General features: G+C 43.4%; 4 protein-coding genes and 3 long non-coding RNA genes across 20 annotated transcripts in view; 2 read left to right on the top strand and 5 right to left on the bottom strand.

Moving 5' to 3' along the window:
- The window catches only part of LOC113578557 (inhibin beta B chain), a 7,651-nt gene extending 5,201 nt beyond the window's left edge, over window positions 1–2,450 (bottom strand). The window contains exons 1-2 of one of the 2 annotated variants that reach the window (XM_035532851.1): window positions 2,286–2,450; window positions 1,273–1,569 (exon numbers count right to left, since the gene is read on the bottom strand). In XM_035532851.1, coding sequence (XP_035388744.1) covers window positions 1,273–1,569; window positions 2,286–2,322 — 334 coding nt within the window. In that variant the 5' untranslated portion in view covers window positions 2,323–2,450. Of the gene's footprint in view, window positions 1–1,272 lie in introns of both variants that reach the window. The other variant, XM_035532816.1, reaches the window with a different exon arrangement.
- Window positions 2,451–10,415: 7,965 nt separating this feature from the next.
- Window positions 10,416–47,133, top strand: tmem63bb (transmembrane protein 63Bb). Of its 10 annotated transcripts, none has more exons than XM_035527065.2 (24): window positions 10,416–10,755; window positions 21,876–22,086; window positions 22,716–22,795; window positions 27,418–27,459; window positions 29,148–29,238; window positions 30,465–30,502; window positions 30,959–31,101; window positions 32,304–32,355; window positions 32,580–32,688; window positions 33,119–33,189; window positions 33,688–33,768; window positions 34,201–34,324; window positions 34,559–34,692; window positions 34,998–35,135; window positions 37,423–37,576; window positions 38,396–38,502; window positions 39,207–39,293; window positions 40,092–40,157; window positions 40,566–40,728; window positions 41,188–41,293; window positions 42,307–42,474; window positions 42,614–42,729; window positions 42,856–42,930; window positions 43,184–47,133. In XM_035527065.2, the coding sequence occupies exons 2-24, from the start codon at window positions 21,925–21,927 to the stop codon at window positions 43,367–43,369; spliced, it is 2,493 nt and encodes an 830-aa protein (XP_035382958.1). In that variant the 5' UTR covers window positions 10,416–10,755; window positions 21,876–21,924; the 3' UTR covers window positions 43,370–47,133. The 10 variants fall into 10 exon arrangements, with proteins under 10 accessions (XP_035382958.1, XP_081566039.1, XP_026867556.2 ...); XM_027011755.3 differs by having other exon boundaries at window positions 10,417–10,755; window positions 43,187–47,133; XM_035527075.2 differs by lacking the exon at window positions 10,416–10,755 and adding an exon at window positions 11,439–11,573.
- On the bottom strand, window positions 16,033–18,940 carry LOC113578494 (uncharacterized). Its single transcript, XR_003410756.3, has 3 exons — window positions 18,077–18,940; window positions 16,301–16,862; window positions 16,033–16,218 (listed from the first exon to the last, which is right to left on the bottom strand). It is a non-coding gene; the product is annotated as an uncharacterized LOC113578494 (long non-coding RNA).
- LOC145656917 (uncharacterized) lies at window positions 41,091–42,713 on the bottom strand. Its single transcript, XR_014122509.1, has 3 exons — window positions 42,574–42,713; window positions 42,366–42,462; window positions 41,091–41,288 (listed from the first exon to the last, which is right to left on the bottom strand). It is a non-coding gene; the product is annotated as an uncharacterized LOC145656917 (long non-coding RNA).
- Window positions 47,134–47,268: 135 nt separating the features above from the next.
- Window positions 47,269–59,185, bottom strand: slc29a1b (solute carrier family 29 member 1b). 3 transcript variants are annotated; one of them, XM_035530245.2, is made up of 13 exons: window positions 55,227–55,301; window positions 53,551–53,650; window positions 53,334–53,415; window positions 52,805–52,950; window positions 52,252–52,391; window positions 51,984–52,118; window positions 51,757–51,854; window positions 51,576–51,657; window positions 51,412–51,485; window positions 50,984–51,092; window positions 50,056–50,141; window positions 49,372–49,571; window positions 47,269–49,284 (listed from the first exon to the last, which is right to left on the bottom strand). In XM_035530245.2, exons 2-13 carry the CDS (start codon window positions 53,574–53,576, stop codon window positions 49,173–49,175), a joined length of 1,290 nt encoding a protein of 429 aa, XP_035386138.1. In that variant the 5' UTR covers window positions 53,577–53,650; window positions 55,227–55,301; the 3' UTR covers window positions 47,269–49,172. The 3 variants fall into 3 exon arrangements, with proteins under 3 accessions (XP_035386138.1, XP_081566042.1, XP_081566041.1); XM_081709916.1 differs by lacking the exon at window positions 55,227–55,301 and adding an exon at window positions 59,049–59,185 and having other exon boundaries at window positions 51,757–52,118; XM_081709915.1 differs by having other exon boundaries at window positions 51,757–52,118.
- Window positions 56,456–59,223, top strand: LOC113577885 (uncharacterized). Its single transcript, XR_003410688.2, has 3 exons — window positions 56,456–56,486; window positions 56,675–56,725; window positions 59,087–59,223. It is a non-coding gene; the product is annotated as an uncharacterized LOC113577885 (long non-coding RNA).
- Window positions 59,224–62,213: 2,990 nt separating this feature from the next.
- On the bottom strand, window positions 62,214–64,285 carry vipb (vasoactive intestinal peptide b). Of its 2 annotated transcripts, none has more exons than XM_027012225.3 (6): window positions 64,179–64,285; window positions 63,858–63,964; window positions 63,580–63,687; window positions 63,283–63,387; window positions 62,818–62,949; window positions 62,214–62,672 (listed from the first exon to the last, which is right to left on the bottom strand). In XM_027012225.3, the coding sequence occupies exons 2-6, from the start codon at window positions 63,962–63,964 to the stop codon at window positions 62,561–62,563; spliced, it is 564 nt and encodes a 187-aa protein (XP_026868026.2). In that variant the 5' UTR covers window positions 64,179–64,285; the 3' UTR covers window positions 62,214–62,560. The 2 variants fall into 2 exon arrangements, with proteins under 2 accessions (XP_026868026.2, XP_081567822.1); XM_081711696.1 differs by having other exon boundaries at window positions 62,566–62,672; window positions 62,802–62,949.
- Between the last annotated feature and the right edge of the window lie 5,529 nt (window positions 64,286–69,814).

Raw genomic sequence — 69,814 nt, 5'->3', positions numbered from 1 at the left:
TTTTTTGTTTTTTTGCACAAACAAGCTCAGAGCGGCAGTTAGCCTTACACAAGCTAAGCACCTATAAGAAAAAACGCCGCTAAACGCCTATAGGAAAAAAATTCCTGATTTACAAGTCAGCAGCACATATCCGAGCACTGGTACGTGTAGCCAGCCATCCCACGGTCCCGCGGGGCGGGATTTGAACGTTCTTCCTGCCGGACATGTGGTACCACTGATCATTTCAAGTCTCCTTCATGAGGCACTTTGGCAAACTGTTCCCGGGTCTTGACACCGTGCCATACCCAGCTTGGCAGCCCTGGGCGACCGTAGTGAGCAAGCCAAAAGGGAAAGGCCCACGGGCATGGCAGGGAGCCTGCCAGGGCCACAGAGGGATATGAGACAGAATGAGGAAACTAATGACTGGACAATCTCACAATAGGCACAGAACATGATTGCAAGCACAGCATTGTGTTTTTTTCTGTACTGGTTGTGTTGTATGTAATTTATTTGTACTCATGTGTTATGAGAACCAATATAGAAATTCAGATTCCTTCATAAATGTTACTTATCCATTACTGCAGCTCAGATTTTAAATACTGATCATGTGTTCATCATTTTATACTAATAATTCTAATTAAATTATACTCAAACTTCCCATGTGTGGATATTGTCACAAGGTAGCTGTAAGTAGTGTCACACTGGTTAAAGTGCACGTTGCAATCACACCTAGTCACTTTGTCATTTAAAACAGACTGGCTTGCTGGAGGTTCGTGTGAACAGATCTGTGCCTCACCGTAGGAAATGTGCAAACCCACATTACCACCGCAGAAGGTTAAACAGGCTTAGTCATTTTACTGTGCACAACTGGTGGTGGTTTTGGTCTAGTGGTCTTTTCCCTCTAATGTTCCTACTATTCAGCGCTAAATTGCTTCATGCCACAGCAGATGAGGGAGGCAGGAAAACCAAGTCATTCACTCACTCACACACATAAGCATGCGCACAGGCCACTGGTTACAGCCCCATGGTGTCAACATACACCCAAACACTCAACATACACCTAATGGGTTTCCTTCACACATTGGACTCACGGCACGCAAACTAGAGATTTTCACACACACTCACACACACATATATATATATATATATATATATATATATATATATATATATATATATATATATATATATATATATATATATATATATATGTGTGTGTGTGTGTGTGTGTGTGTGTGTGTGTGTGTGTGCTTGTGTGAGTGAGTGCTTGTGTGAATTGAACCATGCACACACCTGTCTCAGCGAAACTGATGATTTCTGAAGTTTCCTCTTCGACTTCATTGGTGTAACTCGCATGACCGTCAAGGTTGGGGATCTCAACCCTACCGTCCTCTCTCACCTTTCCAGAGTGGAGCTTCCGCAGCGCAGTCACCATCGCTGCCTTTGGTATAGGATGGGTGATGTTGGGTCTCTCCTTCATCTGTAATCTGCTCAAAATATGCCGTTTCACAGCCTCCAAGAAATCTACGTTCATCTGTCTCGATTCATCCGGCTGCCCGAGGCCACAAGATGCGCAGGTCTCCCGAGACACTGTTTGGGGTTCAGTGTCCGGTGCCGGAGTGCAAAGGATAGAGAGAACGCAAGTCACAAAGCAAAGCACCTTCACAATAAACTTTCTCATTTTCTTTAAACGTAAATTTCCAAAGCTCATAGACGAGTTGCGTGCTTTCGGTTAACCAATAAACTGAGCAGAATGATCACAAGTTCGTATTACAAATCGTTCAGGCTTCTCCCAAATGAAAACAACAGGGTTAAAGAAAAGTCAAAATACAGAGAACAAGTTGTAATATCCACTCTCTGTGAAGTGATGTAGCACTTGAGTCTTCCATACGACAATTTACAAATTCGCAATCAGATGCGATCAGAATATTAAATCATTTAATTTTCTTGAATATATTCCTTTTTATTTTCAGTCTTTGGTCACTCGGTGATGCGCGCGATAAAGCACCGGAAAAATGACATTGTTTGCGGACCGTTATGCCATGCACATTACCAGCTGACTTATTGTCCCCCGGTGCTACTTAACAAAGCCTGGGAATCTGACTGGAAGTCTCAAAATCGGTTATCCTCACGGCCGCGAATGACACTTCAGCGCGAAGCTTTGCGCGTCATGGCATGGCTAAAGGCAGCATGCAGCGTTAGGAGTCAAGAGCAACAATCAAACGATGGGCGACCTAGTGATGGAAACTAAGTTTTTCTTGTCAGTTAAAAATATCCATAATGAAAGAAAGTAATTAAGAACCAACCATTATTTTTTTGCCCACTGTATTTCCAATTTGCCATTCGCCTATCTTCTAGATATTCAGGTTCAGGTCCTCCTTTCCTTTGTGTGATATGATGACTTCCAGTTTGCGTTTTCCAAGTAGTTCTGCATAGCTTTGGGGCCACGAGGATGTGTTGATCTGAACAGCTTTTCCCCTTGCACTCGCGACATTGTGCAGCTTTAGGCAGAAACTTTTTATACGGGAGTCGAAACCACGTGGGACGAGCAGCCAACTGGAGTTCTCTGGTGGAGATTATGCTTCAAGCGACCGTAGACAAACTTCCTGATGCAGCGGTCTCCAACGGGACGCACAGGCGAACAACCAGAGCAATCTAAACCAGACTGGCTGGTTGATTTTACGAGCTTTCACCTGCTTATTATCGGTAACGCTCGGATGGTTTCATGCTTTTCTCTCACAGAAATTGGTAGCCTACTCGTGCTGATTAAAAACATTTTTTTTTACTGCTTGATGCTTTTCATTAATTTACATATATCACGTTTTCAAATTTTTTATTTAGAGACAGCCCACTAAAAATCTGTTCATGTGTGACTAAATGGGTAAATAACGCGCAGCCCACCAAGTCCGTTGCACATGCTTTATTTAATAAGATAGGAAGCTGAGCCCTAAAAGGGGATCACTAACAGAAACGTGTGAACTTGCAAATTCGGTCATCTGGAGCCAGATGAAATGTTCTTTAACTCAGTTTATAGCCTAAGTAAGGGCAGACGCTGCACAGGCTGTGCATTACAGTATTTCATTTATAAACATCAACATGACTAAGTGGTACCATTAATATTGTGGGGAAACGACACATTAAGGGATCACGTCAAGTCGAGTCAAATTGATTTATATGAGATGCTTTCACAAAGCAGCTCTACAAATGTCCCCAGTGAGCAAGCCAAGGGCGACAGTGGCAAGGAGAAACTCCCTAGAGCACGAGGAAGAAGCCCTGAGAGGAACCAAGACTCAAAGGGGAGGGGGGCTCCTCCTCTGGTCTCCTCATCTGAAGAACTACATTTTGCGTTCATGGGACATTGTACCTCTTTTCTACATCTTCAGAATGTGGTACGAGCGTCATGTTGATGAGTTATCTCACAGCGCCCCCTTTCTTTGAGCAACTGGCGCAGAATTTGAGACGCGTGGAATCAATCGTTTGCGGGAGAACTGTTCATTTGCCAATCCGATTGTCGCCGCTCTTGTACTGTGCTTTCCCGGTGTCAAAAATGGTCTTCTTCCCTTTTTTAAAGTCAATACTTGCGGTCAACACTTTGAAGTGACTATGCGCCACGAGAGCAACGTTATTTGGGTCTTTGATTCAAAATTGTAGGATGATGGGTATGTTGGCTTTTCTGTAAGATTCATTCTGTAAGGTTCCTTTTTAGAATGTAATAAATAATCCGTCTGATATTTAAATAGGCATTTCTTGCGATTTTCATACATGTAAAGTCACTAGAATGCAGCAATCATCGTTTGAAATGCTCGTGAGTTGTCGATTTGCAGAACACATTAGGGATTAGTCCGTCAATGGGAATAATCTAATAATATGGCGGTTCGTGAAATCCCATCCCAATAATCTGTGTTCGAATTCGAATATGGCAGGTGGCGCTACAGAGCAGCCGCAGTTTGGGAACAGTGGAATCGGGCCAATTGACAGCTACAGATTATTTTAACTGAGACTGTGAATCAAAGTTTAGCCTTTGAAAGACCATCTTGGGATCAGAGAGCTTCAATGATGTTTATTATAATGTTATAATGTTACGTTTACATTCACAGCGTATTAAGCACATTAAAGGTGACGGTACAAGTCTACTGGTCAGTAGTTGCTTTCTGGTTAATATTGTGTTAAACGTTTTCGGGAGAAAAAAATATTTGACATAATAGTTTTCTTTTAATGGAAGGTATTTTGTAATGATTGTGCACACACCTTCTCTGTGTAAAACAAAACCAAGATGTAAATGTCTGAAAAATCGTTTCACCTGAAGGTCTGATCTTTAACTGACAGAATCCTGACCGTTACGATTAAGATGTGCAGACCTGTCACCTTTACGGAACAAGGATAGACTTTTGTGTCTTTTTTGTCCGTTTGCCAACCCTCAATAGTATATGTGCAAATGACTCACTAACCCCGTAGTTAGATATTTATTTAATAATCAGTTGAGATAACTTCACCAAAAGAAAAAAACTGTAATCTACATTATTAAACATACATATACGTTCTTCTGTCCTTCCTGGAGGACGCAGTTTGAGAGCTGGAGAAGATGTAGGAGTGGTACAGACACGGCAGCCTATAAGAATAAAGTCCAAAGCGCTCTGGTTCTGCACAAGGCTGTCGTGATACGGAGGTTAGCGCTCACGCTGCAGTCCGTGCAGGCCAAGCTGAGATTCGCTAACTCTGAATCGGTGTCAAACGGAAGATCAGTGGCTTATGGGTCGCTGGCTTCTCCGAGACAAAAGATGCTCCTAAAACAGAACTTTTACTCCAAATTTTTTGGTACATTACATACATTCCACTCTTGAAACCAGCCTAAGCAACCCAGTCTCACGCAGAATTCACAGAATTATAATGAATGAGAGGGATTTGTGTTTATCGATTTATTTTTTGGGGGGAAAGTGAGGGAAGCTGTAAGAGAAGCTATGACTGCTCAACCCTAACTGCTAGCCTTAAGTGTTTGTAACGTTTCCCATTAGTGTGATTTCCTATGAATTTATAATTGTGGGAACATGTCAGTCTAAGTGTAAATTGAGAAGTGATATAGTGAAATCCTTTGTGAATATTTACAAATCATTAGAACAGAAGACAAAACAGAACTTGATTTATCATGTGTTTTTTTAATGGAAGTGGCCCATATGCTACTCCTCTTCCATACAACATCGTGTCCGTTGGATTCCCATGCTAAACATGGTTTGACACCTGCCCTTTTCTTTCAAATGTCCATGGTTTTAAGACTGTAATATGATGCCAAACATTGAAATGCTGTCACTTTCAAGAAACTTGGACCAAATCACCTCTCTGTTTGTAGAGGATTACGAACCCACTAGAGCATACAACTGCAGGAAGAAAGTGGTTCTGGTTGGGGAGGAGGTTCATATTGACATTCTGGATTCAACAGGGCAGGAGGACCACGCAGCCGTTAGAGATAACTACTTTCGCAGTGGAGAGGGCTTCTTGCTGGTCTTTTCCATCATCGAGTCAGAGTCTTTCAGTGCCACCTTGGAGTACAGGTGGGTTTTTTTTCAGTGAGCAGAATTTCCAGAAACCAGAATTAACTCTTGTTCTGTCTCCTGTTGTATAAATTGAGGCACAAACACATAATCAGATTATAACAACCTGTCATTATATATTTTATTTATGATGTTCCATGGTTGAGAATGAGTGTGTGTGTGTGTGTGTGTGTGTGTGTGTGTGTGTGTGTGTGTGTGTGTGTGTGTGTGTGTGTGTGTGTGTGTGTGTGTCTGTGTGCGCATGCGTGCGTGCGTGGGTTGGTGGGTGCATGAGTGTGTGCATGCATGTGTGAGTGTGTGTGTATTTTGTGACAGAGAGCAGATCCTGCATGTAAGTACAGAGGAGGATAAAATCCCCCTGTACTGGGTTGGTAATAAGTCTGATCAGGGTATGAGGGGGTAGGTTTCTCTGGCTGGGGCATGTGAGAAAGCTGAGGAATGACAACAGTCATTTCTGATTTATGTCAGGTGGCTAACTGAGAAGCCCTTCTTTGAGTAGCTCTGATGTCTTCTGTAGTAAAGGATTCAAATGTTCAACTAGACAAGCTCACCAAATAGACAGATTTTAGTATAAACCACAAATCATAAAATTGTTAGAGCTGTATTTTTTTTTAAATGAAACCACTTTTTATATTATAAGATTTTAGTGATTATCTGTCCATTGATAACAGACTAAATAAACCATATTTGTTTAATACATATGTTTTACTTCACTAGTTCACATCAGTCCTGTAACGGCCCTTGGGCAAGACTCCTACTATTATAATTTGCCTACCTCAGAAACAAGCGCACGATAGACACCAGAGGTGTCAACCTGGTGAAAACCCCAAATGCAGACTGTGTAAAGAGCCTCTGAGACAATACAAGGTGCTGGAGAGACACAACCAAGTGGCAAGGATCATATATAGGAATATATATTTGCAAGGCATATGAGCTGATCTCATGGAAGGAGCCGCTAAAAGTGGTGGTTAACATCAAGGTGACGATCCTGGGTGAACAGTGGAGACGATTCAGTGAACAACGCAGTCCTAGCTGGAGCGAAATGGTACATCGCACTCTGAGGCCTCTGGTAGAACGCCAAGGTGTGAGAAAAAAGGCATGGAAGGATGAGACAGGAATAAAACAAAAACTGTCTCACCTTTCAAGTATGTGGACATTTATCTATATATGGTGACAAGTATTGGCTCAGCGGCTGTCACCATTGTGAGAAAATGTACAAAACAAACAAACAAAAAAGTAAACGAGATTTGAAATATTGCTGGCTGGGTTTCAACACTGGCTCTTGCATCAAGCTAAAAATTTGAAGGAAGTGATAAAAGTATTTCTTTTGGTTTTAGAGTAAATCAAGTGATTGGATTTTTGCTATGATTTGAAAACTCTCCAGGTGTCTTGAATTATGCTATACACAGAATGGCCACTTTGTTGGAGACACCTAAGTGGTAGCACATTGGACCTCCTTTAGCCTTGAGAAACACAATAATTTGTCATGGCCTAGATTCCACTATGTGCTGAAGTATTCTGCAGCAATCTTGGCCCATGAGTAACAGGACAGCTTCTCGCAATTGCTGCAAATGAGATGGAGGTACTGACATTCTCTGAACAGCCTGTTCTACCTTATCCCAGAGATGCTCTATAGGATTAAGGTCTGGGGACTGTGCAGGCCAGGGAAGTGTAGGAAACTCGCCATCATGTTCATGGAACCAATCCATGACCGCACGGCCCATGTGGCATGGTGCACGGTCCTGATGAACGTGACCTGCTATAGGGTAAACAGCTGTCCTGAAGGGACGAACTCGGTCAGCCGCTAGGCTTCGGGAAGCCCCACTGTCCAAACATCCATTCCCCACCTCCACCAGCCGGAGTGGTGCAACAGAGATCCGGATTGACCTGAACAGGCGATGTTTTTCCACTGCTCAGTACTCCAGTTTTTTATGCTCTTTTGCCCAATGGATTGTTGCATTTACGTTTCACTTAGACAGCAGTGGCACTCAAACTCGTCTGGCACTCATTGGCACTCAAACTCAAACACTCTTATGTGGATTCACACTGAAACTGATCCTTAGAAAACTTGCTCACATGATTTAATGCTGCACTTTGGAATCACCAAATTGTGAATGGGCAGTGTCTCTAATAAAGTGGCCATCTTACTTATATTCAGTGATTTTACTGGAGATGTTGGAATGATTTGGAGATAAATCTGCTGAAAACCACTTTTCTGAAAAAAGATGTGAAAGAGACATATTTGTATGACATTGTTTACTGTCCTTCTCTTATCTACATAATGTTTCACACACACACAGACACACACAATATAGAGAACCAAACAACCTACTGTGAATTTAAAACGTGTTATGGCCTGTAATTGGTTAAACACACTGTATCATGTGAAAGAATCACTATTTCCAAGCATCTGTCATAAATCAGCAATTTTACTACCATTATTAGCCACCAGAGGGCACACTGGGTGAGAACTAATTCTGTAATCCACGATACTGGAAGGCCAAGGCTGGAGGAGTGTCTAAGATCAAGGGTTCTGGGCTGCAATGCGCTATGCCGATCGGATGTCCATGGTAAAGACGATGTCGATATGGCGATCCTGAGGGAGCTCTAAACCACCAGGTCCTCCAAGGAGAGGTGAACCGGCCCAGGTCGGAAATGGAGCAGGTCAAAGGCCCCGTGATCAGTCGCTGTAGTGAAGTACAACGCGATCAGGCCTTTTACACCGCAATGATTATAAAAGAACATGATTTCTAAATCGTTGCATTCCAGTAATATTTGATACAAATATGTCCTTGTAAAAAAATATGCATTGCACAGGTCTAACGTTTTAGTGAACCTAACCTAAATTAATCTGAGTGCATGCTTACAGTTAATAGTTTAATTCAGTGACTCACTTAATCTTAAAAATAATAATAATAATAATAATAATAATTGCATACACTTCTTGGCAGAATTAAGTCACGCAAGGCATTATCTTTAGTACACACCCACGACGGTGGAAGTGATAAACTTATTAGACCCAATATTAGAAAATATTAGACCCATGGATTAACTTAAATGTTATGTTCATGACAGTATCTCACCTTAGCATTTTGATGTTGATAATTAAATCGTACTGTTTGATAGGAATTCTTTGGGAATACGTTTTCTCTTCTCTCTATGAATTTAGGCTGTAATACCAGATTGAGCCAGATGAACTCAATATGAACTTTGCCCTTGACTACTTGAAATTTAAGATTTCTATTGCTGAATTAATTTCTCAGACCATTTCTCAGGCCATGAGATCACTTCAATAAGTCCTTTTGCATTTTACGCAGTGGTTCGGAAATTTATGAGGGTTGCTCTTGTCTCGGTTTTACAAGGAATGGTTCAATATTCAGAACTTGTCAAAGGTCTTGCCAAAGTGACCCCCTAACAATGGAAGAATTATGCATTAATTAGATTACCAGTAGACTGTACCTGAGTTTAAGATACTACTTCCATAGGTCTACCATAAAGTATAAAGTATATCATTTTAAACTTCCAACTATACACATTTAAAGTATAGTATTTACATCACGTTCACCTGTATGCATTTGTACTTCAAATTTTTATTTATTATATGAGAGCTACGAGGACATCAAGAGAACTGTGTTTATGGCCAGAACACAATGTAGAAATTGAAGTTTAATTATCTTGTTATCTGAGTCATTTTTCTAAGTTCACATCCATTCAGTGGTTCCACCAAATGCTCAAGAAATATGTGTAAAAATATGTATTAAAACCAGAGCATTTAACTGGTACATCCAATATAATCCACAAATTTGTGGCACAAACCTATCATCCAATTACATCAAAATGTAGTTAAGGAAAAGTATCATGCAACATGTAACACTTTCACAGAGATGTAGTGGTTCCATAAGAAAACAGACCATCATAAAGCATTCACTAATCTGGGGAATTCTCATGAGCTAACTGAATATTTATTCCATTTAACTACAATCCATCCCTTAAAATAAAATTATATTTAGTCAGACAACCCCCCCCCCCCCCCCCAAAAAAAAATAATAATTTGTGGGAATGTCTGTGAATATGTTGTGTGTGCAGTGTGTGTTTTCCTGTTTTTAGGAAGAACAGCCTAGTGTACATGTTTTTGCCCTCTGTAAAGTACTTGCTATGACAGTTTCCTTGTGGACTAATGATTAAGCAGGAATTAATTTAGTTGATTGGATTGTTGGTTGGCCTGTGAACGTTGTCCTAATCTACAGTGGCTATAAAGTGTTCAACATTGGCCGGAACTGGAGCACAGAATCATTCCCACTGATCTACATCACCCTTTATGCTCTCAGTCTGGTGAGTTTTCAAGAAAGAGTGAAGTGGTTTCAAATTCCAGGAATCCTTGCAATATGGAACACTGCACATATTGGAACAGGAGAAGACAGCAGTAAATGGCATCACTTTGAGCCTCGATATGTGTAGAGATATGTTGTGTGACCAAACTGTATACTTTTATTGCCCTAGCACAGGGCACACCTGTGTAATGATCTAGTTATTTAAGTAGCACCTTCATACATCCCTCTGACAACTGTATGGACTATCTTGGCAGTAGTACTTACAAATAGGCATGTAATAAATTTGTGCTCAGGTTTAATTTCAGAAACAATTTCTTAGGGCACAAAATGTTTATCTTGTTTCAGATCAGGAAACATGGGGCATATTAGCGGATTTTACATGTAGTTTTACATTCCTTTGCAGTTACTTTGGTTTAATGCATAATATAAAGTGTACGTATTTTCTATTCACGAATTGTTTACTTTTTTACGTAATTATGTATATATTTTTAGCGATGGACTTGAACTCTTATACTGAAATGTGAACATGACAGCTGACATATTGAATACTACGTCGTCGGCACTCGCTTCACAGCTGAATATATTAAGCTTTCAATAGCCGGTATTTATATTCCTAGCGCGTTGTTGTGTATGTAGCCATAGCGTTCTTACCTCTCGTTGGAAACAACTGCTACATCGTCTATTTTGACTATCCATTTAATCTCAGCTGTTCTGAAAAGCGATACCAATGTCTTAAGCACAGTGAGATAAGGGAGAGAGTGCGCTTTTTCTGACGGGGATGGTGAGAAGGCTTCAAGACCTCATCACTACCTCCGTGGATTTGTGAGGGATTTATTTCGTTGGGATATAGTCACTGGAGCAAAGGAATAATCCATCGGAAAATCCAGTTGAATTGTCAGGTAAAATGAGTAATTATGCACGAGTTTGTGGGGGAAATATGACATAAGGAATTTGGTTTTGAATGTTCTTTTTGAAGAATATCGGCGCAGCGCTCATATCATCGCAGAACTGAATCTCTTCCATTGTGTGGCCCTGGCACGCCTTGAGAGACGTAATAGCCTACCGTCCTTTTCTAGATAATGTATTTTCTTTAGGTCATAGCCTTTACTAATTTACGTCAGGAAGATTACGATTTCGTTCTATTTTATATTTATTGTTGTATCCTCTAACAATATACTTAGGCTACTGAGCAAAACATCCATCCACTAGTGTGTTAATTTTGTGAATTGCGAGACCTAAATAATGAAGCGCTTTAGCCGTATCTGACACATTTTGCCCGTGATTTTGTAGATAATGGACAGAATCGTTGAGGAGGTCTTTGCCTTTATACAGTAACAATTCTAATCAATTGTAAACGGGTTTCACAGCTGATCGGTGGAGAGTGTATGCGCGCCCGGCTGCAGCGCCAGTCCCGACGTCTCCTGTCACTCTGAAGCTTACCGCGGAAAAACGCGCACAAACGCGCACCTCCCCGTCCGTTCATTACAGCGGCGTGGCTGGGGACGCATTTTATTCCGTTCACCACGTCCCCTTTAAAAGGGAGGACGTCCTAGTGGGTTAATTTCTTTATAAATTTGAGGAGGATCCGTTTTGCGCTGGAGATTCCTACCCTGACCGCGTTTAGCCTGCACGTAATTTTCGTTCGTTCGGTATTTGTCATGAGACTTCAGTATTAAGGTCAAACGGGCTGATCCGCTGCGTCGCTTTAGACAGTAAGGTGCGTCGCCCGCTCATGGCTGCCATGGCACAAAGACCGTTAGAGGTTATTTGGCGAATGCCTCTTTCATTTGTTTCTTTTTGGAATGGGAGCAAACAGCTTGTGTGTATATATGGCTGGATCGTGATAATATGTGTTTTGTCTATTACTGATGTAGGGGAGCACGTGGACAATAAGGCAGCTCTTGCTGTCTTTTTAGTTGATGAACCGCACCGGTGAGATCTTGTCATTTGTGCATGTAATTTAGCGATAAAAAAAAAAGTTAAGCTATGGATGGAGGAAGGAAACAGGAACATGGAGTTATTTTGCGTTCCATACATGATTTATTTACCTCAAAAACGGTAAATGTAAATATCGTCACAGCTGCTAGTTATACCTATTGTCAGTAATCAAGTTGATTTCAAGTTGATCTCTGCCTCTGAACCATTTGATTGAAAGATGTGTAGATCAATCTGTTAGTTGTCCGTCTCTCCCAGTATTCAGCCTGAAGACGGGTTTATGGTACCACAGATCCACACTTCATTGTGGCTCCATCAAATTGCCAAAACTAAATACAGACCTCAGTAAGTGCTGCAACGAAGTGTCTGCTGGGTAGATGATTCTACAGATCGCTCCCCTGAGGGCTTGTGGTTTGCGGTTTGCCTCCTTGATAATAAGGATCTGAGGTGGCATGCATTGTATGCTGTTATGAAAATCATCCCATCCTATAGGTTGTAAATATAGGGGCTCCATACTAAAGGGTTTCGTTGGTTATGTGCATGAACGTCCATGTATACACCTAGGAGCTCCACGTTTGAGACAACTGGTTAATAAAAAGCCTAAAACACATGGTGCTAGTATGGTACTGGTGCACAGAGCTATTCTAAACTGTTAGCATGATAGCATTTGTTGTTTGAACTAGTTGACTAAACTTGTTACATAATTAAACTGGAGTAAATGAGCAGGGGTCATTAGTGCCTGGTTTCTCAAAGGCATTGCGTTGTAATGCTCACGTCATAAGCTCGTAAAGGCTTAAAGGTGATATTTGGTGGCCCTGGTTCATCCAATTATTGCCAGTTGAGGAGCTCTATCTTGTACTGCAAATATAGATTTCACCTCTTTTGAGAATAGAATAAGCTCTCAAGCATGATGAGCTCACAATAAGATGACAAAAGCCACAAGAATAAGAAAATATGTATAAATTGAATTTCAAATATAGATCCCAGACCCATTCATATATACAATGATATGGCACCCTATATAAACCCTGTGGTACCAATTCTACTTGACAAGCTCTTAGCTCTTTGTGAGAGACATCCCAGATATGATCTTATGTAGATAGTGCCCTTCCGAATTGCCCAGACTGACAAACATTATGGTGTGGAATGCATTCTAAAGTGTGATTTACCACTAATTCTAATTCTAGGAGCAAACATATTGGAAGGAATCTGGTTTTAATCTGGACCTTTCAATTTGTGCTTTTTTTTTTCACTTTTCAACACCACACTCGGAATATTTAAGCCTGAGAAATAATAGCAATGAATTACGTTAATAAAAATGGCCAGTTTCCCCTCAGCTGTGCTCGTGTTCCTGGACTGGGTGAATGACGGTCTTTTGTGTGCCTTGTGGCCAAGCCTGGCATTTGGTTTGACAACCGTAGACTGTGATTGACTGGCCCTTGGCTAACATGGAAAGGGTCAAAACGACTCAGTCCTACCTCCACCCCAGTGTCCCGCCATTAAGTGTCCCGCCGCCGAAAAGAACTCCCACTGTTCCTCCAAACTCTGAGCTCAACTGAAGCTCAAATCTAGGCTGATGCTTAGGAAGTGATCATTAAAGGACATCATCCAGTGGTAGTGGTGGAGTTCTTAAAGAAATCTTAAAGAAACACAGCAGTGGTTTGGCCTCAGTGGTATACTAGCATGCAAAGCCAGCATGAGTTTCAGTGTGCGACTCCGTAATATAGATGCCTGGATTCAGGACCCATAAAGAGAGAAGTGGAGAACTAGGATGGCACTCCTGTCTTGGTGTGCTGCACTTCCTACCCCTGTGAGGCTGTAGTGCATCTGTTTGGTAAAGATAAGCAATCTGAGGAGTGGTTACCCTGTCAAGCTGACTGGGACTCAGCCGTGCCCCGCTCAGCTTGTGATCTCAACTTCTTTAAGAGGAAACGGAGGAAACTCTTCAGATCAGCAGCGAGCATCGGTTTGTTGCAAGCCAGAGATAACGGGGCTCTTCCCTCCACTGAGCAGAGTGTATGGCAGCAGGCGATGCCCAGCCGATTGAATGGCAGCTCGAGCCGGGCACGATGGCCCCTGCTTGTAAAAGCAAACATCCATTTTTATGAATTTTTCAGATGGTTGTTGTGTTTGTCAAGCTCCAAGCTTCAGCTGAGTGTGGTACATTAAAACGTTTCTGCTTAAATATGTCTTATTTGTCAGACTTATTGTTGCTAGGCAAGTCTGTGTTGCTTTCAAAAGGTCTACCGTACTTGTGCAGAGGGTTATCTAAGCATTTACATTGGCATGCGTTGGTCTAGATTTAGCATTCACATATATAATACACATCTGTTGATTGGTAGCGCAGCTAGCAGTATTTATTGCACACTCAAATGGCCTCAGTACAGTATAGAAAAATCTGTCAGTTAACAACCCCCCCCCCCCCCTGCCCCCAGCGGTGTTTCTGTTGTATTGTATCAGTCTTTGGTTTGACATTCTCTGCCCAGGAAGTCTGTTCCCACTGCCCTCAGAGTGGAGTGAAGTGTAATGGGTACTTTACAGTAGCATTCTAGAAATATAGAATCGGCATTCTTGCTTTCAGTAACCGAGCAAGGACTGGTGCAGCTCACGGGGCAGGGCCTTGTTTATCGCTCTGGAACACATTGCAGATGAAACTCTGCGCTACGGCTGAGCGGGACCCTCGCTCAGTCTGCCTCATACGATGATGAGCAGTCAGGTTTCTTCCGCCTAAAGCTGTGGTTTCTCTTTCTCTTTCTGCCATCACATTTCCTGCCTGTTGGTCTTCAAGCACGGCGTTCCTCTGCAGTCCCACTGCATTTACCAGGCAACTGTCAGTCATATTATTACGTTCTTACGTTCGACATCATTCATGGGCTTAAAATATTCAAATTCATAAGCTTAAAATATCACGCCATCTCCAAAAGAGCCTGGTCCAGTCAGATAAGACTTGAGGGTTATGAAACAGGAATATGTGATAGATTTGTATTCATTGTGTTATGCTTGAATTGGTTCAGCCCTTTCTGATGGTGTGTCCTAATTTTGTTTTTGATCTTCTTGATTAATTTATTCATTTGGAGTGAATCCCTTTTGGGAACAGCCCAGGTGCTCGCTGCTGTAATTGGCTGGTTGTCAGAGTTTGTCTCTCCCTACCACCGAGACAGGCACTGAGTTCATCAGCAAATTATAGAACAAATTGCAGATCTCTCTCTCTTTTGCTTAATTTCTTTCATTTGCAGACGTGCAGTTCACGCGAAATTATTGCAGTCGACACATTTGCATCAATCTTTAAACTCAGCAGTCAGATATCCTTCCCTTTTTGGTCAATGGGGCAGAGACCAGTGTTGGGGTTACTTGCTGAGGTCCTCAGAAGTCATGTTTTTTCATTTTAGGTTTCCATGCTGTTTTAGAAAGGAAAACGGCTAAACTGGTTCATTTTATTTTCGGCCTGCGCAGAATGTCAGTTTATTGTAGTAGAGTGCAGATGGTGGAAGCATTAGATCTGTAATGTGTTGGAATTTGTTAACTCTGTGGGGAATCTGGGATTATGATGGAATACTTCTCATTTTTTGTCATGCTGAAATAATCATAGCTAATAGATTAAGCAAAGCATTGGGCCCAGTTATAAGTTGGTGCCGAATGCAAATTAGAGTGATTTTACAAGGTTTAGTTAGTTCCTCATGTTGTAAATATTGGAAACGGTCCGAGTTGTGTGCAAATCTGCTGGCCGGAGGATTCCCGACAGGATCTTCCACACCAGACCCATGCTTTCTCACCTACATTATTTTCTTTCTTTTACTCTTGGCTGAGAGCAAAGACCTGTGGGAAATGTAGGCAGATATGTTTATCTGCAGTGCAGAGAAGTATACGTAAACAAATGAGAGTTATGATAAACTCTACCTGTTTGTCATTACAATCGACTAAATTCACAGCTTTCAGTCTGTTTCTTCTTCATCTATCAGCATATTTGTATGATGACGTGTGACTAACAGTTATTCGGGGTAAGAACATGTGGAGTTTAATGTAATTGCGAATTTAGATTTTCAGCACAAAAGCACCAAAACACATTTAATGCAATATTGTGGAATATAACAGTTAGCTTAATACAGTATTGTGGAATATAACAGTTAGCTAATGCGGTATTGTGGAATATAACAGCTGGTTATAGACACACCCTGTATGGCCTTGACTTGTAAAGTCTGTGCAGAGGGCTTCCTCGTGCTGTTATTTGGAAAGAATGTAGGGGTGTGTGTGTGTGTGTGTGTGTGTGTGTGTGTGTGTGTGTGTGTGTGTGTGTGTGTGTGTGATTCATGCAGGGAACAGTAGTACTGTCAGTAATTAGATTTCTGACAAACCCTTCTTTATCTTGGCAGTTATGAAACTGTCCACTGTTATGTCTTCTTACCAGTAGGGTTGTGATGTTCCCCAGCCTAAACAAGGAATAGCAAATATTTCAGCTCAATCAAGGCAACATCCAAATGTAATAAAATCAATAACTTGCTGGAACAGTACCTATATAATTTGTTCAGATTCAAGTGGTTATTTCATTTGGTCAGGAGACAATTTGAACGTCTTGTAGTAGACGGGTCAGTTTCTCACTGTAGACTTGCCTGGTGTAACACTCAGTTTCTAGAGAAGCAGGATTTTCTGGATAGAAGGGCTGGCAAAGCTCCTGTCTCTCGGTTTCTTGCGCTGGATTGATGCAATTGAGACGCTTCTGTATATTTCAGAATCATCTTTCTGTTGCCATCTGCAGTTGCGTTAAAGACCACTGAGTCAATGCGTAACCAAGTGTGCATGTCACTAATGAACAGGTACGCTTTGGGTCATGTGCAGCTCATTTTTTCTTCCTGTGTTCCTCATTATATCACTCTGCTACTCCGTCCGTAAGCCTTTCCCAATGGTTTGCTTCTTTTGATAAATGCTTTGAGGTCATGTGGGTGAGTCTTGAATCCTGGATATTGCCTTTGACTTTCAGAAGCTGTTCTTGATGATGGAAGGGTCATGCACTGATGTGGCCACCTGTGGCCTGCCAGGCTGTTTGCTTCTGCCAAGATCTTTAATCCGTCATTGCCTTTTAACAGGAGAGACAGAGATGGTTTGAATGCACCTGGTATTTCTTGTTTGCATCGGCTGTCAGAAAAAATCCAAATCGACCAGACACAAAGGCCACATCTAGAATAAATTTTGTAAGCTCTTCTTTACAGGAAGTAAATGGTTTTCTCTGCTCGATGACAAAGAAAAAATGATGCATCAGCCTTGCAGTTAGGTCTGGCCCCCTAAGATGGTAGGCGTGTATGCGAAAAGTGTGTAATTGCTACACAGTTCACTCAACAGGCTTGTCTTTTACTTTTACCAAAATGCTTCTATAAATAATTAATTTAAAGTATGTTGGGACTTTCATGGACTCAATAGTCATTGTTTTCTTACATTTTAGACTGCACTGGATATAGCTGCACTGGCTATAGCTACAGGTGCACTGCCCAATTTTCATGGAACCCTTCGCCAAGTCCCGCCTTGTTTACTACGCCTGTCAAGCTTCCTCTCCAGCTACGTTAATCTGTAGCATTTTCAACAATACCAGTCAGGGATGTTCCAAAGGAAATAATAATAAATTCCTGGAATAATAGTTCTGAAATATCAGAGAGAAATGTACAGAAAGGACTACAAATATGCCTTTGAGAGCCACATTTGCAATATAATATGCCGGCAGATTATTGTGAATGAAGAAGATATTAAAATTGAGAGAATAAGATCACTGATGGTTGTTAGTACTGACAGTGAAATGCGATGTCCTTTCAAACTGAATAACATCCGTACTTTGATTTATCTGTTGTGCTTAATCAGAAGATAGTGGTTCATACATTGCGCATCAGCCTTTTTGTTGGATCTGTTCGGCAGACTTCCTGAAATTCCCTCCCTTCCACAGGTGCAGGGAGAGTAGCCGTGGGGTTGGGATACTGGGAAGTAGGCCACCCGTTCACACAGTGCTAAAAGATATCGGAGCAATGTCTCTGTCTAGCAACCAACAGTGCTAGTGCTTCTTTTAAGTGGTATATTTGCTTAGCATCAAATACACAACTTGCTAGCTAAGGGGCTGTTGTATTAAGTTTTAAAATGCAAGCCTTCAATTTGGTTAAAAACATTTGTCTTTCCTTAGTTATCAATCTATTAATATATTCAAGCTTCACTGTGAATGTTATAGTATAATAGCTTCACATTTCAAAATACAATGATACAATATCACCATTTAACTGTAAAATGGACTGAAAAAGCTAAAAAGGTTACCTTCCACAGGCTTTCTTCGGAGCATGCATAAAATCACAGAGCAGCAAACATTAGGTGAAGCCCCACTTATCCAACCACAGCGTGAGTGAGGTCTACCACACTGTTTAAACCTTATCCCACATCTCGTCTTTGGCTTCAGCAAAGCAAAAAATACAACACGCCCATCTACACTTTGAGGACGTCTGCTGTTGGCTTACTAACTGAACTACGGAACGAAAGTTGGAGAGCCATCAGTGTAACAGGACTGACCGAAGCATGCAGTGTCGGACTATTGGTAGAGATCTGTGTGTTGAGGGCTTTGATGGGCTACTTGTCATTTTTTAACCAAATAACTTGGAGAACTCGTTGAGTCCATGCTGCGCTCCAGTGCACTAAGATGACGTGTATGATGTTCAATAACCTGGAAAGCCTAATTATACAGAAATGCCACAGACGACTGTAATAATTAAAATAGGGTTGCTTAGCCACAATGAATTAATTATTTCGTTTTAGGCAATGCCGTTGAATTTCTCGCTTCACCTTTCTGCGCTTACTTTTTACTTTCAGTACTTGAATGCTTGACTTTTGGGGAAAGTTTCAGAATATGAAAGACAGAGGGAGACGAGCTGCTGTTCTTACTAATCTTTTATTCATTGCTTCCTCTCCCCACATGGTTCTCTTCAATCTCCTTCCTCTGTTCTGGATCTTTCACTTTATTCTCTGCACACTCTTAGGTGCTGCTCTCTCTCTTTCTCTTTCTGTTGCGTGCGTGCTCTCTCGTGCATTCTCTCTCCCGTCTCTCAATACGGAGCTAAAGCAGAAAAGAAGCACCCCTTTTCTTTTTATTGGCACCAGTGGGCCAGCGTAGCATAGGAACAATATAGGTTGAAACAAGCGGGCGGACCCGCTGGGGTGGGGATGGGGTGGGTGGGGGGTTTAGAACTCCAGCCTTCATAATCACCTGCACAATGTACCCCAATACACATGCAGACATGAAGAAGAGATGAGGGAAGCATTTTGGGGGGGGGGACTAATTCTGAGTCAACAAATGGCTCTCAACATTTGCAGCACATCGTCAGGTGAAAACTATATTAAAAAGTCTTGCACAGCAAATATTTTTGAGAATTTCTAAAAAAAACTTTTGAATGTTTTAATAAATAAAGTGGAAAAGTACAGTTCTGAACACATGTGCCAGGCTGTCCACCTGAGCCAGAGCCCTGTGTGCAGTGTTGGGATGCACCGGTGCACTAACTCTCATTCAGATGGCAGGTTGATCCCATCTGCCACTGCTTCACACTGCGGCTGGTCTGCACCCAGAATCCCTTACTCCCCAGGCTGTTTAACGTGGCCTGGTCTTTTAATGTACGTTTCAGAGTTCAGGAGTAATGGCCTCGACATTGTGTGATATGCTTTACCGCTTTAAAAACTCAAGTCATAAATTGCCTCCTGTTCATCACAACACGTCTGATCTACATTTCACATACATGTGCAGTAAAGCAAGCAGAGCAACCAGCATGGGTGTGAGGGTGGGGGTGATTGTGTGTAGGGTTGGCGGGGGGGGGGTTTATCGTGCATGTTTACTTCCTGGCTCAGCTGGCTGGGTCCATGTGATACACATGCACGTCAACAGCACGATGTAAGTGTAAATAAATAGGATGGAAAGGTCTTTCGCTTTTTTGGTGCACTTTTCTTTCACTGGCGCGGCACTCTTGCACCAAATTCGGCTCTCTGGTGCCTTTAATTGTGTGTCCTCGGTGGGAGCGTATCAAAGCCGGCGCTGGAGGAGCAGAAAAACCCGAAATGCTTTTGTGTGACTCAGGAGGGTTAGTGGTGCGGAATTACAAACCAAGCACAGCTTGTCACTTGCAGGGGGAGGGAGGAACAGCTAGTACCAGCACACACCGTGTGCGCCAAGCGGTTTGATCACAGTTGTTGCCATGTTTGTGGTCAAACGGTTCTCACACACTTCCTCTTCTTGGTGCAGTCCGGCTCATGAAAGGCCATAGTTACGAGCTGAAGACCTGAGTTGGAGTGGTGACGCTCTGGGCCGTGCCGTGCGGCGCTATCCTGGAAACGGGTCCGAGAGCTCGCAGCTCAGAGGTGTCTGATTCATCACTCCAGAGGACACCGAAAGGTGCAGCAGCTCGCTTGCTGTCGCTCCGGCAACCACAGGCTAGCTGTTCAAGGTTGTAGAGGCCTGTAGGGTTCTGTTCTTCCTTTGCTTTTGGACGGAACTTTGCCATGGCAACGCTGGCAGTGTTCTCTGGGTCCCGCACATTATCCCTGGGATTATTCTGGGGGTGCGCCGTTGGATTGAGTGAACTTGTGTCTCTTCCCTCTGTTTGTACTCCAACTCACCCTGACTGTTGGTGATCTGAGCATGATTGGAGAGACAAGATGGGCAGGGGTCTGGCTGCACTGTCATTGGAACTGTGTGAGTGTGGCGGACAGTCTAGCAGAGCCATCTGCTGCAGGGCTGCTGTAGCCAAGCCCATCTCTCTCTCTCTCTCTCTCTGTCCCCCCCCCCCCCATTTCTACCATTTTAATGCTGTTGTATTCAATGTGATTCTCTCTCTCTTTCTATTAAGGTGTCTGTGTTTCTCTCTCTCGGTTAACATAGTTACTGCGGCTCTTGTCTCAGCCTCGGCTCCCCTCAGGACCTAAATAGTCTCATCCTCGTGTTTCTCTTCCAACAATGCTAGTTGCTTATTTAACTCCTGCCAATGGGTGGCTCAGGCTGATGGAACAGGTGAGAGGTGGACTCGGGGGAAGAGGTGGGGGTTGCTGTTCGGCAGTTCGGGCAGAGCAGTTCGCGTGGTCGCTGCCGCACGCCGTCAAGCCGAGAGGAGGCGCGGCATCAGAGCAGGGCACTGCGACGTCGTTCTACTGCATCAGGTGGAAAGCGGCTCTTATGCAATTGCTCCTTCAGGGAGGTTGTGAAATGTTTGGTGATGTGATGCTTTTCTCCACTAATTGGGCTGAAAAGAAACAGAAGGAGGAGGTCCTTTGCAGATATTAGCAACAGTGGCTGCTAGGATACTGCCTATCTTGGGCTGTCGGATTTGCCTCCTATGAGGCATGGAAATGACAGCATAAGCATTGCTCATAGCAAAATCCTTTATATACAATATGCTTATATTGTATTTTTGCTTCATTGGTAAGTTCCTCTGGATAAAAGTGTCTGATATGAATTATTGTAGATGCACATGTGAAAAGCAATGGTGTTGTGTAATAATTTCACACTGATGGAGGAGTCTTTGGGTTGCTCTTCCAAAGTGGCTCTGTTAACTGCGTTCTCCTCGTCTCCTGGCAGCGTGTATGTGTGGTGTTGAGCCTGTTGCTATGCCAATCTGAGTCCCATTGGCTCTGTTTGGACTGACCATGTAAAAATGTAAATTTGAGGGGGAGGCAGGCATCCGTTTGCCTTCAACACAAATTTTCCAGTTTGACTGTGCACTTAAGCAGATTGGAGTAAGATGATTAGTGCTCATGTCTTCTTGACCTGCTGAATCACTCTTCCCTTACCACCCCCCTCTTTAAATTCAATTCAATTCAATTTAATAAGCTTTATTTGAATAACTAACTATATTAATTTACAGCATTGCCAATGCACACACCATGAATGAATGTAACAATACTTTTAACAATAATCAACATGAAAAGGTGCAACAACCTGTAATTATCATGAAAGAACACTTGGTCAGGATAGGAATAGTAAAGAAGCAAAAAGACTGGAAAATGAATAATAATAATAAGAAGAAAGAAAAAATGCTAAATTGCTAAAATACCTAAAGGTTCTCTCCCTTTTTCTTTCACTCAGCTTCTTCAACAGGATGCAGCAGTGAGCAGGCGGGCTATCGCTCGTGACAATGGGGATACTGGTGGCGTCGGCCTGTGCGGGCCAGGCCAACTGCTACAGCAACTCCTCCAAAGACTACTGCTACTCTGCACGTATCCGGAGTACCGTGCTCCAGGGCCTGCCCTTCGGGGGCGTGCCCACTGTCCTCGCCCTTGACTTCATGTGCTTCCTGGTGAGCACGTCCCTCCTCTGCACACGCCCAGGGAGATTCTATTGATTTTTTTTTTTTTTTCCTTGTTGTTTTTGTGTTTTGTTTTGTTTTTTTTCCCCTTGCACAGGTCTTTACAGCAGCCGTGAACCTTAATGGCACTGTTTCAGTACACAAAAAGAGCGCCCTACTGCTCCATTTTTCGTTTTTGTTTGTTGACATCACCGTTCTGAGCTGCGCGAGTCTGATGTTGAGCTCTGACTCCCCTCGCTGGTCTCCACACGCTCGCTTCACCCTGCCTCGCTGGGGAAGTTCTTGCTGTGCGGAGCGCCACCTCAGAGCGAGAGCAGGAGAGTCCGACCTACTGGGCTCCTCGTTGGGCACTGGGCTGTCCTATTGACCCATATTCTCGCTGACGAGTACCACTCTGGCTCCGTTTGCCGGCGCAAACTGTACGCTGCTGTGAAACGCTACATGCATAAAGATGATGTCAGGCCTCGGGAGATACCACCAAAGGCCCGTTTTAAATCACAGACTCCGCCCATCGCTTTCACACCTTTGGTTGCTACGCACTGACCTCTGCAGTAGCTTGACTGGACACCTGCTCACACTCACCATCTCAGCCTCATCTCCTTGTTTCTCCCCTGTCTCAGGTTCTGCTCTTTGTCTTCTCCATCCTGAGGAAGGTGGCATGGGATTACGGCCGGCTTGCCCTGGTGACCGACGCTGACAGGTAAGGGCCTCGCCCTCTGCCGCAGCCTTACCAAACCTCCAATCACAGAGCGCTTCCGCGCAGACAACTGCGATCGACTGGCAGGGGCCATTTCACGCCACCTCAGGTGCTGTGCTGCCACTTTTTTGTGAATGAAATTTCACCTTTTTCATGTAGAGCCTCAAAGGACAGTCTCCCCTTCCTTAATAGCCTAGAACTACTGAATATGAGTGAACAAAGGAGAGCTACATTTACTTAAGTACAGTTTGGAAGAATGTGTATTTCCTTAGGTTTTTCCATCAGTAGTTTATTACTTTAATGTGTATTTGTAATGAAAGGGGATTTGCACTGCTCCATAAGGCCATTCACTTGTTCCTCATTGTTTCTGGGCTGATTTCCCAGATCTGGTCTACAGTGAGAGCCTGGCGTACTAATGACGGGAGAATCACTACTAACATTAACAACTTGGATGAAGGCTGCTCCTAATCTCTTAATCTAGTCTTTAGGGCCACGATTTTTTGTTGTTTGCTTGGTTGGTTTTTTTTTGGGGGGGGGGGGGGTAGTCCCTCCACTTCATTTTATGTTTATACAAAAAGATGAAAACTGCTACAGAGGAAAAGTCTGATTTGTCCACTTTTTCCTTTTTCCATTATGACTCAGTCTCAGTAATGAGGATCCAGACCAGTAAAGCCAGTTCAGTGCATCAAGGGACAAACATTTTTTACCTTAACTGTAGTGAAGGTGAGGTCATCTGGCTGGTGGATCAGGGCTTCCCCAGAAGACCCTTGGGATAACTGTTCTTAACTCAGGATATGGACTGCTTGGTATGGGGGTTTTTGTGCATGAAGAATGTAGGGGGCTTTCCTAGTCCAATTAACTCACTGTGCTAATGTATCTCCTCTTGGCCAATCAGTAACTGTCCGCTATGGTGGCCTGGAAGGACTGTTATTCACTGGAACCAAAAAAGAAAAAAACCAGGAGCAGGCAGCCAGCTGAGGTTTCTCTCTCTAAACGTGGGGTTGTCAGTGACTGACAGAGAAAACATGGACAGAAAAATAATTTCTGATTGAATTACTCTTGTTGATTTTGGCAGACTTTCTTGGAAGAACTTATTAAATTTGTCTGTGTGGGATGTTTTGTGGAGGGGATCAGCAGCGTTGGAGGAATTCCGTGTTTGTAGAGGAGTCCTCCGAGGCTTTGAAACTACGTGTGCACGCGCCCTGACGCGCACTTGGCTTTGCCGTTGATGACAGATTAAGCCATCGGAAGCTCCTAGACATGCATTTACTGTAACATACATCAGAGTAGTAGTATGCACGCTGGGGCTTGCCTTTCATTCAGATAGGACTTGTGTTTGCCACACCTTTCACGGTTATTAAAAACAAAGGTTGCAGGGATTTTCATTTAGCAGACTGTTAATGGCTGTATCCGGAGGCACTGCTTATTAGCCTCACAGGAAAAACCAGCTCTACAAGACTGGCTGTTTGTGGATCAAAAATAACCCCGTAGTCCGAGGCTGCTGCTCCGTCTCCTCCCATCCACGGATTTTTCATGGGTCTTTCGCTCAGTTTCCTTTGCCTTGTCCTGCCACCTTACTCCTCCAGAGAGAAAGAACAGGTTTCTTGACACTGGTAGGGGTGGTGGGGCATGTGGAGGTGGGGGGTGGAGTTTCAGGGGAGTGAATTAAGCCACAATCATAAATGCCATCTGTTCCGTAAAGAAATCTGTTTTGGGAAGCGACATGCAAATTGACTTCCCTCCCTCAGTTTATGCTTGTTCTGTACAGTGCAACTGTGTGTGATTATTTCCAGAGCCCACAATTGGCTCTCTCTCCCTCTCTCTTTAGTTCTCCTTCTCTCTCTCTCCCTCTCTCTTTAGTTCTCCTTCTCTCTCTCTCCCTCTCTCTTTAGTTCTCCTTCTCCCCTTTCCTTCTCTCTCTCTCCCTCTCTCTTTAGTTCTCCTTCTCCCCTTTCCTTCTCTCTCTCTCCCTCTCTCTTTAGTTCTCCTTCTCCCCTTTCCTTCTCTTTCTCTTTCTCTCCCTCTCTTTAGTTCTCCTTCTCCCCTTTCCTTCTCTCTCTCTCCCTCTCTCTTTAGTTCTCCTTCTCCCCTTTCCTTCTCTTTCTCTTTCTCTCCCTCTCTCTTTAGTTCTCCTTCTCCCCTTTCCTTCTCTTTCTCTTTCTCTCCCTCTCTCTTTAGTTCTCCTTCTCCCCTTTCCTTCTCTCTCTCTCCCTCTCTCTTTAGTTCTCCTTCTCCCCTTTCCTTCTCTTTCTCTTTCTCTCCCTCTCTTTAGTTCTCCTTCTCCCCTTTCCTTCTCTCTCTCTCCCTCTCTCTTTAGTTCTCCTTCTCCCCTTTCCTTCTCTTTCTCTTTCTCTCCCTCTCTCTTTAGTTCTCCTTCTCCCCTTTCCTTCTCTTTCTCTTTCTCTCCCTCTCTCTTTAGTTCTCCTTCTCCCCTTTCCTTCTCTTTCTCTCCCTCTCTCTTTAGTTCTCCTTCTCTCTCTCTTTCTCTCCCTCTCTCTTTAGTTCTCCTTCTCTCTCTCTCTCTCTCTCCCTCTCTCTTTAGTTCTCCTTCTCCCCTTTCCTTCTCTTTCTCTTTCTCTTTCTCTCCCTCTCTCTTTAGTTCTCCTTCTCCCCTTTCCTTCTCTCTCTCTCTCCCTCTCTCTTTAGTTCTCCTTCTCCCCTTTCCTTCTCTTTCTCTTTCTCTTTCTCTCCCTCTCTCTTTAGTTCTCCTTCTCCCCTTTCCTTCTCTCTCTCTCTCCCTCTCTCTTTAGTTCTCCTTCTCCCCTTTCCTTCTCTCTCTCTCCCTCTCTCTTTAGTTCTCCTTCTCCCCTTTCCTTCTCTCTCTCTTTCTCTCCCTCTCTCTTTAGTTCTCCTTCTCCCCTTTCCTTCTCTTTCTCTTTCTCTCTCTTTAGTTCTCCTTCTCTCTCTTTCTCTCCCTCTCTCTTTAGTTCTCCTTCTCTCTCTCTCCCTCTCTCTTTAGTTCTCCTTCTCCCCTTTCCTTCTCTCTCTCTCTCCCTCTCTCTTTAGTTCTCCTTCTCCCCTTTCCTTCTCTCTTTCTCTCCCTCTCTCTTTAGTTCTCCTTCTCCCCTTTCCTTCTCTCTCTCTCCCTCTCTCTTTAGTTCTCCTTCTCCCCTTTCCTTCTCTCTCTCTTTCTCTCTCTTTGCGTGTTCTGATGAGACATTCACGGCGCTATCCGCCCCTGCCTCCAGCATCACATCATTTTGCAGCAAGTCGACTGGTTCGGCCTTATTGCTTGCCGATTTACACCAAAGTTAATCGAGCCAGAGCCCAACATGGTTGCGTACTTTTAAATCTGCGCTTCTTGTTGGGGAACTAGTGGCTCAGAAAACCCTTTTTTTCAAACCCTGAGCATCAGTGGGTCAGGGTAACCTTGAGCATCCGATCTCCATCATCTACGCCCTAAATGACTTTCAGCAGCCTACAGCGGACATTTAGGATATCGGCACATCCGGGCCATTGACCGACGCCAATCGGATTGTTCTTGTTCTGGGGCAGAAACTGAAAAGCCCTTTTCATCTGCCCAGCTCTGTGTGCAGCTCAGAGATGCCGGCAGGTGCTAAAATCCCACCTCCTGCAACCTGCCACATCTGGGACACAACATGCCTCGTTGTCTCACGATCTTCACTGTTAGAGGCTACACAGTGATCCCGCATGTATCGACTTGCGACAACCTTTGGGAAAGTCGCGTCCGCTTCTGATTTTTGTTGCCGAGTACTTCCTGTGTATTGTAAGTTCTCAATGCTGCAACCATCCTGCCAGGCTCAGGAAGTGGTGCTTGGACCCCTGCTGTTGCGTTTACCTCACACCAAAGCCAGATGGGACTGCATGCAGGAAGAAATGTTGGCTTTTGTGATAATGATATCACAGTCAGCTGCAACAGAAAAGTGAGCTCTAGCAAATCATAGTTTTTATTTAACTCTGAGTGTCAATATAAATGTGTTTTGGTAAATTGTGTTTTTTACAAAAATCTTGTTGAAATAAAAAAAAAAGTTCACCAATATTGTAATGGGTGAGGCATATTGCAACAATAATATTAACAACATAATCGCAATATCGTTTTTTGTTTTTTTTCCTTGTCCATATTGCACAACCCTATTTTAAGGGCATGTTGACTTTAGCATATTTGGTTATGGTCTGGATTTTTTAATTTTTTTAAATTCCCAGTAAGACCATTGGATAACTAGCTGGGTAAAGGGAGCGTAATGAGTGTGCGTCTCCTGTATTTAGAGTGGACTCCCTCTGTTGTGTGTCTGCCTTCCCTGTTCTGCTGTGGCTAATCTGTAGGAACAGATTCAGTACCAGCTGGAAACAGTGTGGCGGTAGTCATGTGTTGATACATGCTCAGAACCAGATTCAAGAGTATGTTTATGGCCTTCATTCCGATTTTGTAAAATAAAAAAAAAGTGCTCTGACGAGCTTTGTCATCGGTCGTGCTGTGATGGCCATGGAGGGGTCTCGTACCCATCAGTGCAGCATTTCGCTGTGTTCATTTGACATGCCTTCCTCTTCAGGTACTGGGTTTTTTTTGTTTTTTTACACAGATATTGAAAGGTGTCTTATGTGTTGACTTCAATCACTGTCCGTCAAGTTAACTTTTTTGTAACTGCCTCTATTTTTTTCCTAAGACAGAAGAAGCGATTCGCAAACGGCCTGGAGGAGCGGGAATAGTATGTCCTTCTCATGTCGTTCACACTTATCCGAGGGGTTTGTTTTCTATTTGGCTTTTCCTGGGTTGTTAACCCTCCTCTAATGGGTGAACTAACAACACGTTTCTTCCTTTATATCGGGTGTGCGCGTGCATGTGTGTGTTTGGGGGGGGGGGGTGTGGAGTGCTATGCCGTGTGTCCTCTCCCTGCTGTACCTTTTGACCTCTAACACTCCACTGATAACTCCTCTTTCTGTTTTGAGTGTACATGTGTGTACATGACTTCCTGACGCTGAAGTGATCACCCACCACCAAGCATTGCTGTGTGTGTACTTTGCAAATAGACTCCCAACATGCGCAATTCTTTTATCCTGTGTGTGTGTGTGTGTGTGTGTGTGTGTGTGTGTGTGTGTGTGTGTGTGTGTGTGTGTGTGTGTGTGTGTGTGTGTGTGTGTGTGTGTGTGTGTGTGTGTGTGTGTGTGTGTGTGTGTGTGTGTCCTTGGTGTTTATTTTGTGGTTTTCCACTCCCATGAATGATCATTAGTTAGCCTACCTTGGAACTGTGGGTAATGCAGTTAGTGTTTGGAAATTGTAGGTGGTGGATGTGACTTTTCTCTCACACACACGTGTGAGTGTGTGTGCGTGCGCACACACGTATGTGGATTTGGTTGTAGTCCGGAATAAGGCTGATGCTTCATTGTCCTCTTGCGCATCGCAGATCAAATCCGATTAAGTGATATATTGGGGCAGCGGTCTTGCGGGCATGCTGTTTGCCATAATGCAAATATACTGCATGCTTCATTCCAGGATTCTTTTGGCCTACACACATATTTCAAATACTTCCGCTCGCTCTGTGGGTCGACCTAGTGGGACTGCTCATCCAGAACCCCAGGAGACTGTGTTTAAAGTAGTTTGTCACATTTTCTCTCTGCTCTGCACATAGTTCAAGGACAATAATCCCAACAAATACAAAGCGCGTTAATCCCAGCCTGCTTTGTAACTTTTAAATACGATAGTTAAAGCCTAATGTTTTATGGCATTTGATCATATTCCATTCGCTGACACAACGGAAAGTTAATAGTTCTTTGGAAAAGGACCGGGAGTCATCATCGTAGAGAAAGCAGAGATGGGGGGGGGGGGGGGGATAACATGAGCTTGCGAAGATTCCTGACTCCTTACACCCAGATGACTGCCACATTGGAGCTGTATGTGCTTCAGTTAGTCTAAAGAGTATGTCTTCAGAGAGAGAGAGAGTGTGTGTGTGAACTGCATGAAATGTGATTTGGAAAGCTGGAATGAATGGACTTCCTATGAGCGACGTTCACATCCTTATCCACTGTGTGGTTTGGCCATTCGCACTGCTGTAGCTCTTTGCCTTTATTTGCAAGGTACAAGTGTGGGGCTTCCCTGGAGTGCGTAGCCTCCCGAGATTCAGCCATCTTGGCCCAGATTGGCAAGAGTGGACAGTGATTAGGAATGCCACCAGTCCAGCTTCCTTAGTGCCTCAGTTCAAAATACCCAGAGATTACCAAACTACTTCTACTTCCCAATCTTCTGTATCCATGTCCCTGTCACACTGTTGACTCAATGTGTTGGCTAATTTGTCTCTGTCTCTTTCTCTGTCTGTGTGTGTCTCTCTCTCTCTCTCTCTCTCTCTCTCTCTCTCTCTCTCTCTCTTCCTCTGCCTTTCTCTGTTTGTCCCTCTTCCAGCGTGGCTTCAGCATTACATTCAGAAACGCCAGATCGATACGAGCGCCTCACATCTGTCTCCAGCTCCGTGGATTTCGAACAGCGAGACAACGTAAGGCACCTGCTGAAAACCCCCCTCAAACTCCCCCCCCCCCCGCTGCCCGAGGGCGTGGAGAGACGGTGGGATTGGCTTTGGGCCTCTTACCTGTTAAATAATGCAGGATTAGAAAGCGGAGTAAGGTTGACTGCCATCCTGGTGTGTGTATGTGTGTGTGTGTGTGTGTGTGTGTGTGTGTGTGTGTGTGTGTGTGTGTGTGTGTGTGTGTGTGTGTGTGTGTGTGTGTGTGTGTGTGTGTGTGTGTGTGTGTGTGTGTGTGTGTGTTTTAAAGGAGGGCACTTGTGGTTAGGTGTATGATGTTTCTGTTTTCTTCTCTGAGCCTTACATATATTGTAAAGCTACAGATACTGTGTGTGTGTGTGTGTGTGTGTGTGTGTGTGTGTGTGTCTTCACTCCATCGCCCATAACTATTGACTCTGCCCTTGGCAACTGACCACACTTCAGCCATATATAGTGTAACTGCTACAGGGCCAAGTCGTCTCCCGGCCTCTCGTCCAGCTCCGCACATAAAAGTCCACGCGTGATGATCCAGCATTTTTCACACTGCTGATGTCCTTGAGCAGGAAACTCCCCCTATTCTTGGGGGGGGGGGGGGGGTGTTGGGGGTTGAAAAACAGACCCGTTCACCCAATTCATTATGAATAAGCACTTTCTATCCCAGAAACGTAAACCACCCCCCACTCCAGAAAGTGCTGAGTAAGTGTGACGCACACCCTGGCTGACAGGAGGCTGGCTTGGAGGTTGTCACGATGGACTCTGGAGCAGATGCAGGCTGAGGTGTAGAGGTGGGGTCATGGGTGGTGTGCTCCTGAACTAAACCCTCGGGTACTCAGCCCAGTTCACCAACTACCTTCTCAATCAGCCTCCTCCACACAGGGGCTTCCCTGCCTCCCTCATGCTGACTCCCTCTCTCACTCTCTCTGGTTCTCTTTCACTATTACTCCCTTTCTCTGTCTCACACACACACACACACACACACACACACACACACACACACACACGCATATTTATGCAAGTAATTTCAAATCTCTTAGGGAGATGGCTTTCTGGTGCTTGGCTTTTATTCCAACTTAAGCCTAGTGCTTAGTCATACCCCCAGAAACGTGATTTGAAATGCCTCAGACATCACCTTTTTGTGTGCGTACGTGTGTGCATATGCGTGCACATGCATTCTATTAACTGTGAGTATGTTCATCACTCTGTATTTGCTGTTTCTGCAGGGTTTCTGTTCCTGGCTGACTGCCATATTCCGAATAAAGTAAGTAGCAATTTAAATCAGGTGGTTGTTCTGCTGGGGTGGGTTGCGGGAGGGGTGTTTTCATTCAGCACCCTTTACTGTATTTTACTGGGGTGGTCATTGCAAAGCTTTTTGGGAAGTATTTCATAAAGGATGTGTTGACTGATCTTTTGCAGCTGGCCACTGTAGTAATATTTTTCCTTGATATACTATGGCTTTGCATACTAAAACTTTGTGTCTCCCAGTAACATTTTATAACATTACAAAAGTCTATAACACATCCCAGATCCTCCATCACTTGAGTTGATTTGGAGAAATATCTGCTGCAATAAATATTCTCTTTGTCTCTGAGTTATGGTCAGTTTAATAATTAGGCATATGCAGTGAGTTATGTGTAGGGGTGAATGCAGCTTAGTATGCAATTCAACAATGCATTCTTTTGTGTGTGTGTGTGTGTGTGTGTGTGTGTGTGTGTAGAGATGAGGAGATCCGTGAGAAGTGTGGTGAAGATGCCGTGCATTATCTCTCTTTCCAGCGGCATATCATTGGCCTGCTTGTGGTGGTGGGCGTGTTGTCTGTGGGCATCGTACTGCCGGTCAACTTCTCCGGAAACCTGCTGGGTGAGTCTGGGAGACCTGAGCGATGGCCACCCAAGAGCTGGCCAGCCGGGCAACCTCTCGGGCAGGAAATTACAGAATTCTTCTTCTTTTTTTTTTTTTTACTCTCCATTTGCATTCGAATGTTCTCTTCCCTCTGCTGCTGTTATCGTAAGCCTTGCGAAAGCCCCCCTCGTGCAGGAGGCCGTGCGTCCCTGCGGCCCCTGCTGATTGGCTCAGTACCCTGTACCATTGCCGCCCCATCCTCGCCGTTAGTCCCTCTCTCCCCGCCCCGCTGTGCCGCTCTGGCAAGCCCACCCTCTATAACCTTCCCAGAGAATTATGGGAGATCTGGTGGCGTGACTCAGCCTGCTCGCGAGCGGCTTTGGCGTGCTCGGCACTTTAACCCGACCGTCCTCCTGACCGACGCCGGCGGACCGAGTGAGGGGCCTCTGAAGAGCTAAAGTGAGCCTCGAGCGGGGGCCAGGGGTCAGAGGGGGGGGGCGTGCCTCATCCACTAGCAGCTAATGAGCTGACGCTAGCATCGGCACTCGGGCTGGTGCTGTCCCTGCCCCCGTCTCGTTGCGCTCGGTCCGCCGGAGCAGCTCGCTGTAGGTTACGAGGGGCGTGTGTGTGTGTGTGTGTGTGTGTGTGTGTGTGTGTGTGTGTGTGTGCGTGCTCGCGTGCTCGCTCCGCTCCACTAATGGGACTGAACTCTGTCTGCGAGCGGGTAATTGAGTGCCTGTCACGGGCAAGTGAGGAAACGAGGACCAGAATGGAGTGGAGGAAAACACAGCGGTGCACACGGGGGAACGAGATAACAGGCAAAGTGAAGCAAAAGAAATGTGGGTGGGCAGGGGGGAGACGGAGGAGAGAAATAGGGAGCTCTGTGTGAGAAATGGGGAGCTCTATGAGTTTGGGTGTGTGAGAGTCCTGGGAAGGTCCTTTTTCTTTTTCTTTCTTTTGCTGTTTAGTTAACTCACCTGGGCAGTGCCTGATGAGAGCTCAGCTCCATATGCAGACCAACTCTTTCTGGCCTCAAGATATTTTTTCCTACCAATCTCTCGCTCGCTGCCAGTGGTGTTTTTGGATTGTTTCTTTTTTTTGCTGTCTGGCCCATATTGATCTCGACCCTGAGTTTCATCATCATTGCCATCATTGGTATTGTCTTTCATGCCTTTACACAAAAGTAACACTTTTTTCCCTTTCCCCTCATTGTTCTGCAGAAAACAACGCCTACAGCTTTGGGCGGACAACAATAGCAAACCTGAATTCGGGGTGAGAACGTGCTGTTAATCAGATCCCTTTGCAACAGAGCAGCACTAAACCCAATCAAGAGCATGACTGTAATGAAGCTTATTCAAATAATGTACTAGAATATTTACATATTTGCATGTTTACATAATCGTTCCCTTTCTGTTTTAATGTTATGTCTGAATTTGGGTTCTTGACATGAAGGCTGCGTTGGTGTTTTTTGAGCCACTTCTCTTGCCGTCCTGCAGGAATAATTTGTTGTGGCTGCACACGTCGTTTGCGTTCATGTACCTGCTCCTCACCGTCTACAGCATGAGACGCCACACCTCCAAGATGCACTACAAGGAGGACGACCTGGTAATTTCCGTAACGGAACATACCAGAATAAAACCATAATCCCAGCAATACGTTTAATGTACCCAAAAACCAAAGCTGTCATTGGCGGACTTTACACACCCTCCAGATAACCAGCGGTGTTACTCGCCTAAATGTTACTCGCCTAAATACACAAGCTGCCATATTTGTATATGCATTGCTTCTAAGCTTAAGAGTGCAGTAATAGGACTGTGTAAACATATGAACAAGCCACTGTGGATGGACACAGGGCAGTATGTGTGCGTTTAATGAGTCCTTTACCCCACACTGCGCTGTCTCTGTAGAGCACATCTCATGAAATATGCATGAAGGCTGTCTACAGCACTGACCCATATTCTCCCATCAGACGCACACCTCTGCAGCACAGCGCTCTCGCTACTGTGTTAGAGTTTTTCCCTTTTTGTGTCCGCAGGTGAAACGCACATTGTTTATAAATGGCATCTCGAAATATGCAGAGGAGATCCAAATAAAGCAGCATTTTGAGTAAGTTACAGTTCACCCATGCACTCTCTCTCTCTCTCTCTCTCTCTCTCTCTCTCGCTAATGAGATCACATATGAAGAAGTGGTCAGTACTGGGTTCCCACTTCACTGTAGGTGTCAGCTGCAGTGAGAGTGCTAGTGGCTCATGCGGCACGTACCTATCCCTTCATCCCCAGGAGCCTTAGTTAAGAGCCCCAGGCGCACATAGCAATGTGAACAGAACACCAGCTTGGCACATACGCTCGGCAGCTGGCAAAAATGTCTTTCTACCTAAACCAGGGCTTTTTAGCAAGAGGCTAAATGACCTCAATCTTGGTATTGGTCCAATGCGTTTACAGGCACGAATTACAACATGGAGTCTACCATGTTAACCCCCTCTCACGCTCAGGCTGGGTTGGGATTTAACAAAGTAGTCTTGCATCTAGCCGAGCTTGCTGTGGTCCTCGTGGCCATGAGACTCTCGGACTGCTCCAATGACACCTGCGGTCTTGCTCCCACAGACAGGCCTACGAGAACTGCATCGTCCTGGAGGCACGCATCTGCTACAACGTAGCCAAGCTCATGGCCCTCAACGCCGAGAGGTAAGGAGCTCTTTCCGCTCCAGCCGGACTCGGGCGTGGAGGGACGTGACAGTTTAAGGCTGTTCAGGCTGAATTTACGCGAAGTAGTCAAAAGCATATGTCTGTCTCGTATGCGTTTTACTGTCTTCAGATTTAACGCTGAATTTGCACTTCCTGAATTCTGACATATTAAAAACCTCTTTTACCAATTTTGAAAAGCTGTTGAGGAAGGTTGTAAAAAAGCATTTCCTGTATTCATCTCGTGTGATGGATGGATTACACTGAGTAACGCTTGGGCCAAGTGATGACTCAGTAGAAACCATTTCTGAATGGCTCAGTGTCCAGCAGCCTGACTACTTGATTGATTGATTTTACTATTGATTGATTTTATTTTTTGCCACGTGAGGGACTGGTGAAGGCTGAAAGAACGTGCGTGTGTGTGCGGCTCCACAGGAAGAAGACGGAGCGCAGCAAGAAGTTCTTCACCGACTTGATGGCGAAGGAGCACATGCCCACCATGATCAACCCCAAGCCGTGTGGCCACCTGTGCTGCTGTGCCATCACAGGGTGTGAGGAGGTGAACTGTGCCCCGCTCCACCCGTCACACACGTCCTCCCTCTTACACTGCACCTGGATAGCGCCCCCTGCAGGCCAGGGCAGGAGAAGCCGCTCCAACAGCCAGATGCTGATCTAGTCGCTGGCACCAAAACTAGCAACAACTAATAACGAGATGAGCGAATAATGGTGTGGCGCATGCGGAGTCCTCGGGCATCCCTCAGCTTGACGTGGACGTGTTGTGCACGTGTTGCAGGAGGAGGCGGTGAGCTACTACACCAAGCTGGAAGCCAAACTGAAGGAGGAGTACAGGAAGGAGAAAGAGAAGGTCAACACCAAGCCACTGGGCATGGCATTCGTCACCTTCCAGAACGAGGCCATGACTGCTGTGTGAGTGACTGCAGACCGTGTGTGTGTGTCTGTGTATGGTGGTTTCGTAGTGTTCTTTAGAAGAATTGTGCATTTGACTGAATCTAGTCCAGTTTCAAATAAAAAATAATTAATTTCTTAATGTTAGGTACTTTTCATAAGACGCCCACAGAAAAAGTCATTGCTTGTCACCACATTCTTCCGTGTCTTTAGTTTTACTGTGTTTTGCTGTGAAGTGTTGCTTTTTTAACTAAACAGTCTGCCAACGCAAAAATAGAGTTTGAGCTCTATGAAAAACTCAATCCTCCCTTTCTCTGTCTCGGCAGAATCCTGAAAGACTTTAACGCGTGTCAGTGTCAGGGCTGCAAGTGCCGTCAGGAGCCGCGATCCTCTCAGTTCAGCGAGAGTCTCCACATCAACAGCTGGAGTGTGACCTATGCCCCCGACCCCCAGAATGTGCGCTGGTGAGCTGTGCAGCCCTTATCCTCACCGCTCACCTACTTGTCTGTCGCTCGGTGTGTTGCTCTGTCCTTCGGACTGGGCCGTCTCTCTGTTGCTCTGTCATTCCATCAGTCTGTCATTCTATCTCCCACTGAGTCAGAAAAAGAGACAAAAAATGGCTAATATATTGGCTAATAAGTATGAACCTAATTTTAAAAAAAAAAAGAAAAGAAAGAATAGAATATAATATTCAGCCCCTTAAGTCCATCCCATTTGTCTGGCTTATGAATGACACTGATATTTAATGGTGGTGTGGGGTTCTTTTTTTTTTTTTTAAAGATTAACCCTCAAAACTTCTTAGTGATGATGGTTTAGGAAAGAAAATGTTCTGTGGCAAAAATCACCAGCTAAAGTTGCTGTTTTCTTTAAGAATTCAGCCGCTGTGCTGTGGAAGCACCATGTTTACACAGACGAGAGATATCACCGTAACAAAGGCAACTGGACTCCGTGAGTCCTCAAACAGGTTCACCTTTTCTGCATCCATGATCCCTTTAATTCAGGTGCCGTTGGTCAGACTGTGGATCTGAAGGAAAGCTGTGAAAACGGAGCGTTCATGGAAAACTGGGAGATAACGATCTATGCACAAGACAGGATAAGACTACAAAATAATATGCGTGTTTGGATAACCGTGAGGAAATGGAGGCCGCACCACTGCCTAAACAAAGGCCGGCCCTCCAACCTCAGCAGCGTAGCAAGCAGTGGACTTGTGAGGGGATCCATAGACAGACCAGCAATTGCTTTCAAGGACCGTCACGGTTTAGTGGTTGAGACTGGAGTAAAGTTGCACCAATCAGTTATATCAGCTCTGCCTACAGCTGACCTGTATTGTATTCCTAGAAAGAAAAGAAAAACCAAAAAGACCTGGAAATCTAAAGTTTGAATGAAACTTTTTTTTTTTTTTTTTTTTTTTTTTTTTTTTTTTTTTTTTAAAGTACTATGTTTGTTGAAGAATTGGCAGTGTCAGGTTTGTGCCAAACACCATTCCAACAGTGAAGTATGGGGGTGTTGTGGGGCAGAGACCAGGCGTCTTGTTAAAACTGACAGATGGATGGATGGATGGTGTAAAATACAAGGAAGTACTGCAAGACTTCAGTCTGCTAACAAACCTTCAGCAGGACAATGAGCCCAAAGGAGTACAAGAATGTTCGAGTCAAATCCAGATCTCACTCCAGTGAATCAGCAGTGGCACTGTTGAATTGCGGTGCATGGGCATTATTCAGCCACTCTGAACAACCTGGAGGACATGTGACAGCAGTGGAAATTTTACCTCAGCACGTGTAAAACTGTAATACCAGAAAACTCTGAAGGAGTCGAATTTTTATTGTAAAGATCTGCTGGCATAATGAATGTTGACTTTGAACATTTACTTCAAGAGCATATTGGTTTGCAGTAAAAAATCCTAGCAGGAACAATCTGCAAGTGTCACCCACTTTTAATAGGGTTGAATACTTTTGCGCGTGTGTGTGTGTGTGTGTGTGTGTGTGTGTGTGTGTGTCTGTCAGAGAGACGGACAGAGTGAGACAGTGTGGGAGCGCTATCTGGGGAAGGGGTGCTGTCTGGAGCTCATTACCCAGCTGATGCCATTTTGCTGGCGGGCAGCTGCTGTTCCTCTCCTGCCATTCACATCACCTGCTGGTGTCTCGGTGTCTCAGCCAGGCAAAAAAAATGCCATACAGCCAAGCCAGGAAAAAGGGTGTGCATGTGTGTGCATGCGCGTGTCTGAGTGTACGCACGTTCAGGAACGCCACACATGCATGTCCAGTTTAGCATGCTAAACTTGCATTTGAATGGTCAGTAACACCATATCTAGTGTGTGTGTGTGTGTGTGTGTGTGTATATATATATATATATATATATATATATATATATATATATATATATATATATATATATATATATATATATATATATATATATATATATATACACGTTCAATATCGCTCTGTAATTTCTGACACCTCATACTGTCTGAGCGAAAAATGCTAGTAGATGTTCCGCCTCCCATCCTGCAAGTGATCTGTGAAGAAGTTCGATCTCTCTGACGAGTATGGGTGGACATACGCGAGCATAAACAATGTTCTGAGATGAGAACACAATCACAACTGTTACTCTGCACCTAACAATTCTGGAAAGAGACTGTAACTTTTATAGGGGGGCTAACTTGGTTTATGAGATCATGCATCTTTCGTTCTGTTTTTGCAGTGTGTTCTGAGTGTGTGTGTGTGTGTGTGTGTGTGTGTGTTTGAGCAGGGAGCATTTATCTCTGGGAGGTGTTTCCTGGTGGATTCGCTGTTTTGTCATCAACTGCATCCTCTTCATCCTGCTCTTCTTCCTCACTACCCCCGCCATCATCATTTCTACTATGGACAAGTTTAACGTCACCAAGCCAGTGGAATACCTCAATGTAAGCCTGTTCTACTCAACTTTTATAACACATTCATAGATGACGTCACTGTTAACACCTTACATGCCTGTAATGAACCTGTGTAATTCTACCAGTGAGTGCAGTGCAGTTAATATGGACCAATTTTATGCATGGGAGCGAGTACTTTCACCAACTAATGGCATCACTTCCTCAGACCTTGATCCAGGGCTTCAGCCAATCAGTCATCAGGGTCCTACTTGTGGCCAATCAGAACCCAACATTCAGACCACAGGAGTCAACATGCTAAAGCGCTCAAATGGACAGTTCATCTCAGGAGGGAGAACTTGGACCGACACAATAGTCCAGTGAACTGTACTTTTAGAGAACATTTTTTGCAGGGAAGAACAAAAAAGAAAAGGTTTTGGGAAGTTCTAGGTTAATTGGAATTCTGCATTACTGCCCATCATTTTATGCTTCGTGAGGAAGTTGCTGGAATCACTTGTTGCACGTTATATATTAGTTTTCAGGAAAGGCAATGCAACGCACGTCAGTCGCCCTTTTGACGTGAGAGAGATGAGGCTGAAAGTAAGCTGTGAACTGGGCTTCCTTAGTTTGGCATTGTCCTTTGTTTATGTTGGGCACGGTCCATGCTCACGGCACGTTCCAGCTGTGCTCCGTAGGAAACCTGTGAGGTAAGAGGAAGCACGACCCAAAGGAAGACTAGAGAACCGCAGACATGACGTTGCACAGACGGGGAAGAAAGCCAGCGAGACTCGTCGACCCGTACTCGTGTGTTAGGAGTTTGTTCTCTCTCATTCTCACAAACTGTGTTTGCCTCTCTCTGCATCTCTCTTCCAGAATCCCATCATCACCCAGTTCTTCCCCACTCTTCTGCTGTGGGCCTTCTCTGCTCTTCTGCCAACCATTGTCTACTACTCTGCTTTCTTCGAGGCTCACTGGACCAGGTAGAGGAGGAGCCCAGCCCGGCTCCAACACTCCTGTAGCACTTGCCATGGCAGCGGAAGGGTCAACAAGCTAAGCCTCCGTGTCCTAGTGTGATATTAATCACAAGGTGTTCGGTGTGGCACATGATGATCTCATCGTGGCACTATGCTGGTAGTCATGATTTCCTGGCCAGGCACGTTTATTTGTGTCGCACATAAGAGGCACTTCAAAGTGCTTTACACAGACATAAAAAATGTAAATAATAAAGCTTATTAGATACCAAGATCCATCACCGTAAGAAGGTTTGGGCCCCTTAAAAAAGCAACCTAAAAACATTTATTTTAAATAAAATAAAATGCATTTAATTTAAATAGAAACAAATAATGAAATATAAAAATGACTCCAAAGAAGAAAAATGCATTAAAAGAAAGATGATTGCTTAAAATGCTTCACTGATGCTGAAGGACTCCTGGAGAAGCTGCACTTTAGCTGGCAGTCACACTCACTGTTAGGTTGAGGAGGGCTGCCATCCTAAGGCAGCTGTAACCTGCCTCTCCACTGTCTCCAACACTGCTCGTCGGGATGGGGTGAGGCCAGGCGCTTCTGGCTGCGGAATCAGCCGTGGGGCAGCCGTCGGATGGGACGGCGCAGGGAATCTGAAATGAAAGTTTTTTAAATATAGAAACTTTACCTGTGTGTGTATGTGTGTGTGTCTGTGTCTCAGGTCAGGAGAAAACAGGACCACAATGCACAAATGCTACACATTTCTCATCTTCATGGTCCTTCTGCTGCCATCACTTGGGCTCAGCAGGTACCTCTCTCTCTCTCTCTCTCTCTCTCTCTCTCTCTCTCTCTCTCTCTCTCTCTCTCTCTCTCTCTGTGTGTGTGTGTGTCTATCCCCTCCTCTCTCACTGTTTCTTTCTTTCTCTGTGACTCTCTCATTCATACTTTCCTAGCACTCATACTTTCAGCAAGAGTGCTCAGAGACAACTAGGAAATTACTGCGATCGTGTTTTTTTTTAAATATGTGCTCAAATTGCATCAATAATTCAAGTTGTGCTTCCTAAATATATCATCTTCTAACTGGAGATAGTTAGAACATCTGAATTAAGCGGTGTGGCTTTTATAAGACACAACCAGCCAGATTTATTAAAGTGAATAACGTGTGTAAATACTTACAATTATTTACAACTGGGACATGATCATTGATTGATTGGATCATGACAAATTCTCTGCCCAGTTACCGACTGCGTTACTTCCTTTGCAAATGAGATTTAGTGCCTTCTAATTGCCTTGGTGATTCCAGCTAAAGTAAAAGGCTGTGAGAATAGGCTGCTTAACCAGACCAGTGCTCCACACGACCTCAGAAAACGACTGCAACTGATAAACAGTTTACCAAAGTTCTCATTACGGTCTCAGAGTTCTGATGAAGACATTCAAACAGATCGATTTCTTTTCCTGTATTTTATTACTGTTGTCCTTTTTTATATTGACATAATGTAGTTATGGTAATGTGATATAACTGTTATGATATTACAGATATTTTCAAGTATCATATGGTTTAAGATGGAAAATTCCAGAAGGCTAATTGTGGCTTCATTGTCCCTAGTCTGGATGTGTTCTTCCGCTGGCTGTTTGACACACAGTTCCTGGCTTTTGCCACTGTCAGATTTGAGTAAGTTCAGTTTGCTTCCTGATTCTTCACATGTTGTGTTAAGTGAATTGGCATAAGAAGACTTTATTCATAATACACACACACAAATATTTCACTTCTCTTTAAAAGTGATTTGAGACTTTGAAATGCTTCGAGGTAGAGAAGTATATTTTGCACATTGTTTGGAGACTTTCATGGTAATAAAATATAGCCTTCAGGTCTTCCGTCTACCAGCCAGTCAGCTGTACCAAGTCGCCGGCAAAAAGATACAACAGACAGACAGTCTGTGCAGTGTTTCCTTTGCGCCATGTTCCGGTCCTCGTGCGCCCTGGCCGTGGTTCAGCTCCCTGGCTCCTCTCTGCTATTGTTTTTGCATGTGCTGCGTGCAGACAGCAGTGCCATTCCCTCATGCCTTCCACTCTGCTGCAGGTGTGTGTTCCTGCCTGATAACGGAGCATTTTTTGTGAACTACGTCATAGCGTCGGCGTTCATCGGGAACGCCATGGATCTACTGCGGATTCCAGGCCTTCTCATGTACATGATCCGTCTGTGCCTTGCTCGCTCTGCTGCTGAGAGACGCAATGTCAAACGGGTATCACACACATATACATACATACATACATACATACATACATACATACACACATATATACATACATACATACACACACACACACACACACACATACATACATATACATACATACATACATACATACATACATACACATACATACATACACATACACACATACATACATACATACATACATATATACATATACATACCTACACATACATACACACACACACACAAATGCACAACTAATGTCAAATGGGTAACGTGCACGCACACACACCACACCCAATGTCAGACAGTTAGTGTACACAATGTTCTGCACCACTTGTGTTCCCTTTGTGGTTTTCCTTGTAGACTGTTTATTTAGATGAGAGTGTGTGTGTGTGTGTGTGTGTGTGTGTGTGTGTGTGTGTGTGTGTGTGTGTGTGTGTGTGTGTGTGTGTGTGTGTGTGTGTGTGTGTGACCATGCAGCACCAGGCCTATGAGTTCCAGTTCGGTGCTGCCTACGCCTGGATGATGTGCGTCTTCACTGTTGTTATGACATACAGCATCACATGCCCGATCATCGTGCCCTTCGGTGAGTGAGCAGTCCCGAAAGCAGCAGAGCCCAGGAGAGAGAGAGAGAGAGAGAGACAGAGAGAGAAAAACAAGGCTGATGAAACAGCTAGTGAAGGTGGGGAATGAAGAAATAAGCCCAGGAGCTGATCGCATGCGCCGTTCACTGGGGGGAGGCCCCCTGCTGGTGACCCACTGCATGTGCGAATGGGAGGATGAGGATGAGGAGGAGCACAGTCCCTGCCTGCATAGCTCCATCGATGTTCACCCACACTGTGTGTGTGTGTGTGTGTGTGTGTGTTAAATATAGATCTGTACATATTAATTCGCACGAACCAGGAGACGATGACACAAAGTAAAGGCTTGCGTATTTTTCCCTTTGTCTCTTTGGTACACACACACACACGCGCGCGCGCGCATGCGCGCACACACACCTCTCTTGCTGGATTTGAGGCAGTATGAGTCATCGAGTGGTTGAGGATTTGGCTCTGCAGACAAGTGGAATAGCAGCAGGGTGCTGTAGGTCTACACCTTCGCCCACCAGCCACACCCACATCGCTAATGTTTCAGCGGAACAGCTAACGCGTTAGACGACACAGAAGTAACAGCACTTACCATGTTCTGATGGCAGATAACATTCTAACGACAAAGTATTGATAGCAGCTAACATATCGGTGCAGTGACGACTGCAGCTAACACGTCTGAATGTAATGACAACAGGTAAGGCCTTCTAAAAACACAGTAACAACTGCAGCTGAAATGTTGAACGTATGGCAGCGAACATTTTCTGACCCTGCAGTAATGGCTGCAGCTAATGTTCTGAGTAACTACCTAACGCATCTCGCACCATGTCATGCCACAGTCGGGCAAGGCTGAACCTCGGTGCTCAGAGTGGAGTCCAGTCGGAACAGTGACGCGTAACAGGAGAAAGGGCATCACAACCTTCGTTCTTTAATTTCAATGGTTCCTGCGGTCATTGAGCATCGGTATCAAACACATGACCTGCGTTCTGCCTCACTCCCTGTTTGACCCCAGGCCTGATGTACATGCTCCTGAAGCACCTGGTAGATCGGTACAATATGTACTACGCATACCTGCCCTCCAAACTGGACAAGAAGATCCACTCCGGAGCTGTCAATCAAGTGGTGGCCGCGCCCATCCTCTGCCTCTCCTGGCTGCTGTTCTTCTCCACTGTACGCACAGGTGAGGAAGATGGGTGTGTGTGTGTGTGTGTGTGTGTGTGTGTGTGTGTGTGTGTGTGTGTGTGTGTGTGTATGTGTGTCTGCATGCCTTGCATTTCACCTTTCTGCCTCTCTTTTCGTCCTCTTCCTGCCACCGGCAGGATTCCTGACCCCGACGTCCATGTTCACCTTCGTCGTGCTCATAATCACCATCGTGGTGTGCCTGTCGCACGTCTGCTTCGGGCACTTCAAGTACCTCAGCGCTCACAACTACAAGGTATGCCCTCGCTGGCCCTAGAATCTGAGCCCAGCTCAACTAGAACAGCGCTAGGCTCCGCCCCATTCTGTAGCCAAGGCACTAACCCCTCCCCCCCGTCTGTCTGTCTGCACTGCCGTACTCCAGATTGACAGCAAGGACGAGGTGGACAGTGTGGAGAATGGGAGGCCGGCTCGCTCCTCCCCTTCTGGCAAGTCGCAGGCAAGTCCTGCCTCCTCCTGGCTCACTGATGTAGCTGAAATAATGCCATCTCCAGCCCTCTCTTTTTACTGGGGCTTTTGATGGCATGTATGCTGCGGGTTTCACTGCCAGAAATCGAAGATCACTTCCTATGCGTTGCCAAATATTCCGTAATCAAGTGGCTTTTTTTTTTTTTTTTTCCATTTTCACTGGCCTCGCAACTAAGGTTTTCCCATTCAGATCCCTTTTTCTTTTCTGCCCCCCTGTGGCACAGCAGCAGATGTACATCGCCCAGGTCCTGCAGGACCCGAACTCCGACGAGGTGGGAGGAGCCAGCGGAGAGGATGATGGCCAGGGGTCCTCGCAGGACGAGGAGATGATCAATGGAGGCAACAGCCTCAACGAGGCTGACTTCCAGTCTGGGGAGGACAGCCTGATCGCCAACGAAGTTCACCAATAACAGCACAGAGAGAGAGAGAGGGAGGAGGGGTTAGAGGAGGACGAGAGGGTCGCGTAGGACTTTTCTATCCCACCACTGAGCCGTCGCCTTCCGGAGCTTTCTGCACCTTCGTGTGAACCATGTCATCTCTCTCATGAGCCTCGTGAGCAGACGAAGCAGGTTGGTTGATGAGGAGCATTACTGCTTTATGTAGAGTGTTTTTGTTCAGCGTAAACAGAACTTTAGCAACGTCTCCTGCCAAAAAGATCACGGCACCGTGACCAAGCACAAAACGCACATGTAAAAAAAAAAAAAATCTGCACACATACATGCACACTCACAAACGTGCATCCTTACAGACTTACGTTGTGGAGACGTTGATACACACACAGGTACATGGTAGACAGATTAATACCCATTCACACACACACATTCACTGTTGTCGTCGTGCTACAGACTGGATCTGTGCAGACAGAAAATGACAACGATGATAGATGTTTGCTTGTGGGTGTGCGTAGGTACGTGCGTGTGTGTGCGTGTGTTTTTTTCCTTTAAAATTTTTGTTTTCCCAAACACTTTTTGTGGAAGCGGCGGCATGCAAGGCACACTACGATAGTTCTACAGCACTCCTTACAATGGCACCGCATAGGCGAAGGCTTTCACACTTTTCCACACCTGGGAACAGACTGCTTAGAACAGACCACTGCTGTCTGCCAGGCCCAGAATCCTCCGGAGGTGAACAGCGTGAACGGAATTGTGGGAACGTCAGGCTCCCAAAGCATCCGCCGACCTTCCATCTATCTCCAGGACACTCTCCACTTTTCTCTGGCTTTGTTCGGGGCCTCTCCCCTATGTGCTGACCCTTCACCCGTAGCGTGAGCTGCTGCAGAACTGACTTCCTTTGCTTGCTCCCGCTGTCTCTCTTTGCCCGAGTGAACAGATTTAATATTTCACCCGGCTTTCCACAAGCACACAGGCTTGTAGACCCTGCCCCTGTTGCGGAAATGCCCAGGCAAGGTGATTCTCATGGAAGTTCCTGTGGAAGTCTCATGTGCTTGATCAAACATGCTCTTGAGGTTAAGCCAAAATATGTGGAGTCATTGAGCAGAAGATTTCAGTGGATGTTATGCTGGTTGGTGTCTTGAGGTCCTGGCATGACCCATATTATTATTCCATGTTTTGCTTTTTTGTTGTTGTTGATGTTGATGTTGTTGTTGTTGTTGTTGATGTTGTTTTGTTTTTAAATGTCACCTTAACTACCTTAATGAATGTCTGTATGACTGAAAAGGAGTACCTAGGTTTTTGTATTTGTAGCAGAGTAGAAAACACACTAAGGCACCCAGAGCTCTGCGGGTTTATTTATGAAGCCCACATCGAGCCACAGTTCAGTAATGGAGAACAAAGAAATATGCATATTGCTAGTGTCTAATTTCCTCTAGAAGTCATGTCCTCACACGCTCCTGCAGACCACGCTTGTACAACATGAATTGATGCATTCAGGTGTGTCCATGAAGTTAGAAACACTAGCCAAATGCAGAATGCTCCCTGGCTTCCTTCTATACTCACATCTAACCCTCGTTCTTACAGAAGCAGAAAATCAGTACTGGAATGTGTGTAGTGCGTCCTCTGTATTTGCCGTTTAGAAGGCGAATGCAATCTGTTTCTTCAAGCTGGTCCTTATGAATTTGTTTAAAATGGGACACAATTGTCGACTGGTTGCTTGGGGAAAGGGGTTCTTTACCAATGATGTCGTGCCAGCACTTTGTCATCTGTTGCCTGTTGTATGATGGGGCAGTATTTGATGAATCAGATGAATCAGAGGTAGCTAGTTGAGACTTTGGTTGAGCGAGACTTGGATTTGAGCCTCTGACGAGCCTCCAGTTGCTTGGCTCTGAGGATGTGGCATGTGCGTTATGGAAAAGTAAAGTTCCAAGGAATGACTGCTTTCTAAAGGATTTTTAGATGGATGTAGACCTACACTAGCTATACAAAGATTCATGTAGCCTCTGAGGAATTTTGTCTCTAGAGAGATCCATGTACAGCACTTATTATTATTATTATTATTATTATTATTATTATTATTATTATTTGGAACTGCACATAACTAGGGAGGAGCTGTGTTGACACAGGCAAAGTGCATTGTGGAAGTGTGCAGCCAAGCAGCATTCTGTGGCTACTTGACCCAAAAAGACAAGTTAGGAGTTCTGCAGCACTGACAATCCAAGGAGGTAGTTGCCCGGTGCTGAGCTGCAGTCGGATCCCTGATCCCGACCCTTATAAACTAAAAAGAAAAAAAAACAAAAAACGCAATATATGTCAGCGGTACAGAAGCACCCTCTGCCAAGGTCTGCAGATTCACTAAGGGTTGCGATGATGATGATGAAGAAGAAGGTCCATTAGAGGTATCTGTTCTTTGTTTCTCATTATTCCGGTTTACTTAAGTTCTTTGACTGGAGACTCCACTGGTTATCGTGAGGATGTTTGTTTTAGGAACACACAATATTGTTAGCAGAACTGGATTTAGCAAATAACAATGATACTATTTTAGTGGAGTCACACGAGGACATTTTGAACTGTCTCAGGTGTTCTTTATGTTCAAAACAAAAAGTTTACATCTGCGTGTTTTTGTTGTCGTTTGTTGCTTATTTATACGTGTGACCCTGATTACCAGGCTTCTTGTTGGTAGAAACAAAGATAACCTATGAAAGCTGTAGCTACACAGTCCATCTGACACTAACTGGCAGAGAGGAGACCGTTTGTCGCCATGCCTCCCCGTAGGCTCGCTATCGCATAGCTAACTTGCCTGTCCGGACGCTGTAGCTACACGCTGGAGATACTGGCGCAGTTTTGCGTCTGTCTTTGCGCAGGCTTGGATCTGCATACAGAGCGGGAGCGAAGGATGAAACGCGCACCAAGGCGCAGCGCTTGATCGGCCACTCGTGGGAAGGTCATTTCTAGTTCCAGGTATGTTTCACCCCGTAGGTGACCCTATGTAGCAAGCCTGTTGAGTTGGTGAAAGAGAACGCCATTTGAGCTTGAAATGAAAGGACAAAGGGTATTTTTATTTATTATTTTTGTTTTGTTTTGTTTTGTTTTTTTGTTTTTGGTTTTTTTTTTGTAAATTGTTGAAGAAACTTGTGTTTGGTGGCACAAATAGCCTGTTAAAATTTTGAAGTATTTGATACCAATTGTGTATTGAAAGGTGTATCTATAACCTGCTGTAACTAACGCTGTTATTTCCTGGATTTTTAATATATCACCACCAGATGTTGCTATTTTGTTTTAGCATTATAATCTCCATTTAGGTTATTAGATGAGAAATGTCTTTTAGGTGGGGGGCGGGGGGGGGGGGGGGGGGGGAGAAATGCTTTGGTCAGAGAGGTATTGTATTGATTGGACTTTCAAGAACTCAATGGATGTGAAATATGAATTATGTCTGTATATAACCTGCAGCTATGGCACTGTCATTGTGATAGTGTTCCAAAGCACATGTGTACAGTTTGTATAAGTCTTGAATAACGGGAGGGACTGAACAGAATATGTAAAATATTGTCAGGGTTTTCTCTCTCTCGGGGGGAGGGTTTTCTCTTTTTTCCCCAGTCTGCTACATTCAATGCTAGTTTTTCACTGATGCAAAATCAAAACAGACAGTAAGTTGATTTGAAGCTGTAGGATTTGTTCAGCTGTGTGGTATTTTATTTTTACTTTATTTGTCCAAAGTCGTCTCTATGGTGAAGCATTTGTCACATCTTCAGTTACTTGATCAATAAAACTTGGTAATCATCGGAGTGGTGTGGGTTGCCTCCTGTCCACATTAAATCGTCCACCAGAGGGCAGCATAGTTCAAGTCCAGGGCTATTCCGGCACACGCCCCTTCCTGCGCCACTAACGTTAAAAACGGGTAAACAGTTGATTGAATACTTCCCATGTGTATGATGGTGTGTGTGTGTGTGTGTGTGGGTGTGTGTGTAGTCACGACCCTGTGTATCTGTGATGGACGCTGAGAAATTGTGTCCCCGTTACATTCCCCTGTCGTTCACCCACCATATGCACGTTTACATTTTTAATCTGATCAGTGATCTCTGATCATTGATCCATTCAAATAATCTCAGTTGCATTTACTTAGAGAGTTCTAATGATGTAGTCATAATGTTACTGTGTTGGGTTACAATGCACTAGGTACAATGTGCGGTATAAATACACCTTATGCTCCTCCGATTTTCTTATCAACTGGGGTATATGTAGCAACATAAAGTAACCAACAGAACACCAAGGTAAAACAAAATGTGATTAGTGTATAATGATCTGGGGATTTAAAAAAAATTAAAAATACATTGTACTTTCTCCTTGTAACATGGTTCCATGTTGATAGACCAAAAACAGCCAGAGTATTCTTTTTAAACAGGAGCTTCTCCCATCTCAGAGCAATTAACCAGGCAAATTTAAAGGTTGAATTAAAGGGCAAATATTACTGAAATCAATCAGTACCCACAATTATGAAAGTTACAGCAGGGAGAAGTTTTTTCATACTTCTCCCAGTTTATTTCATACTTATTCCCAGTTTGGAATAACCTCCCAGTTAGTGTTCGGGAGCCAATACCATTTTTTAAGGTTAATAACGCATTGGTTTATTCTTTTTAAATTCGTTTTCATGTTAGCTACATGGTACAGATCTCGTGGTTCATGGACATATAGAACTAAAGCAAACTGAGAATGAAAGCAAATGGAGGTGTTGGAGCTGCTCTCGTACGTGCACACGCGTGTGGAGCAGAGTACTGTTGCCTCTGGGAGCCTTCATGCCTGTGCACTTTCTGGCTCTCCACGTTTAGTTAAAGCAATGCTTCTGCTGTATATTACTGCTGCAGCCTCTGTGGTCTCCTAGTGAACACGCAGAGCTGCCCAGTGCTTTTTTCTTCTGTGTCTGCTGAGCTTTGCTTCTCCCTCTCATCTCCGTCATGAAGAGGAGAGCTCCTACTTGGCTATTTGGCTTTATTTAGTATAAATGCTTCTAGATGTTAGAAGGGTATTAATATATGTCACACCTTCATAGAACGTGCTCTTGTAATTGCAGATGTTCACCACACAAGCTATGCTAAAACATCAAAGCAAAATATCTATACATTATATATGGTTACACTGTTGAAAGTAAAACTAACATCTACATTACATATCCAGTCTTATTTCAAGTATTAAAACATATTCAAGGCTGGTGAGGTACTAAAACAAGATATAAAATACTGTTTACCTACATTTGAAAAGAGTTTTCTATAAATGGTTGGAGTCATGACTTCCTGCACTGTGTATCATAGACTGAGTGAAGCAGCTTTTTAAAGTTTCACAATACCCTGAGAGTTTAGATACGGCCTTCCACTCAAAGCAGCACTCTTCTTTAAACCCAGGAAGTTTAAGGATGTTATTGGTTGTGGTTTTGTATGTCTATCCTGTCGTATCCGGTTTGTCCACTGGCTGTATGTTTTCCCTGTTTTCCTTTCCTTTCACAAGACGAGTGGGACGATGAGGGCAGGGGGCTTTGGGCGGTTGGGGTCACCTTATCACCTTTATATCTGTATGACCATATACAAACACTGAACTGTGTGACATCACTAATGAAAAGGGAAAACTAAAATAAAGTATAATGTCCCCATACAGGGGGGTGCTGGTGTGGCCAAGGAATACTGAATTAGAGTACAGCACAGTGATGCAGCTTCCCTTTTGTAAAACAAACAAAAACCCATACAGACATGTGAAATTGTGCAAGCATTTCTTCTTTAGGATTGACAGGGCTTTGAATGTCCTTTGAGGTAGAACGTCCCGGGTGATGTCGTCATATGACCCCTCGGAACAGGAAGGACAGGGCCGCCCCCAGCGCAAGGCCGAGCGAGACGAAGAAGGCCATGATGGCGCCGGCAGTCTCCGCTTCGTTCGCCGCCACCTTTCTGAATGGAGAGAACACGGCGGGGATGTGAACACGATTGACAGACCATTGCTTTGGCAGGCGAGCAGGCGAGCACGCGCGGACTCACTTGGGGCCGTAGCACATGCAGAGGCTGACCAGGTAGCCGTTGGAGAAGGCGAAGGTGATCATGAAGACGATGAACCAGGCGTCATGCGCGAAGACCACGGACAGGTTGTAGCGCGGCTGGACGTTGCAGAGCATGAAGAGCGGCACGAAGAGCACGCGAAGCAGGAGCAGTGCTGGCAGGAGCCGGCTGTCCTTCCCCGGCTGGGAGAGAATGCGGAAGACCAAGACGCTGAACAAAACGTGTTCCAAAATGAGCTCGGTTTCACGTTCTATTCTACATATATTCTATTCTATTGCTATACTACAAATTGCTATTCTATTGCTATTCTACTCTACTCTATTGCTTAAGTAATCATAAACGTAATAAGAAAATATAGTCTGTCCAGTATGAATAATATGCTGGAAGTAATGGACTGATGGATAATGTGCGAAACGTAAGTAATTGTGTTTAGATCCTCCACAGCACCTGCAAGGGCTGCTAGAAACCTCCTACCTGTATACCTTCAGCAATAACGGGAAGTAAAATTACAGTGACCCAAGCATGGCAAGCGCATGACTTCAGCACGCACAGGCGCATTCTAACGGGGGCCGTTTATGCAAAGCTTTTTAAGGAGATCAGTCAGTCAAGTCGATCAAAGGGTTTGTTTGTGTGTATTTGTGTACGTGTGTCAGTGAAGTAACCTACCCACATGCACACAGCGGTCAGGCTCCGGCCTGCCCAGTCACACAGGTTGAAGAGGAGGAAACAAGAGACCGGGATGAAGTACAGCTCTGAGATGAGACGGAAGAGAGCACAGAGCCCCACGTCACCCAACCACAAAATATTAGACATATACAGTTTACATAATGGCACCCCTCACACACATGGTGGGTCAGTTTTTGTAATCTTACCATTTGGTTGTGTGCTTTCTTCCTAGTTACAATATCGATATCGCGTGCATACGTTGCTGCAGAACTCAGCTTAAATGTTAACGTTCAAGATAAAAGAGGAACTGTAAGCTTAGACAGGAATGGCTAGAACTGTGGATGGTGAACAACTGCAAAATGCTGTAACTTAGCCCAGCACTGATGGCCTTCGGCATATTGTGTAGATAACGGCAGTGTAGCTTGTTTTGATATGTTTGGAATTAACCTATCATTTCATAAGGTGTAATATTGGTGTCACTTAGATGCTCTGATATAAATAATATATAAAATCAAATTTGAGTTTGTCTAGAAACTTGCTCCAAGCTGCTCACTGCAGTATATTGGTCCATTTGTACAAACATTACCGTCAATGTTTCAGTTTAAATGCACCACAGTGTGTATGCCGTTAGAAGAGCAATACAAACACTCCCATGAGGCCGTACGTTTAGCTAAGGGTTCTGCTCGCTTAGTGCCCAAGCAGGAATGTAGAGGCAGGGCATCAGCTATCTGACTGTTAGTAGTAAAGTTTACAGAGTCCTTTTCACATCGGAACAGAAGACATCCGTGTGAAATTATTCATTTCCAGCGCTTGAGCATCATTGAATCATTGATACTCCAGGTTATGTCTCTGTGTCTCTCTCTCTCTCTCTCTCTCTCTCTCTGTCACACACACACACACACACACACACACACGCACTGCAACTGACCCCAGGGTCCTCCATTAGCAATGCTGGATTTAACATCCACGGTGACAGCCGGGAAAAGGCCGATGGTGATGATGAATGCAAAGCAGACAGACAGGGCCATCAGCCAGATCTACAGAGGACGAGAGTGAAAGATACGGAGGAGGCGAAAATGAGACGGGAAGAACAACATGATGCACTTGGACAGAAACACTAGGTCGTGCCTTTGTGACAGACACTCTCTCTTTTGCCTGTAGCGACACCGTAGTACGCTAGATCCACACTGACCTTTGGCGCTGCCGACAGTAACAGTTCTAACTTCAGCAGGGCACCGCAGAAGTGCAGATTGCAACTTTATTCAATCGTAGTGAATTACCAAAGCCGCTGTATAAAACCTAGAAACTTCTTATGACTACCAAAGATCCCAAATGCGGTGAAGCAAAGCACTGTACCTTTTTAAAGATGCCGAGAATGGAGGGATTCTGCTTAACGCCCCCACCAGTGCTGGCCATCTGTTTGCCATTCTCTAAAGCAGGTTAATCCCGAGTTAGGTTCAACTCACTGGACTTCACAACCAAGAGTGGTAAAGTCAACCAAACCCACAACACACGTATACCTTTTTGCAGCAAGTCCAATTTATTCTCCTCATCCTGTGCAGGACTGTTCGTCTCTTCCTTCAGGTAGTGCTTGTAAAATTCCTGCGGGACAGAGGAAGGGGCTTCTTTACAGGAATACTGAAGTCAGTATATGAATTTGTCCTAACTGAGAGGTGGGACTGACTCCCCCTAAACACTAACAAGTCTAGGGAGGAAGACGTAGGACAGGATGGCGAGGCCAATGACAGCACACGCGGTAATGAAGTAGCCAAAGGCACTGTCCATCACCGAAGACCCGCCTGGTGGAGACAGAGAACAACAGAAGAGGTTCCACCTGTGTTTTATTCCAAGAGTGGTGTTCCAGGCATTTTGAAGTGTTGCGTGCGTGTTGTTCTCTCTTTGTACTGTCAGTGTGTCCTTGGTCTTACTTGTAATGGCACAAATCATGGAGAAGGCAGCGAAGGTGCCAGCCAGTCCCTGGCCGCTCATGATGGGTACGGTGTAGGCAGCGGGAAACAGACCAGCCATACCAAAGAGACTGCCCTGCAGCACAGCTCCAAACGCTGAGGGCACACACACAAACAGACAGACAGAGGTATTGCCTGGCGTTTGAGCTTTTCTGAAGTAGCTTTTAGAGTAGCACATTTGTGCATGTGTTATACAGGCGTTATACTATTTGCTACATGTAGGACTCACCATTAATGATGATGATTTTTATCATGGTGGTCACAAAGAAGGGCATGGGAGTGATGGGCACTTTGACCAGGATGGCAGTCACCAAAAACACTACCAAGATGGAAACCAAGCTACCCATGATCCTTATCTTCTGGGACACTCTGTTATGAAAGTAAGACCAGAAGTTCAAGAGTAGGCTGCACCATCATCTTAAATCTGAACATAAGGAAAAAAGATTCACACCGTGTATCCTTCTACACATACGTATTACATAGACACATACATATACACTCATCTAGCCAACCTGTTCCTTCATCTACACGTTGTAGTGTGTTACTGAAATCAACCAACCACATATAACCTTACACTTGATTTTTTGTTCGGCCCCCTGTTCACCCTGTACCATCACAGAGTAACTACGTTTGAGTCAAGATTATTTTGTGGCTCAAAATGTTCAGGTCAGCCTGCTGTAAGCATGATCCCACATCATCCATCCATCCATCCATCCATCCAACAAATAATCCGAGCAGCATAAGAGACTGGATAAGATGGCCCTTAACCTGATGCAGCTCACCTGTGGTGTAGAACAGAGGTGAGACAGGTGAAGACTAACAAGGGGATCATAGCGCACAGTGCCATCACGTTATTGAATTTGGTTTGCAGGAAATTCCTTTCAGTTGACACCTCTTCTCCAGGGTCTGCCAGACGACTGGTGAAATACTGGATGAATGCACAGAGAAAGCAGAGTGAATGATAAAGGCACAACCACATACTCTCACATACTCATACGTCCCTAGAAGACATGACTAACTTAGTGGTTTTATTAGAAAAATCAGAAATGTGTTTTTTCTGATTATGAAAATAATAATCAACAATCAATGCTTAAATATTTTTGCTTGTTCAGCATTTGAAGTATCTATAATTATCCACATTTACATTAATAGCATTCAACAGATCCTCTTATCCAGAGCGATTTACAGAAGTGCTCGGTTATGTAAGGTCAGAAGTATTTTATCCTTAGTATACATATAGGTTGCAAAATACATACATACAAGAGTTTAAAGATACCATCACATTTAATCATGAAATGTGCATGAAAATACCATGGTGGCAGTCATGAAGAAATTCCATGGCAGTAATGTTCCTAATCCCAGTATAAAAAAGATAAGCCAGACAGTTTTGTATCTGATAGTTGAGAGAGAACCAGAAATGAGTTTCAAGCACTTCAAATCCCAACAAGTCAGTTACGAACAGGAAAAAATAACACTGCCACAAGCCACAAAAGCATTTCAGGTGCTAAAGCAAAATAACATTACTAACTTGTCTTGGGGTTCATGCGTGTCCATCTTTGTGAGAAAGCTGTGCTGTTTCCTTTGGAACAAGACTTTAGAAGGGAGATTAAGGTACCCACAGTGCAGTCCTGACAGAGGAAGAAGACAAATCAAATCCACGGTGTAATGGAGTCCAATGATAGCCAAATATCCATAAAAATGTACCTTAATTTGTATCTTGTCACTGATTAAACTTTTTTTAATTCAAAATTAAATTTACAAATATTATTTTCTCATGTGTTCTAAATGTTTTGTTTCAGTAAAGAATAACGTAACTGCTGTAATCATCCTTATTAGGAAAATTCTAAATACCAAACAGATGTAATTATCAGATCAAAAATGTTAAGGTGAACTATATCAGTATATGTGTAAAACAATACACAAGACTGCTCTGAAGACAATTCAACAATTCTTGAAGCATGGATTTTCAATATAGGTAATATGTCATAAATCTCAACCTGCCATTGCAAACAGATATGAAACAAGTTATATCACAAATGGGACAACACCCCCCCCCCCCCCCCCACCCATCCCACCCCCAAGTAATATGGTAGGTTGCGCAATCATAAAGGCTCTTGAGATTTTTCAGAGAGTGAATGGCCAGTCAAGAGGAGACTCCAGAAAAAAGCTCCTGCTGTCTGTGCTGTTGTGAAAACTGCTCTGTGTACTCAAGGCTGGGTTAGATCAGTCCATGTGTGCATGCCAAAAGAAAAACACATAATAAGCAATACTTCTCCATGTTTGCCCATTTTAAACTGGTCTGATGTGATGAAAAGAAGGAATACAGCCATCCAGAGGGACAGATTATTCCGAGAGAGACACATGCACTGATAAAGCTCTCTGGAGAGATTAAACACTGCCATTGTCCTTTAAAAAGCAGCAATCCCTCTAACGATAGTTGCAAACTTTTAACTGATTCTATGCTACCCATTTATAGTAGTATAAGGCCTATATGTATGGAAACATGCTTAGGCAATGTTAGGCACACTTAGGCACTTATAGCAATGTATTGCTCTGAATTGCTTTACTGTGGATCTTCTCACCAATCTGACTAAAAGTGCTTTTAGGAAGATCTTTTTTTTTTTGCCCTGGGATAAATTATCAGATAAAAGACCAAGGGGAACAAAAAGGAAATCAAGCATGTTGATCATTTCCCCTTTTACCACAATAAGAGGAAACAGCCTAGTAGTTATTACATCCAGACACCAAACATTTTTTTCGTAGTAGTCCAGTCTTACGAACGCACGTGAGAAGTGAACATGATGTCTGAATCATTTGAGCCTGAACGGCTAATTGATGTAATTTGAATCAATTTTACATTCGCTAAGATGATGTTTGCAAAACGTATAGGCTACTTGATAATGCAAATAAGTCAAGGATAAATCAAAATGCAACACTGGCCAAGAGATGTCTACTCATATATTCTAAGTTTGCTATAGAACAGGCCTTTTAGTGCAATCTCAGTATGAAAAACACAAAGTGGCCATCTCAATCCAAGGAGCGCCACTGCTTTGACTACTACTCCTACTACTACTAAACGTTACATACAATACAACGCAACGCTATAGAACACTGCATAATTCAAGAGCAGTTACTAAAGAAGTCAGTACACCGCATTTAAGATCGCTGGGAGAAATAGAATTGCTAACCTAGTTATCAACATACCTTTCAACTTTTAAAAAGATACGGGGAGAAAGTGCAGGCACCTGAGACGCTCGACGACTACTGCACGCTCCCTAGCTGTGACGTAACATACGAGTTGCTGGTGACGTGAGAGTTCTAAAGCGCGTCTCTCATTTGCATACAATGCACCGCCTTTGGGCTGAAGAGTTCCGGGAGTCCAGCGCCACTGACCTGATTTAGCACCCCCACTTACGCGAGCAGTTAGCTAATGTTTCTTACTTTGTATCGTTTGGGGTTTTTGTTTTTTTGTTTTTCAGAAAAGCTGAACCTGTGGCCTAAATAACAAGGAAGATCCTTTTGATATATAAGAAGGTTGACTTATTGCAGTAGGTGTTGCCAAAATGTATTCAGTCAGTTAATAATTAATTAGCTAATTCATTCATGCATTCAGTCATTTATGACAAGCTATTGGAACATTCTGTGGTTAATCTAAACAACCAATCTAACCAATGTTACATTTTTGTATCCTTATAACGATTGTTAAGTAGAGCACCACAAGATCGACTACAACATCAGCCGGTTTAACAGCAAGTACTGGCAAAATATTTTTTTGAAGAGTGCGTTCTAGCACTGTAGTTCTTGACAGGCTATTTGTAAAAAGAAACAAAGCCACGGCTTTTTAGTACCAATCTCAGTATGAAAAACACAAAATGGCCTTCTCAAATCAATGAGCCCCACTGCTATCACTACCCCTACTGCTTAATTATTTACAGTTACATTTATGGCGTTTTTCAGACGCTCTTATCCAGAGCGACAAAAGTGCTTTAGTGACACTGCTAGAAGCCCAAGTGTTACTGCTAAAACTTAGAATAAACGCTATATACAACGCAACGCTATATAACACTGCATAATTCAAGAGCAGTTACTAAAGAAGTCAGTACACCGCATTTAAGACCGCTGGGAGAAATAGAATAGCTAACCTAGTTATCAACATACCTTTCAACTTTTAAAAAGATACGGGGAGAAAGTGCAGGCACCTGAGACGCTCGACGACTACTGCACGCTCCCTAGCTGTGACGTAACATACGAGTTGCTGGTGACGTGAGAGTTCTAAAGCGCGTCTCTCACCGCCTTTGGGCTGAAGAGTTCCGGGAGTCCAGCGCCACTGACCTGATTTAGCACCCCCATTTACGTGAGCAGTTAGCTAATGATTCTTACTTTGTATCGTCTGGGGTTTTTTGTTTTTGTTTTTGTTTTGTTTTTTGTTTTTTCAGAAAAGCTGAACCTGGGCCTAAATAACAAGTAAGATCCTTTTGATCTATAAGAAGGCTGACTTATCACTGTAGGTGTTACCAAAATGTATTCAGTCAATTTATTAATTAATTAGCTAATTCATTCATGCATTGAGCCATGAACATTCTGTTGGAACATTCTGTGGTTAATCTAAACAACCAATCTAACCAATGTTACATTTTTGTATCCTTACAAAGCTTGACAATTACAGCACACAACATCGACTACTCCATCAGCCGGTTGTCACGGTACAGCCCCTCCTCCCAAACGTCTACGTGTGTGTGTGTGTGTGTGTGTGTGTGTGTGTGTGTGTGTGTGTGTGTGTTCGTCTGTGTGGCCACGCCCCTGTGTGTTTCACACCTGCTCCTCCTTGTGTTGTTAATGTGAGGATATATAAGTCCTTTGTGTAAACGTGAGTATTGTCAGCGTTTGATCTCACGATAGCCGTAGTGCTACTTTGTCTTCTGTTACAAATAAGCGGCGTTGTGTGTATCACGGCTCCTCTTCGCATCTTGCTAAGCCTCCCGCGTCACAGAAACATTGACCGCCGAAGGATGCCAGGGAAGAGGAGCAAGAAGGGGAAGAAGAAGAAGATGGGGGAAAAAGGCGCGTAATCGTTCCTCTCCAGCCCTTGCAGGGACCACCCCCCGCCTCTTGGGAACTCTCCACACTGATACAACTCCTGGGAAATTTTGGGGGTGCCCTGAGTCCTGAGTGTGGGTCGGACTCGGCGGATGGCGACCAGTTTCCGGGGTCGGACGCCGCAGGGTCCTACTATTTGCACTCCTGATAAGTGGGCACAGGCATCAGCACTAGAAGAGCCACCTTCTAAAAATCCCAATTATCTATTACGTTTCATAATCTCCATAATCATTTCAGGATGTTAACAGGAATATGTGACATAATTACTAAATGTTCATTTTGCTATTTGCCTCGTCATACACAGTTTCGTTGACTAAAAATCAATATACACTATGAGTACTTATTGTTGTTTACACAGCTGAACAAAACGACTTGGCACACCGTTTAAAGTGCTTCTCTATACAACATCCTTTTCTCCTGCCCCAAAACCCCTACCTGTTGCCTGCAGGTGGCAGCAAGCGTATGATGTACTATTACCTTGCCTATTACCTTTGATTTGGCCTCTGTTCTAGCTGGGGTTCCCACTGGACTTCTCCACTGCTGTCATGATCATTATAGCATTGGCTGTTGTATGCTATCTGCGACTGCAGATTTCTGCTCTATTGGAGATGCAATGGCAGCTTGCGCTGCGCTGCGCTTTGACTCCTCCATAAGATTTTTAGCACTCGCGCCTGTTTTCTTTCGCGTACTGCGCTCACATTTTCCTCATTTATGTTGAAGAGTCAGAGTTTAGCCGTAATTCTGCCTATGTGATAAAGCAGGGCAGACATATTCACCACGGGGTAACACTGTTTCCTCTAGGCTTATCAATTGGCTCACACAGTATGGACTGTTCTGGCTGTTATATCTGTTTTATTGTGTGGTTTTCAGTATGGTAACAGAGTATGGTAGTGCACTCAAATGCTGAGGTGCACTACCATGAACTGTTTTTATTTTGTCATTTATCAAAATTAAGTCAAATCTTTGCTCAGTTAGTAACCATTTTTTTAGGAGAAGCAATTAAATTTAGTCAAATTGGATTAGTCAAAATATCTATGAATTATACTGACATTTACTATACCTGAATATCCACATTGTATACAATATATATATTTTTTATTCACTGATGTCGTGAGTATTATTCAAATGGTAATACATGTTCCTAACGCAATGCTAACCTTTCCTAATGACTAACTCCTGATACTGACACAATTAAAATGGTTCTCTATGTGATATAACTGGCCATACTGGTGCTTTCCTTGTTTCAAAAGATATTTTTGAGCTGTTTCTAACAAAGGAGTTTATTGAAGCAGTTTCCCTGAGTACTAAAAATCTCCATTTTCTGGTAAACTCAAACTTTCTGACCACACTTCATGTATCACACATAAGTGCATCACATTTTTTTTTTATTGTATTTTAAATCCAAGCTTGTTGAAGTTTGAGCCAACAGTATTATAGCACAGTTGTCTTTATGAAGAACAAGCATTCATTTGTTACGAAATTCATCAAGCTTTTAGTGATACAGTAGGAAATTATTAACAGGACTGATAAAGTACGTAGTGTGTTTATCAGAGCAAGCATTCTGGGGATTAATAAAGTAAATCATTTGTTGAAGGAGCTCGCCTCTCCTTGGACAATGCCAGTTTGTTGAACTCAAATTGTGCTCTTAGTCCTTATTTCCTCATTCTGTTTCTCCATAGAGAAGCACTCAGGAACAAGAGCCTGAACAAAGCCCATGTTATCCAAATACTCCAAGAATGTCCAGAATTCAGTGAATGCTTCTCTTCTCAGTCATATTTCCTCAAAGGAAACTTAAATAAAGTCTGTGGGGGTTTTTTAACCACTGTTTTTACTGTTCTCCTTAATGGATAACACAAATATTTGCAAAGCACAACTATGGCTATAAGAAACTAAGAAAATAAACATTAGGAAATGATTTTAAAGCCATACCTCTTGTGGTAACGTGTGTGTCTAAACTTTGTTCTCAGAGATGGCACAACAGCAGAAGTTCAAAGACCACTGGAGGACTTATCTCCATGTTCTTGCTATAGCTCTCTTCAAAGGGAGTGATAGATGAGGCACTGTATGTCACTCGCTCACCTCTCTGAGGACTGGCAAACTGGCTGAAGAGGCAACTCATTGCTCAACTACTTTCCATATCAGACACAGATTTTTTTTAATGGAAAAGTCTGCATGAAACTCAGGTGCCAGATTGTACAAAAAATCACAGATTTTTGTTAAAAATGTAATACCAAATCTAAAACATGTTAGCTACACTAAATTTGGTAGTGGTGGGATTGAATTATTAGCTTCATATCAAAATTGTGATCTTAGAAAAGTATAATTTTCAAATCGCAAGAGCTTTGCAAATCCCCCTTTTAGTTGCATATTATCAACATTTGCTATTCTTAAACAGATTCTTAAGATTTTCATGATCCTTCTGTTTCTAAGTTTTTTTAGTTGTTCCATTTTGACAAGAGTCATAATTTTCAATAACAGAGCTTTTAATATCAACAATAAAGCAGTACATTTACATAATTTTATGCGATTCCTTTCATGTACAAAAAAGATAAGTTTGTAATTATGCTTGCTAGGTGTTTACTGTATGGCCAATCAACAAACACACGTTGAGCTTAACTTAAAAAACATAGTCGCATTTTAGCTACCCCCAGTGCTGGGAGAATTCAGCATCATTGTCCTGCACGCCACCTTTAAATGTTATCATTTTTAAATGTCACTTTTAATTTAAATGTTTATTTCTTCTCAGGACCACGTGGAATCAGTCATGCATTGTCACTTATACTAGCACCTTCCAGTGAACTTTATACTTTACACTGAATTTTCATGTGCAGCCATGGACCATGTTATGTTCACTGAAATATCGTACAGTCAGGTTGTTATGTTACTTCATGATAAATGTCATTTCAAACGCTCTAACCCAACCCTGCCACCATGCTTCTAGCATGAGTACTTCGAACCTCAAGTACAGCTCATCTTGAAATACCTTGCTTCAGGTCTCATGGACGACAAGCATCAAGACTCTGTCTTGGCTCCAAGATGGTAGAATGAACTCCTACTTGCTGTCTGGACAGCAGAGTCCCTTGCAGTCTTCAAGCACAGACTGAAGACCCATCTATTTGCAGAATATTTAAAGTACAGCTGACACTGCTCCCATATTGACTGCCTAAATTAATACTTATTGTAGGGTATTGTTTATGTTGTTTAACAAACTCTAGCACTTATTGTTTATAGCACTTATCAATGTTTATGATAGACCTTATGTATTTTGCACTTCTAGGTATCAGCATTCATCCCTGTATTCTACAGTATTCTAGTTCATTGGTATGTTTGATTCTAACCTACTGTACTTGGATATATTCTATGAGTAAACAACAAAGCACTTTTGTAAGTCGCTCTGAATAAGAGCGTCTGCTAAATGCCGTAAATGTAAACGTGAATGCCTGCAATTTCAGTTGCACTCTTTATGTACTGTTAGCACTATCTAGCATGTGTAGGCATGTGTCTTGCACCTTGGGTCCAGGAGAAACAGGACAAGGCTTAGTAGATGTCCCCAAAAAGGCACTGTCCATAACTGGTGTATTGATCATTTAAACCCTAGCAGTCTATCGGCTTGGTTGCATGGTCTAAAACTACAAAGGAGACCTGACAACTTAAGCTTCTTGTTACAGCAACTGAGAATCACATCCTCTTATTTAGGAGATGGTAACTTATTCTATATTGTATTGTTCAGACTGATTCTCAGCGGATCGTTCTTCTTTCTCCCTACAATGTATGTTGACTGTAAGCTGAAAGCTCACGTTGTCTTTGGACTTTAGATCTTGAATTTAGCCAGTTAATGAGTATCACTGTGCTAAAACTAGATTTAATTGTGTTCATCAGCAAGGGCTATGATGCCATAATTTAACCTCTTTACCTGGAATGGAATGGTTCAAAAGTCTTAGCACGCAACTTCACATCTCCAGCACGACGTTCACTGCTCCGAGGCACCATGGAACTGATGCGTGATAGCAAATCACAGCCGCTATAACGGTAATCACGGTGATCTTAGAAACAGTGACACCAGCAGGTAGAACACTGGATGGTGCCATCAAAGACCCTTGAACTGTCCATGGTAATAGGCAGCAGTCCCAAGATATTGATAATCCATTACCAGGAATATTACTAACTGTCTCTTAATAAGCTAAGTATGCATAAAAAACATTTGCTTATTTTTCTTGGAAATCTGATTATAATAATAATTCCTGCCATTGTTTCGACGTGTGCAACTTAGTTATTCAAATAATTTCTTGTGTTTGTACTGTGTCATTGTACAGGTTTTATGTTTTTAACCATTACAATTGGGTATGACTGTTGCTTTTGTTTGAACAGTTTCCTATAGTTATATGAGCTGTCTGGTACTAGTTTTACTGATTAATGTGCCATAGTGCGTAAGCGTTATAAGCACTGCAGTATTGAGGGAGGCTTTAAGATGTTCGTGTCTAAGCGAGGCCCTCTGCTGGCTACATACTGGTACTGCTCCTTCAAGCGAACGTCCATAAAGAGTCTAATGGCTTCGAGGAGATCGTTTCGTTGTTGGCCTCAGTGTAATAGAGTGTAAAAGAAGCAGGTGTCATTTGAAATGACATTTTAACGTTTCAAATTATTCTAGTAATAATTCGTTTAAACACTATACAGTGTGTTTATATATATGTGTTGTATGTAGCAACCAGTCTAGGTTCAATATTATTATTTTAAATCGTCACAGTTCCGCAATGACCGCTTCTCTGTTATTATGCCTCACATCCCCTGATTATGCTTCGCGTTTCACGCTCATTACCGAGTAGCACTTATGCTCGTTGTGCGTGTTTCTAACGAAACCTTACACTTCTCATGGGTTTGTCTTCACCATAACGTTGAACCGAAAGTTTTTTTTATTAACCCTGTCTATTTGTTGCATAGACTGCATGATTTATTGTGTTTACTCCGTTTGCTATTAAAACGTTATGCATTAGAGTCCATACAATAATAAATTAGTTAGGCGGCCTTGAAGGTTTTAACAGGTGCGATCATTAGAAAAATCATCCATCTAGAAATTCTAGGAACAAGCCGCGTCAAAATATTTAATTTCAGTTTATTAAGTAACACACAAATGCTTCTTATATTTGCTTGTATGCAAGTATGAGGAGAGATGTGTATGATTTGAATTCTCAGTTATCAGACCTTTAAACAGCTTCTTCAGTACAAGATGCTCACGGCAATAGCAGAGAAGAATGAAAACAAAGAAAAACTAATGTAAAGCACAATGACTGTTCATTAATTAGCTTGTTACTGAATTCATTAATTGGCTTGTTACTGAATTCATTAATTAGCTTGTTACTGAATTCATTAATTGGCTTGTTAGTTTGGCAGCCGACTCTTGCACAAAGCTCTGGTTAATTAAGCACGGAATTAGAGAAACTCAGTTATACTAGCGGTAGCTGCTGAAGGAGCTGGTCGACAGTGTCCTCGTAGCTTTGCGGAAGCTGGAGTTCAGCGCCTTTGGACTGGTTTGGCATGGTCAAGGCGTCTTCGGGGCTGTGGTAGCACACGAGGAACAGGTGAGAAAGCATACAGAAACTTTATACTCACATGCACGTGTGCACTCGCGACCATAGGTAGGTAATCCTATCTCAGACAAGAGCGTGCTAGTAAGTTTATTCTTACCAGTGCAATTCCCTACCTCCTCTTTCCTGCTAAAACTGAGTTGAGGTATTTCTTGGCTGCCATCTGTTTACGGTATCGGCTGTAGTTGTCTGTGAAGACTGCGTCTGAATGACGTTTCATGGGTAGCTGGTCTGCGCCCAGATCATCGCTGCAGAGGACAAATTACCAAATTATAGCAATCGGATGTCATTATTAATCCGCCTTCCGGTGTGGTATTGTTACTGGCCAGATATCTTTAATCTCAATTACACATTACGGTTATCGCAATCACGTGACCCTATCTGACAGTTTTAAAGGGCAACTTCAGGCATTTCGTCCCACTCTGCACATGCAAATCTCAAACAGATCTTAAATGTGCACTGCAAATATTTAAGATTCTATAAAGACAAATACAAATGCTGCACATTTTCATAGAGTGTTATATTGTAATTTCTGAAAACCATGAAAGGTCGCCTCCAATTACCCGAGGAGTCGTCTTTACCTGACACGTTTTGCGAGTAAAGACTCAAGATATTCTTTGGCAGAAAGCTGTCCGAGGAGTTTGCTGTATCCGCTTGTGAAAAGTCCGTCAGCATGTCTTGATGGTCTATGCGAGACAGCAAAGCAGACTCGGGTGTGGCATCATCCGTTATTTCCCCAAGTTATCAACCGAACATAAAGGAGTTTTCCTTGACAATGTCATAACATTCTAAAATAGCCTGACTTTTCAGCCCGTTTCAGTCTGTCGTGAGAGTACGACACTGACAACAAATGTCATTTGTGAGCAATGGTTTTGTACCTTTCCACCGTGTTTCCGATTTCGTACAGAAGCTTATACACTTCCAAATCTTGAGACGGCTCGCTCGCCCAGGAGCCTTCTCCATCGCCATTAAGCGTTCCCGATCTACTGTGAAATAGAACAATACCGCAGGTCATTCTTCACTTTGTCAAACATGCAAATGCAAACTAAAAGACAATAATGGGTCCTATACTGTGATTTGGATTTCTCATCCATGGTGTCTTAACTTTAGTTTTATGCGACACGTTCTAAAATAGTTGGATTTGCTCGCCTCTCACCTTATGGTGATTGCTGGTAGAGAGAGACTTCTGCAGCACAGCATGCTACAGATGGCCATGAATAGAATCTGCGAACAGCTCACTGATGCCATAGTTTCCTTAAACATCTGACAAATAGTCCAATACGAGTTAAACAACCTTAAAACAGGTGGTTAGTATTTGACTTACTCTAATCCGAAACTTCAGGCATTTGATTATATGAACGTAACGTTTTTCTCTAAGAGGTATTTTCGGAAGAATACAAACTTGCTGGTGATGCGACTGTCTAGGAAAGAACGCATATTTAAGAAATTATTTCAAGTGTAATTGCGATGCTAGTACCTTAACCCCTATTTTCCTTACGGCGCTCTCCAAGGTTCTGAAACGCGCACTCGCTGTCCCGTAAAGATACGATAAGTTTCCTAAGGGAAAGTTGTTTGCTTCTTTCACTCAAGACACTTCTTCTTTGGTATCTCTCTTCCGATGCCCTCATCTTATATAGCGGATTGTTCTCTTTACTCGGTGCTTCCTTGCGTCATGAAAGGTCTCGGTAGAATTTAAGACGCTGGCTGGGAGTCATCAGCCACGCGACCACGCTATAAAATTGTATTTCACTGAAGGATGCGAGTTCATCTTGAAACTGACTCACTTACAGGTGTAACCATGTGTATGCAATGAAAGCTAATTTAGTCATAATTATCTCAGTAAATAATTTTTTAAAAATAGTTGCTCAGATAATTCCAGAGTAGTTATACAATACAATTAGGATAGTTTGCACAGGAAAGGGTTTAATGTTGGGTAGAGCCAGGTTAAAGGATCTTAGTCCTTAAAATAGTCAATGGATCACAGCAAACAATCACAGGGACCAAATCAAAGCAAAAACAGACAAAACCTGGCACCACAGAAGCAATAATAGGTAAAGACCTGTGAATTCTCCAGGTGCTCATAGTTTTCCTTTGGACTGCCATAACATGATGATGGCATATGCACTGAATGCATTAGCACACAGGTCTATGTAACACGAGGTCTCCGATTCGTTCCATCACTACTTGTGCTGTCTAAAACAATCCTTATTGCACAATAAATGTGGCCTGTTGTGTTATTCATGCACAAACCTTCTTGCCGTCAGTTTTGTGTGTTGTGTTTTGCGTCTGCCTTTTGTTTTGTTTTTCCCCTCACAGGACACATTGGTTATTAGCCTCATTAGATTCTGAAACTTATGACGGGGTGGAAGTTGCACCGTGGTCATTATAGACATCAGCCCATGTAGCGCTCTGTCTCCCTCTGTGCATTTGGCCACAGGGCCAATCAGATTACAGCATGCTGGACCACCACTAATCCGATTCCACCTCACATTTTCTTGGGCTGGTTCAGGTCAAGGAGTTGGACGCTTCAGAAGGGCCAACCCAAACCCAGCAAATAAATGTGCTGGAACATTTCTTGGGTTTTAAACACAGCCCCCACCATTTTCGATATGATCTTATGCTTGTCTTGCTCAAGGTAGATGAATCTGTCAAATTAACTGTAATTGCAGTAATTGTAAGAGCTGTGTTGTAGTAGCAGTTAAAACTACATCAGGTTTCGTCTTTGCACTTATCCACAGCAACAGGTTTCACCAAATAAGCAATAAATTCAGACCAACAAAAATAAAAGAGTTTATTTTGAATCATAAAAATCATTAAAAATATCATAATCATAAATATCAAAATCATAAAAATCATTAAAAATACTGTTAAATCATTATTAGAAATATTGTTGATGCAGTCACAAAGTAAATAATATAATAGAGCAGAACAAAACAACTAAATAAATATATGAATGAAAAAAACAGCACAGGCTAAGAATGTTAAAAACATTCATGTAAGAGGCAAGAAGATGTTAAATGTATTTTAGAAGTAAGGCTACCCCAAGGTCCACCTGCCTACATGTCTGTTAAGAAAGTGTGAACAGGTGTCCAAAACAAAGGTAAAATAACTTCAATGATCTGCCTCTGTTCTGGTTAAAGAACTAACAAATATGTGTACCCACATTCCCTTACATCACCCTAGAGCTGTTTCCCTTAAACTGGCTTCCCTCGATACCAAGAGCATCGTTTCTGAGACTCTGAGCGACAGGGCTGTTGTGAAGGCATGTGTGAGAAAACTGATCAAGCACCACAGAGATGCAGACATGGCTGAGGTAATGGTGGCCTGTAAGCCTGGTATGCCTGGACTACACTAATTTCCTGTGGGACTATCTGGCCAAATCCCTGGATGAGGGCATAGAGAAACCAGGGAGGGAAATTGGTCACTAATGCAGAAAGCTCTTCTGGTGATCCAAGCCTGGTCTTGTGATGCCTTTTGGCTAAACTCCTAGTGACCTTTGTCCTGATTTGCTTAAAAATAATTTATCTGAAGGTAATTTTAACAGCCTAAGATAATTGTGTTAGCCTTTCATACTTGTATCATATAATGACATAGACTATGATTTCTTGCCAAATCCTGATCATATGGCTGCTTGAGACATAAAAAATACATCAGTTTGAGTTGTTTGTCCTTTGATAATTAAAAAATATTCTGTAAGTGGCTGTGGAATATTACTGCTGTATGCCGCCTCCCACTCCAGTTCCTAAATTGGGTGTAGTTTACCCATATTTTATGCAGGTTTGATTCTGCATTGCTGTGGGCTAGACTTCACATTTAGGCTAGCGTATGCCTGTGGCTTTGTTTGCCAACAGAGCAAAGCAGAGGAGAACAGTGCTCGACAGCTGCCCGTTCTGATTTTGCATGGATGAACAGAGAAGCCAAGCCAGTCCCACTTCACACTAGTCAGGTTTTTATCATATGCTGCATCCATCTTCATGGTGCCCTCATTCTATATCATCCTGCCCATACAGCCAGAGCACAGGCAGGGATGCCCTCGGGGAGACTTACGCAAGGATAGCGGTAGCATATTAAGATTTGGATTTTGGTCCAAGTGAGCAAATCCAGCTATGTGCATGCAGAAATCACACTATAACATGGTGAATGAAGAGCTACTTTAGAGCCTTGCTCCTTGAGTCTACTGGTGTGACCACTGAGATTTGGCTGACACACGGTTCTTAATCTTGCAGTGTGTTGCATAGTACTGATTTATATTGTAACGTCATTGAGCCAGTAATTAATGCTCTCTCTTCCATCTCCCTTCGCCCAATCTCAGCCAGTCTTTTGTTGTCTCTGGATGATGGTGAAATGGAGAACAGATCATTGTCTGTGACATTTGGAAATGTGTACGATATTAAGAATAAATATCTTCAACAAAGAGACTTCCTGACATTGGCCACACCTTAAACCACTGTTCTGCATAGCACAGAGATAGGTATGGAAGGAACATTAAATTCATGAGCCAGAAATTGACTGCTTGTCAAGATTTTAATATTTATTTTATATTATATAAACTAATATTTAGTTTAGCTATTTTCCAACATTCCCTTTCATAAGAACGGGGACCACCATCCCACTTTGACAGTACACAGGTACAGTTCCCAAGGTCCATGAGATATTGTAGGGGCTTGTTATCTTCTATCCCCTTGACAGTCCCCAAGTATTCAGAGCCTTCAACAGTTCTGCTCAAACTTCATCCACCTCCTTTGCCTTAACATTGTGGAGCTTTCCAACTGCCTTAGAGCCTTCAGCCAGGGAGATGGACTCTGCTTCCCCAGCAGTCTTTAGTCTCTGGTGCGATCTCCTATTCATGAGACATGTTTCTTGGGTTAAGGACTTTCTAAAGGTGCTCCTTCCAATGCCCATCAGCATTCAAAGGCAAGTTCAATGCTTCACCACCCTTGCTGAGCATGGCGTGGATGGTCTTCCTCCTTCCCCTACTGAGTTGTCAGTATTTTCCAGAACCAATTTGAGGCTTTCCATTCCATGACCTCCCCAGCGTCCTCTCATACTGTGGATTTTGCTTCAGTAATTGCCAAAAGCAGAATCATTATGGCCTGCCAATATCCTCCTTCTACTGTTTGACAGCATCACCACTGGGTTCTTGGGTTGCTGCCATAACAGAATATGTGCAAACTAAAGAGGTACCACACTTCTCAGCCTCCCTGTGGAAGTTTATGCCAGGCTACGGGAAAGAACACTTCATCTGATTGTTGCGTGTTGTACTCAGGAGAAACAATGCAGAATCCATTCTAGAAGAGGAACAGCGGACCAGCGTGTGCTTAGAGCTCATGGCCGTGTGCCCAGAAATGTTCTGTGGGATGAACTGGGAGTATGAGGTGTTGGAGCAGCTGAGGTGGGCCATTCAATCATTGTATTATCAGAGTGAGAGCTGTGTTTGTATCCTCAGTTCACTTTGGGTATAAGGTTCGCTTTATTGCCAGTGCAGTTTGTGACACTCTTGGTCATAATAACAAGGCATAGCCAAGGACAGGTGGGCTTCCAGTGGAGGGACGGGAAGGTTGCATCGCTACTGTCTGCAGACAATGTTGTCCTTCTGGCCACCTCGATCTGAGGTCTTGATTGCGCACTTGTGTGGTTTGCAGCCGAATATGAAGCAGCTGGTATGTGAATCTCCACAGATCAGTCTGAGGCCATGGTTATCTCTGAGGAAAAAAAATGGCATGCCTTCTGTGGGTAGGGGGCAGAAACCTCTCCCAAGTGGAGGAGTTTAAGTATCTCGAGATCAGTGACGTCGCGCAAAATTCTGGGGCCCCTCCACAGAGGCCCTATTAAAATTTTGATTATTATCTTTTCATTTTTGATCCCCTCCTGGGGGCTCCCCTCCTGTTCCTTCCCTACACCAGCGCTCGAGGTCTTGTTCCCAAGTGAAGGGAAGAGGGATCGTGAGATGGACAACAGGTTAGGTGCAGCAGCTACAGTAATGCAGCTCCCGTACTGGGCCTTAGTGGGTTGAGCTTGAGCCTTTTGCAAAATTCTAGGGCCCCACAATAGTAGGCAGAATTACTTTATATTTATTTAATAAACTAAAATGACATGTTGGATAACTGTTTATAAGGACCTTTTTCTAATTGATTATTCCGTTGTCTTTTGGCCTAAGGAAAAAAAAATATATTATTTGAATATTCCAATAATGTTCCTCCTGCTTAAAACATCTGAATGTCATCCTAAATTTTACCACTTTGCAGAGAGTTTTGTGATCTTTTACTTTTATGATTTATCTCTGTGATGGGTAATTGTGTATGCATGTCTTCACTCAAATCCTGTAAATCCACCACCTATGATAGTGAATTGAAAAGGTCTGGCTACAGCGATTCGAGATCAAGCATCCTGTAGAATTTAGTTCCAGCATATCTAGCACCAATATTCAGATGCTAAGGAAGGAAACACCATTTTCTGCTTTTCATGTGTTTTCATGTTACAGCAAAAGAAACTGGACGGTTTAGGGGCACCACAAACAAACAGTAAAAGAACATTTGTGTTCTCATTCAGTGTGGATTGATACTGAAAATAGCAGCAGGTTGACATTTCCCCAAAGCTCAGATATATTCCTGCGCCACCATCTTGAAGGCTGCTGAAACAATGGCAGGAGCCAGATAAATTGGGTTCCTGAAAATGACGTTAGAATTCACTTGGAGCAAAGGCCCTGTTTAGACTTTTTGTTCCAAACCAGGCCAGCAGAGAGTACATGTTAAACCAGCATGAGCCCTCGTATAGGGTCAGCAGAGAGAACTCTGAAAAAGACCTGCCAGGGTGGTGTTTTTACTAATAGTTAAATTAAATTAAATGAGTTAATAGTTAATAGTTATTTAAATTGTATTAGATGATACCCATCATGGTGAATCAGTGTAGAAACAGCCTCTGCTGTGACTATGACGTATTCTGAACAGTTGGGATTCTTCACACGTAAACATTTTGAGTCCATGACCTCAACGTGATGCAGTGAGCCTCGTGTTCATTAGCACGGCAGCTCGCTGTCATCACCAGTAATGAGTCTGAGTCTTCACTTGTGTAAGGGCCTTCCGTAAGTGCTCTGTATTCCTCAGCTAAAATGAA

Source organism: Electrophorus electricus, chromosome 3, assembly GCF_041902795.1.
Source record: "Electrophorus electricus isolate QZ-2024a chromosome 3, ASM4190279v1, whole genome shotgun sequence".
In the NCBI taxonomy this organism is placed as follows: Eukaryota; Metazoa; Chordata; class Actinopteri; order Gymnotiformes; family Gymnotidae; genus Electrophorus; species Electrophorus electricus.
Note: the sequence above shows the minus strand (reverse complement) of the source record. Positions and strands in the feature narration are given on the sequence as shown.

Excerpts from the sequence above, each read along its gene's own strand:
- vipb (XM_027012225.3), bottom strand. The coding sequence starts at position 63,964 with ATGTTTAAGGAAACTATGGCATCAGTGAGCTGTTCGCAGATTCTATTC. Across the intron at positions 63,688-63,857 it reads CTACCAGCAATCACCATAAG|TAGATCGGGAACGCTTAATG; the intron begins GTGAGAGGCGAG and ends TCTATTTCACAG. Across the intron at positions 63,388-63,579 it reads ATCGGAAACACGGTGGAAAG|ACCATCAAGACATGCTGACG; the intron begins GTACAAAACCAT and ends TGTCTCGCATAG.
- slc29a1b (XM_081709916.1), bottom strand. The coding sequence starts at position 53,576 with ATGGACACGCATGAACCCCAAGACAA. Across the intron at positions 52,119-52,251 it reads AAAAATCATCATCATTAATG|CGTTTGGAGCTGTGCTGCAG; the intron begins GTGAGTCCTACA and ends GTGTGCCCTCAG. Across the intron at positions 51,093-51,411 it reads TTCTCGGCATCTTTAAAAAG|ATCTGGCTGATGGCCCTGTC; the intron begins GTACAGTGCTTT and ends CGTCCTCTGTAG.
- tmem63bb (XM_035527065.2), top strand. The coding sequence starts at position 21,925 with ATGGGGATACTGGTGGCGTCGGCCTGTGCGGGCCAGGCCAACTGCTAC. Across the intron at positions 33,190-33,687 it reads CAAATAAAGCAGCATTTTGA|ACAGGCCTACGAGAACTGCA; the intron begins GTAAGTTACAGT and ends TTGCTCCCACAG. Across the intron at positions 35,136-37,422 it reads GACCCCCAGAATGTGCGCTG|GGAGCATTTATCTCTGGGAG; the intron begins GTGAGCTGTGCA and ends GTGTTTGAGCAG.